Here is a 72,089-nt window from a genome sequence, read left to right as displayed (position 1 = left end):
AGGCACCATCACATCAATTCTTGTGTCCATACGTTGTTGACCTTGAGCTGTATGCGCCCTTCCACGAAGGCACATCACAGATGAGTTCAAACCCAACAACTCTTATACAAGAAGTCCTCAATTCACACACAGCACTAGCTAGCACAGAACCGGGTTATTTGGAGAAATATGGAAAAGGCCTTCGCCTTGCAGTGGGTATAGTCAGGCTGGTGATGATGATGATGATCATGATTGTGGTGGTGGTGGCTTAGCTTGGTTCAGCCTGGATATCAGAAGCGAAAAGGTTCAGCGATGCTATGGTTAGCTTGTGGTTCCTTGGCGTAGTTGGCCCACTACACACACTTTCAAATGGATTGTCTGGGAAGCGAGGCTGAAACTCACGAGTAGCATAGCCAAGCTCACTCACCCGAATGTGAAGGTTCACTTTTCGTAAACAGTTAACCTCATCGTCACATCCAGTGTTCTTCTCAGCAGTAAAGTGCGCCCGTCTTGCTGCGTCACTCATACGACTATTTTCTGGCCGCTCGGCACGCTGTCCTTCACTTTCCTCGGCCCGCCGCCTCCTCTTGTTTTCATTCCGCCGTGCAGCAGTGGCTTTAGCCAAAGCAGCAGCACCCGACGCTTCGTCTCCTGTCATTCGTTTTCTTTTCTTTCCCGGTATACGAGGTCACGTTGCCAAGCCGACGGCTTGAAAACCTAGCGCAGTACTACATTCTTGTTCTTCTTCTTCCTCTTCAAGTTCTTCTTCATCTTGTTCTGTGACTTCACGTGGGTTGCGCATGTGATCTGTGCCTTTCTCTAATGACGGAGCACACGCGAGACTCGGAGTTGACTAGCCTAGAGAAGCTTTTCGCTTCAAAAACGGCGTCTCATTAGTATCCTCGTGAACGCCGGTGCTGTATGCGAAAATTACATACGGGATCCACAAATCCCAGTCTCTCTGGTCGCGTGCCACGACATGGGACAGCACCTGCTTAAAAGTCTGGTTCAGCCGCTCTATTGCCCCATTACATTCTGGGAGAAGCTCACACACTTCTGTCATATCCTTGGAATTGACATTGCTTCCTTGGTCAGTAAGCAGCTGTTTGGGCACACCTTGGCGCAAAACGACTCTTTCAACAAATCTCCTCGCCACTTTTGGCGCCTTCTTGTCAGTCATTGGAATGGCTCCTGCAAATGTGGACCGATGATCGGAGAACACTAGCACGTACTTGTTCCCATTACTGGTTGTCGGTAAGGGTCCGATATCATCTTTAGCCGTTCTCTCAAAAGGTGCGCTCAACTCTCCAAACTCCTGAAGCGGAGCGAGTTTCCTGTTTTTCGGTGTTTTTCGTAACTTACAGGATTCGCACTGAGCGCAGTACTCGGTGATCGACTTTCTCATTTCTGGCTAGAAATATTTCAATTCAATTTTTGTCTCATTTTCTTGGCCCCGAAATGAACGGAGTATGGTGCGTCATGGTACGCACGTAACACATCCCTAACCAGGCTGCGCGGTACGATGTATCTTTCTCTGGTAGCCGCGCCTAGCCTTTGCGTCGGGTACGGGCACACCTTTAAGAGCAAGCCAGACGTGCTCAATTCGTATCCCTTGAATACTCCGGGCCTTCAGCTAGTTTATCCCTCAATTTTTGAAGTTTCGCGTCCTTCTGCTGCTCTTGTTGCAGCTTTTCTTCGGCAATAACTGGAATAAAAGCTGTGGTCCTAACTTCACAGACGGGTTCTGAGCGCACCCGACTCAGGGCATCCGCGTTTGCGTGCACTGTTCCCGCTCTATTTCAAAGTCATAGCCTTGAAGCTGAACGTGTCAGTCGCGAGCTAGGATTCCTGATGTACGCCACTTAAGCGGTCGGCTGGCTGTCACTATTTTAAACTTGCTACCATAAAACTAATAGCTAAATCGGCGGACCGCCCATACAACAGCCAAGCATTCTTTTTCTGTCGCGCTATAATTTTGTTCCGCCTTATTTAGCTAATGACTTGCGAAAGCCACTGGATGCTCATTTTGTTCTAACCTTTGCGACATGACTGCTCCAACCATGGTCTGTGACGCATCGGTTTGAAGGATAAACTCCCTCGTAAAGTGAGGGTAATTCAGTATTAGCGCTTCAAAGAGCTTTCTTTTCAGATTCTTGAAAACAGGTTGTGCCTCGGCCGTCAATTCAATATGTGTGTGCTTTGCTGTTAGCAATGCCAATGGCTTAGCCATCTGGGCAAAGTTTGCGATGTGACGCCGATAATACCCTACTAAACCCAGAAACTCTCGCAACTGTCTGACACCGCTTGAGTTGGGAAACCGAAGAACCGCCTCAACTTTCTCCCCATCTGGTTGTACGTCGTTGGCAAACGCCAAACGCACGAGGTATTTTATTTTCGCCTTAAAAATTGGCACTTTCTCGGCTTCAACTTCCGTCCGGCGCCTTTCAGTCTCCTCAGCACTGCCTCAATATCTATCATGCGCTGCTCATTTGTAGAGCTATAGATGGTTATGCCATCCATGTACACGTGGCATGTGTGGCCAGTCAACAAATTCGGTGGTTCGCTGCCATACAGCAGAACTGTTCACTAATCACATGGGCATTCTCGTTCACTGATAATGATCACTGGTCGTGTTAAACACATTTTTTTCCTTAGAAAGATCCATCTCGATTTGCCAGAAACCAAGTCCACCACCGAGAAGGTTTTGGCCGATCCCAACTGTGCTAAGGTCTCTTGGATATCTGCCTGCTAATATGGCTTACTAAGATGCTTTTTTGGGCGAGTTGGTGCTCATTCATTATTAATTTAAACAGCGCGAACACGAAGACAAAGGACAAGATAAAAGAAAGCCACAGTACAAGCGCTGACTCACAACTATGCCTAAGCCCTTTTCTCCAAGGCCCAGAAAAACATGAAGAAAACGAAACAATCACGTGAAACAACCCCTGGGTTCACCTGCTGCACAAAAAAACACTAAATAAAACCCCTTTGCTTGAAACAGCAAGAGAACTCTTGCTGACACACTTATTGTCAGTTGAAATAAAATATGATTCCACTATCTCTCTCGTCATCTTCTCTTTGTGGCGATACAAAATCCTAACCTTGTAGAACTTAGGAGTGCACTTCTTCTTCTCCATTTTTGCACATGAATGGCAATGTGATACCAGAAACGTTTTGTCATTTCCACTTTCCAAGTTGTTGCAGTGTTCTTGTATTCTTTTATTAATAAATCGTCGTGTTTGTCCTATATATTGCAAATAGAGTTCAAGATTCTGATAGGTCGCGGTGAATCCATGAGTGCTTGGAAGTGTTAGAGCACACAAAAGAAGGATTAAAGGGGAAACAGTGCCCTATTAAGTATATTGCAAAATGAATGGCCTCGGGAGACCTCAGAGTTATACTATCAAATAAAGAAGGGTATTTTACTATTTTTTCTGAGAATCAGTTTCAAGAAAAAGCAGAGGCTGCTGTTGAGAAGAATTTCAAAAAGGTTTCCTATGAAAGCGACCATGATAAAAGAGAGGGCTATGGCTATACTAAGTGATCTTGGGCTTGAACGGATACGTGAACAGGTGAAGCAATGCAAGCAATTACATTTGGAAGTATTCGTTTCGGCAAAAACTCATAAACGAGATGTTCCGTTCAGAGCCATCGTATCTGAGAAGAGCACGTGGCAGCACCTGGTTTCCAAATATTTGCAGAAACACCTTTCCTCGTTGACTTTATCAGACCCCCTAAGGCTCCCTAACTCTGAAGCCCTTGTTGAATTCCTCAAAGAACACAACCCAAGAAAATGTGTTGGCTTCAGCATGGATGTCAAGGATTTGTATTATAGCTTCCCTGATGACTTCCTGCTTAAGCGTGTTCAAATGTGCATTACTGAAGACTATAATGAATGTGACTTCATTGACGCCTCAGGTGTAAGTGTTGGAAGTTTCCTTGAACTTATGAGGTTCTACCTGGAGTCCACGTCCATAGGCTGAAAGAACAAGCTGTATACGCAGAAGGCTGGAGTGTGCATTGGGTAGAGTGTTGCACCGGTCTTGAGTGACATCTTCTTAATGTACGTAGACAGACACCTGAAGGATAACTTGGAGGGCCTGCATCATTCCACCTTCAGGTATGTCGACGACGTTTTAGTATTCACAGATCGGGAAGGATTCAATCAACGAATGAGGGACATTATGGATGTTTTTAATGAGTGTGGATCCGGGCTGGAATTTACTGTTGAAGAACCAGTGGACGATCGGTTACAGTATTTAGATTTATTGATTCAATTCGGTGATGATCATGTTTGTTGGGAATACAACCCGAGATCGATAAAACCCTTGCTAAGCTACAATTCAGGGCATTCCAAATTTGTGATGAATGGGATGATCAACAAATGCTTATTAAATGCGTTGAAGAAATCATGTTACCACGGCATGGGCAAGAGTTTTGAAAGACAAGTGACAAGAATTGCAAAGGCCGGTTATCAGGAGTCGGTTATTAATGGAGGCCAGTTTCCGGGTACTGAAGAGCCTTAAAAGAACGCACAGGCTGAAATCCCTGCCCAGCATGGGTGAGAGGAAGAGGAAGGTCGCGGTGGTACCGTATGTACACAGAATTTCACATGGCCTCAAAAATGTAGGCAAGAGGTATCGTGTCGACGTCGCATTGACCGCCCCGCTTAAGATGAAGAGGATTTGTCTGGCTATTCAAAGGAAAAGAAAAGCGAAGAAGCAAGAATGTGGGGTGAAACATAGAAACACATTTGTTGGATGCCAGACAGGTGTTGTGTACAGGCTTCCAGGCTCTTTTGTGGAGCCTGTTATACAGGACAAACAGGACGATGTATTAATAAGAGACTACAGGAACACCGGAACAACTTGGAAAGTGGAAAGGACAAAACGTTTCTGGTGCCATTCATGTGAAATTCGAATTGCCATTCATGTGAAATAATGAAGAAGGAGAAGAAGAAGTGCACTCCTAAGTTTGACAAGGTTAGGATTTTGTATCGCCACAAAGAGAAGATGACGAGAGAGATAGTGGAACCATATTTTATTTCAATGGACAATAAGTGTGTCAGCAAGACGTCTCTTGCTCTTTCAAGCAAAGAGGCGTCTTTTGTAAGTGATTTTTTGTGCAGCAGGTGAACCCAGGGGTTGTTTCACATGATTGTTTCGTTTTCTTCATGTTTGTTTTTTTCTGGGCGTTGGAGTAAATGGCTTAGGCATAGTTGTGAGTCAGCGCTTGTACTGTGGCTTTCCTTTTATCTTGTCCTTTGTCTTCGTGTTCACGCTGTTTAAATTAATAATGAACTGCGGATACGGGTCCACTCTAGTGACATTGTTTAGCTTCCTGTAAACAACTACAAAACGGAATGACCCATCCGACTTTTCAACCAATAGTGCAGGCGAACCCCACTGGGACTTGGAATGTTCTATGATTCCGGCTTTCAGCATATCCTGCACTTGCTTGGCCACCTCCTCGCGCTGCGCATACCAAATGCGGTAGGCCCTCTGATACACAGGAGACTCGCCCCGTGTGCCTGTGTGGTTTTTGTTGCCCCACATTGCCCGAGGTCAAAGTTGCCTTGAAAAAAAAACTTCCGCGTATGCCTTGATTACCTTCCTCAGTTGGGCCACGTCCTCCTCAGGTATGTGAGACACATCAAAGAGAGACGTGATCTCATCATCTGTCAATGCCTGGTAATTATCTGTGACCGCAAGCACTTTTCCGTCCTTTGATTCTTCCACAGCGCATAGGTATGTAGCAATATTCTTATTTCGGGGCAAAATCATTTCCCCTTTAGTGAAGTTTGTAAGGCGGACGGGAACGCAGCATCTTTCGTCTCGCTTCACTAGAATCGCGGACCCTACCAATCCATGTGCAAAAACTGCTTCAACCTCGAGGACGCCAACCTGGCCTACGCGCACGGGGTTCGCCAGCTTTGCCCAGCAAACAAGGCCGGTACAGTGCAAGGGCACGCCATCCACACGGCTACGCGTTCTGGCGCATCATCTAGGAAAGCTAGCGCTGGAGGGACCTCTCTCATGGGTTCAGCTGACAAGTTTTTAATAGGAATTTGGCACTCTTGTAGATCTAAGACCCCATTCAGTTAAAATAATAATTTTCTGGGCCGATATGATGTCCTGTCCGAATATTCCGCTAGGATTGCAGGCCCATCCGCAATCACAACACAGTCATAAAAAAGTTCTGTTTCTTATCCCGGAACGTTTGTTGTGTTGCAATGACCTGAATTACGTCATAGCACGCATAACGGCGAATGGTCGATGGTCACGGCAGTCGCAGGTGGTGCATGTAGCCCGCCTCAAGCGATTTCATTCCAGAGGATCTCTGTAACTCGCCCGACGGGCTTCGTCTGCGAGGAGGGAAATGTCACGCGCCTTCGTAGAACGTCGACGGAAGATGAGGAAGAGCGGTCGGATAGATCGGTGAAGAAGAAAAAAGAGCAAGGGCAGAAGAACGTTTGTACGCTTCGCCGCAGTCCTCTTTGTACCGATCCCTGTAAATAAACCCCCCGTGCGTACAAAGCACGTAACAATATATATATATATATATATATATATATATATATATATATATATATATATATATATATATATATATATATATATATATATATATAATAGAGCGAAGGGTACGCTTCATTTAAAGAAACATTTTATTAGACTCGACGTTTCGATCGGAGACCGATCTTTCTCAAGAGTGAATCTTCTTGGATAGTGTTGCGGCTTTTTAAGCATTTTGACATAGACCACACCTGGGTAGGAAAACAAAACGTGGGAGACAGAGGAAAGAGACAGATACAGTAGGGAAGGATGATGTCCAGGTGTGCCATCGCAGGTGCATCGCAGGTGCTGGACAGGCCTGTCGAACTGCGCTGACACAGGTGCCTGGATGCATAGTCTCTGCTGCGAAAGAATGCGGGCTATTTTCACTCTTCCTAGCCACGACGGCCGAAGAGTGGGAGTAGGGAAAAAAAAGTATATAAATGAATAAATAAATAAAAAAAAGAAAAAAAGAAAAAAAAAAGGGGGGGGGGGATGGAGGTGGATAAGGAAAGGTGTTAGCATAAAAAAAAAAGTGTCGGAAGCAAGCGAAAGAAAACAGAAAGGGGGGAGGGCGGTAGGAGGTAAGTGGCTCTGACAAGACCAGAACACACCAACACTTTGGTATTCAAAAAAGGTGATGACCTCAGACGACTTGGCCAGGTGTGCACATTTCCTGTGTTCGTGACATCGGAAGAGAGGACAGGACCCCGTGGTTTTCGTTTAAGCCCTGTTGTAGAGTATTAAATTTAAAAATGAAATATGATTCTCCTTGTTCGCGCTCACGAGTGTTTTTGAAGCCACTCTGTAATATTGTGACTTTAAGATTATCCAACTCATGTCCCTCCTTGCGAAGGTGCTTCGAAAGGGGGAGGTTGGGAAGGGTTTGAGCGTGCGAGCGGTGGTTATTAAATCTCAATCGGAAGGAATTATCTGTTTGGCCAATGTACTGCATACCACAGTCACCACACTCGAGCATGTAAACAACATTGCTAAAATCGCAATTTAAATCTTCTCGTATAAAATGTTTGAAATTTGAGTGGGTGCTTTTAGCTAGTGCTGTGGATTGCATGTGTTTACAGATTTGACATCGGCTTTTTCCGCATGACATGCAACCCAAAGGTCTCGGTTTATTGACAGTTGAGTGGACAACATGGTTTTGTAAATTCTTTGGTCTTCTGTATGTTACCTGAGGAGCAGTCGAGAATATTTTGGAAAGTCGTTGACTTTGTTCTATGATATTGAAATGTTTTTTAAGGATTTTGTTAATATTTGGGATATTGTCTGCGAAGGTTAGAATGAGATTACAGTGTTGTGGTGTTGGCTGTGATTCCGCAAGGGTGTGATGACGATTACTTATTTCAGCCTTTTTTATGGCATCTTCGATGATAGAGGGCGGGTAGTGTTGTTTCTCTTGTGTTACTCGCATGCGATTAGCATTTTCTTGAAAATCTATGGATTTTGAGCAAATACGTTTGAATCTGATAGCTTGCGAGTATGGGATTGAAGTCTTGCAGTGGCGTGGATGGCAGCTTTTGAAGTGAAGGTATTGTTGTCTGTCTGTGGGTTTTTTGTAAACGCTAGTGATTAATGCGCCCCCTTCAAGTCGAACCAGAACATCTAAGAAGTTGATTTTACTAGTTGAGTAGGTGTGTGTGAAAGAGATGCTAGGGTGTATGTTGTTGAATGAGGCGATAAACTTTACGAGTTCGTCCTCTGTTTCGGTCCAAATCATGAATATGTCATCCAGAAAGCGTTTGTAAAAAATTGGTTTGATTGCACATGAGGACAGAAAGTCGGACTCAATTTTGCTCATAAATATGTTTGCGTAATTTGGAGCCATTTTGGTGTCCATAGCTGTACCACTAGTTTGAAGATAGTATGAGTTGTTGAATTCAAAAGTGTTAAGTTTAAGGACCAGATTGGCTAGTGTCTCGATGGTACTTGGACTAGAAGAGTCTAAAATTTTATATTTCTCGTATGCTCCGATCATGGCCTGGATTCCGTCGTCATGTGGGATGTTAGTGTAAAGTGACACCACGTCAAGGGTGACTAGAAAAGCGCCATGAGGGAAGGTAATATTGGATAATTCTCTCAGGAAATGATTGGTGTCGCATATGTAAGATGGATGTTTCGGAGGTATGTGTTCGATTAGGGAATCGATATAATCTGAAATTGGCTCTGTGAGTGTGCCGATACCGGAAACAATAGGTCGCCCTGGATAATTCTCTTTGTGTATTTTCGGGAGCATATAGAAGCGCCCCGCTGAGGCATTTTTTGGCGTCAGTGCCTTACTTACACGTAGGGGTAATTCACCTTAATCGGTTAGTTTAGTCAGAGTTTTTCCTATGATGCTCCGGTGTTCAGCGGTGGGGTTCGATGAGAGTTTCTTATAGAAATTTGGGTTATTGAGTTGACGGTTGCCCTCCTGAATGTAATCGTCTTTGTCTAAAATGACTATACCTCCACCTTTGTCGGCGGGTTTAATAACAATGTCAGTTCGTTTGCCGAGTGAGCCTAATGCATTACGTTCTTTCCTTGTGAGGTTAAATGGGCCAGATCTGCGTGTCCCAAAGGCCTGAAGAATATCCCCTTGTACTGCTTTTATATACATGTCAAGATATTTTTCCCTACCAGGTTTGGGCGTCCACGGTTCCTGAGGTCGGGGGAAGTGCGGATTACTCGAGTTTGGTTTATCGAAAAAGTATTCACGTAGTCTAAGATTTCGAGAAAAGTTATCCAGATCTTTGAATAATTGAAATTCATTATACTTTCTATTACTTGGACAGAATTTTAGGCCGCGTGACAAAAGGGACTTTTCATCGGAGGTGAGTTGAGAGTTTGAGAGGTTAATCATAATTTCTGGAAGGTGTGGTTCCTCGGGTGTTTGGTCTAATGTGGTTAGGTGTTCGGTTACGGTTTTGAGGTTCTCGTCGGATGGGTGTATGTGGCTCCCTGGTTGTATTTCTTTTGTAGGGTCTATGTTTGCATCAACAATTATGTTATCCCGGGAGAACTTTTTAAGTTTCTTTGTCCAAATTTGCTCAATTTTGCAAGACTGGAAGACCTCAAGCTCGGTTGCCTGTGATGTTGAAAGCAACATGTTGTGACGCGCCCGCCTCTCCCCGAAGTTTAATGATGCGAACGTTTGTTCGAAGTGCTCAATTGTTATTTTCAAAAGTTTAAAAGATGCCCGGAGTAGTTCTTTGGTCCATGCTAGTCGATGGGATTCCGAAAGGTTATTCATCGATGGGGTTAGAGATAGAGTAAGTCCTCTCGGTACAATTTCCGATTTCAGATATATTCGAAGGGATTTTACGTGGAGCTCGTGCCTGATTCTTTTGTCTATTATTTTTCTTAACTTTAAAAAATTTCGAGAGTGTATGTCATCGCCAGAAGGAGAATTGGTGGGCGCGTGAGCCTGGTCGGCCTGTCAGTATTGCTTCAGCCGTTGGGCTGAGCCACAGCGTCGTCTGAGGTCATACCTTTGTTTTGGCGTGGTGGCTTCATCCCCGAAGCACTGCATGGTGACTGATGCTTGCTGGGATCCAAGTGCCGGCTCCATTGGTGCCGACATTGGAGCCATCCGTGGTCCCGGGGTTTTCGGCGTGGCAGCCGGCGACGTGTCTCCCTTCCCCATGGGCGTCGGCAGTAGGGACGAGCAGTTCGATGTAGAGCTTGGGTGCCGGAGTGTGGTGTCTCGTGCTGCAACACTTTGTTTTGGTGTAGCGGCGCTCTCTGGACGGTCGTTTTCATTGGAAGGAGGCTGTTGGTGTCCCGTTGGGTCTCTTGGAGTGGGCGTGTTGACGTCATTTCCGATGTCCTGCATGGTGGATGAAGCTTGCTGGGATCCAAGTGTTGCAGCTGAGAGTGGATCCATCCGGGATCGGGGCCTCGTCGAAGTGGAGACCGGGGATGTACCGCCTTGCACAGCAGGCGTCGGTAGTAGGGACGGGCGGTTTGATGATGGGCAGGTGGGGTTATTTGGTGTGGGATTTCCTGTTGTTCTGGATGGTTCGGAGGTGGCTGGAGGCGCAGTGAAATGTGGTGATCTTGGAGTTGGCAGCAGAGCTTGGCGAAGGGGCGTTTTCGTGAGTGTAGTGTAGCCTGAACCACTTGGTGGTAGGTTATGCGTGGCACGGCGGCATTTCAACCCAGATGTCCGTCCTTGGTTGATCAGATGCTCTGCTTCCTCAATGGTTGGGAAATCCGGTGTTGCGGGTGGACCAGCATCTTCACTGTTTTGGGATGGGACCTCAAAACAGCTGGCAGCTATTCGGGTGCTGTGCTCCATGGTGGGTTGGTGGGTCTTATCTGAGGTTGGCAGGTGGTCTTTCCATGGGGCCATGCAGTGCCGTTGAGCACTGAGGAGGAGGTTGAATATATTCCAGGCGAGCACCGAAACACCTCCAAAACTTGGGTGCACTCCATCAGCAGCCAGAACTTTGGTAGCGGGAAACTCCAAGATCTGCCAACTCCAAGATCACCACATTTCACTGTGCCTCCAGCCACCGCCAAACCATCCAGAACAACAGGAAATCCCACACCGAATAACCCCACCTGCCCATCATCAAACCGCCCGTCCCTACTACCGACACCTGCTGTGCAAGGCGGTACATCCCCGGTCTCCACTTCGACGAGGCCCCGATCCCGGATAGATCCACTCTCAGCTGCAACACTTGGATCCCAGCAAGCTTCATCCACCATGCAGGACATCGGAAATGACGTCAACACGCCCACTCCAAGAGACCCAACGGGACACCAACAGCCTCCTTCCAATAAAAACGACCGTCCAGAGAGCGCCGCTACACCGAAACAAAGTGTTGCAGCACGAGACACCACACTCCGGCACCCAAGCTCTACATCGAACTGCCCGTCCCTACTGCCGACGCCCATGGGGAAGGGAGACACGTCGCCGGCTGCCACGCCGAAAACCCCGGGACCACGGATGGCTCCAATGTCGGCACCAATGGAGCCGGCACTTGGATCCCAGCAAGCATCAGTCACCATGCAGTGCTTCGGGGATGAAGCCACCACGCCAAAACAAAGGTATGACCTCAGACGACGCTGTGGCTCAGCCCAACGGCTGAAGCAATACTTACAGGCCGACCAGGCTCACGCGCCCACCAATTCTCCTTCTGGCTATGACATACACTCTCGAAATTTCTTAAAGTTAAGAAAAGTAATAGACAAAAGAATCAGGCACGAGCTCCACGTAAAATCCCTTCGAATATATCTGAAATCGGAAATTGTACCTAGAGGACTTACTCTATCTCTAACCCCATCGATGAATAACCTTTCGGAATCCCATCGACTAGCATGGACCAAAGAACTACTCGGGGCATCTTTTAAACTTTTGCAAATAACAATTGAGCACTTCGAACAAACGTTGGCATCATTAAACTTCGAGGAGAGGCGGGCGCGTCACAACATGCTGCTTTCAACATCACAGGCAACCGAGCTTGAGGTCTTCCAGTCTTGCAAAATTGAGCAAATTTGGACAAAGAAACTTAAAAAGTTCTCCCGGGATAACTTAATTGTTGATGCAAACATAGACCCTACAAAAGAAATACAACCAGGGAGCCACATACACCCATCCAACGAGAACCTCAAAACCGTAACCGAACACCTAACCACATTAGACCAAACACCCGAGGAACCACACCTTCCAGAAATTATGATTAACCTCTCAAACTCTCAACTCACCTCCGATGAAAAGTCCCTTTTGTCACGCGGCCTAAAATTCTGTCCAAGTAATAGAAAGTATAATGAATTTCAATTATTCAAAGATCTGGATAACTTTTCTCGAAATCTTAGACCACGTGAATACTTTTTCGATAAACCAAACTCGAGTAATCCGCACTTCCCCCGACCTCAGGAACCGTGGACGCCCAAACCTGGTAGGGAAAAATATCTTGACATGTATATAAAAGCAGTACAAGGGGATATTCTTCAGGCCTTTGGGACACGCAGATCTGGCCCATCTAACCTCACAAGGAAAGAACGTAATGCATTAGGCTCACTCGGCAAACGAACTGACATTGTTATTAAACCTGCCGACAAAGGTGGAGGTATAGTCATTTTAGACAAAGACGATTACATTCAGGAGGGCAACCGTCAACTCAATAACCCAAAATTCTATAAGAAACTCTCATCGAACCCCACCGCTGAACACCGGAGCATCATAGGAAAAACTCTGACTAAACTAACCGATGAAGGTGAATTACCCCTACGTGTAAGTAAGGCACTGACGCCAAAAAATGCCTCAGCGGGGCGCTTCTATATGCTCCCGAAAATACACAAAGAGAATTATCCAGGGCGACCTATTGTTTCCGGTATCGGCACACTCACAGAGCCAATTTCAGATTATATCGATTTCCTAATCAAACACATACCTCCGAAACATCCATCTTACATACGCGACACCAATCATTTCCTGAGAGAATTATCCAATATTACCTTCCCTCATGGCGCTTTTCTAGTCACCCTTGACGTGGTGTTACTTTACACTAACATCCCACATGACGACGGAATCCAGGCCATGATCGGAGCATACGAGAAATATAAAATTTTAGACTCTCCTAGTCCAAGTACCATCGAGACACTAGCCAATCTGGTCCTTAAACTTAATCCTTTTGAATTCAACAACTGATACTATCTTCAAACTAGTGGTACAGCTATGGGCACCAAAATGGCTCCAAATTACGCAAACATATTTATGAGCAAAATTGAGTCCGACTTTCTGTCCTCATGTGCAATCAAACCAATTTTTTACAAACGCTTTCTGGACGACATATTCATGATTTGGACCGAAACAGAGGACGAACTCGTAAAGTTTATCGCCTCATTCAACAACATACACCCTAGCATCTCTTTCACACACACCTACTCAACTAGTAAAATCAACTTCTTAGATGTTCTGGTTCGAGTTGAAGGGGGCGCATTAATCACTAGCGTTTACAAAAAACCCACAGACAGACAACAATACCTTCACTTCAAAAGCTGCCATCCACGCCACTGCAAGACTTCAATCCCATACTCGCAAGCTGTCAGATTCAAACGTATTTGCTCAAAATCCATAGATTTTCAAGAAAATGCTAATCGCATGCGAGTAACACTAGAGAAACAACACTACCCGCCCTCTATCATCGAAGATGCCATAAAAAAGGCTGAAATAAGTAATCGTCATCACACCCTTGCGGAATCACAGCCAACACCACAACACTGTAATCTCATTCTAACCTTCGCAGACAATATCCAAAATATTAACAAAATCCTTAAAAAACATTTCAATATCATAGAACAAAGTCAACGACTTTCCAAAATATTCTCGACTGCTCCTCAGGTAACAGGACTGCTCCTCAGGTAAAGAATTTACAAAACCACGTTGTCCACTCAACTGTCAATAAACCGAGACCTTTGGGTTGCACGTCATGCGGAAAAAGCCGATGTCAAATCTGTAAACACATGCAATCCACAGCACTAGCTAAAAGCACCCACTCAAATTTCAAACATTTTATACGAGAAGATTTAAATTGCGATTCTAGCAATGTTGTTTACATGCTCGAGTGTGGTGACTGTGGTATGCAGTACATTGGCCAAACAGATAATTCCTTCCGATTGAGATTTAATAACCACCGCTCGCGCGCTCAAACCCTTCCCAACCTCCCCCTTTCGAAGCACCTTCGCAAGGAGGGACATGAGTTCGATAATCTTAAAGTCACAATATTACAGAGTGGCTTCAAAAACACTCGTGAGCGCGAACAATGAGAATCATATTTCATTTTTAAATTTAATACTCTACAACAGGGCTTAAACGAAAACCACGGGGTCCTGTCCTCTCTTCCGATGTCACGAACACAGGAAATGTGCACACCTGGCCAAGTCGTCTGAGGTCATCACCTTTTTTGAATACCAAAGTGTTGGTGTGTTCTGGTCTTGTCAGAGCCACTTACCTCCTACCACCCTCCCCCTTTCTGTTTTCTTTCGCTTGCTTCCGACACTTTTTTTTTTAAGCTAACACCTTTCCTTATCCACCTCCATCCCCCCCCCTTTTTTCTTTTTTTATTTTTTATTTATTTATTCATTTATATACTTTTTTTCCCTACTCCCACTCTTTGGCCCTCGTGGCCAGGAAGAGTGAAAATAGCCCGCATTCTTTCGCAGCAGAGACTATGCATCCAGGCACCTGTGTCAGCGCAGTTCGACAGGCCTGTCCAGCACCTGCGATGCACCTGCGATGGCACACCTGGACATCATCCTTCCCTACTGTATCTGTCTCTTTCCTCTGTCTCCCACGTTTTGTTTTCCTACCTAGGTGTGGTCTATGTCCGAATGCTTAAAAAGCCGCAACACTATCCAAGAAGATTCACTCTTGAGAAAGATCGGTCTCCGTTTGAAACGTCGAGTCTAATAAAATGTTTCTTTAAATGAAGCGTACCCTTCGCTCTATTATTTTTTAAGCGGCCAAGTACGTTAAATATATATATATATATATATATATATATATATATATATATATATATATATATATATATATATATATATATATCATCATCATCATCATCAGCCTGATTATACCCACTGCAGGGCGAAGGCCTCTCCCATATTTCTCCACTTAACCCGGTTCTGTGCTAGCTGCATCCACTTGACCCCTGCGAACTTCTTAATCTCATCCGCCCACCTAACTTTCTGTCTCCCCCTGCTACGCTTTCCTTCCCTTGGAATCCAGTTTGTTACCCTCAGCGACCATCGGTTATCCTCTCTTCGCACTACATGTCCTGCCCATGTCCATTTCTTCTTTTTAATTTCCACTAGAATGTCATTAACTTGAGTTATTTCTCTGACCCACTCTGCACGCTTTCTATCTCTTAATGTTACCCCTACCATTTTTCGTTCCATAGCCCTCTATATATATATATATATATATATATATTCGCAATTAACAAATTAGTAATATTAATTACACCTCCCATTATTTACCTGATATAATACTTTATGTAAGTTTTCCGACCATGTATATTGCTTACAATTAAAAAGAGGGCGATAATTATTTGAAATGTACTATTAGCTAGTCCAGCGCAATTACTATCCAACAATTTAAGACTTGAAGGTGTAGCAAAATATTTATTCGCAATTTACAAATTAGTGACAACTCATTAGTACTAACAGTTAGTACAGTGTAATCGTACTTGACGTAAGCTATCTAGTGATATGTCATTAAATGTACCATAATGTTCAAATCTATTCACACTGAGATAATTCACAGTAGATGTTTAAGATCTCCGATTTATCCAGTGCAAGTATACTAATGGTAGAACAATTGTTTCCATTAAACTTGGTATTTCTTTTTTCGAAGAGTTTGCATTGAGGAGAGCAATCCTTTCTAGAAAAGTCATACTCAGTTTCGCCACAACTGCACAAGAGAAGCGGACTGAGAAGCAAGATGTCGCCACTGCAGAGAGCGGAATCTCAACGCTTCGTGGACATAGGTCCCCATAACGGCGCGGCCAGAGAGCCACCGAACTCGTTTTTTGCGTCTCGATGCGCGCCCGCCTATGAACGTATGTTGGAGCAAGGTAGCAGGGCGCCAGTATTTGCAAACGCGCGCAAATCGCCCACGTGGTGAGCGCCGAGACCGGCGATGCGAACATCCTCAGTGAGTGAGTGAGTGAGTGAGGGAGTGAGTGAGTGAAAAATTTATTAAGTAGAGATAAGGGAGGGGGATGTGTAGGTGGGGGTCCCTAGTCCAAGACTCCAGCGGCGGCCGCTGCTATCCGCGCCCGTATCACGAGGGCTGGTTGGGCCTCTAGTCCAGAGCTGGATAGGGCTGCCTCCCACCCCTCAATTGTTAGCACTTTCTGGAGGCCCCTAATGCAAATACTGCGGGGAGAAGGCAGCCTGCACCACATCCTGCCCACACAATCCTTCAGATGACCCGAACATCCTATGAACATCCAGTGACGTAGCGAGCGGCAGCGGCGAAACAAACGCCGCACATGGTGTTCGCGTGTTCCTTGACAGCGTGAGAGGGATAGCTATCGTCACATATGGCACCCTCGCGCCGAGCAAAGATAGCAGCGCCGCTCTGCATACCGTTGGGTTGGGTTGGGTTTTATGGCGCATAAGCAACTAAGGCTATCATGCGCCAAGAGCAAGGTTAATGTATGTTTTGGTTGCAAAAGAGGAAATGCATATGTTAAATCTATAGTTTATTTAAAAAGTTTCCTTCTTCTAGGAAGCTGAGAACAGATGCTAGGTTTACAAGTGCTCTTTCTCCTAAAAGCAAGGTGGGATGGAATGGGATGGTATGATTGTAAAATATAGTAAAATGTTTTTTCCGTTGTGCTTCAAGTTTTGAGCATGTAATTAGAATGTGGTTTACAGTGAGTATCTCGTCGCATTCTTCACAGGTCGGTTTGTTATGTTTCATTAGCAGAAAGTTATGTGTAAGATGTGTGTGTCCAATACGAAGACGGCATACTATCACTTCCATAAAACGTTGTTGATGTGTGCTCGATTTCGGGCAAGGTGTCCAGAATTTCTAGCTCACTGCAAATGTCTTCGAAACGCATTATCAGTGGCCTCGTTGCTTGTGGTTTATTTGTGAAAATTACTCGTGAGCGGCATGTTGAGACTATTGGATAGCAGAGGTGTTTTTTCTGTGACCTCATTCTAAGGACATAAGCACATGTGAGCGAAGCCCTTCTATCCTTCAGCGGAGGCTCATTCGTCTCTGCATACAGACTATCAACAGGGGATGTTCTGTAAGCGCCCCAAGAAAGGCGTAAACCTAGGTTATGTACCGGGTCCAATTTCCTTAGATATGATGGTCTAGCTGACCCGTAGACTATGGACCCGTAGTCCAAGCTAGACCGCACAACAGATCGATATATATGTAGAAGACACGCCCTATCAGACCCCCAGTGTTTCCGAGGGAGAACCTTCAGTATGTTTAAAGATTTTATGGCTTTCCTCTTTAAGATGTTTATCTGAGGCAGGAATGTTAGTTTTCTGTCGAATGTTACACCCAAAAATTTATGTTCGCTCTTTACTGGCAACTCAATCCCATTTAGGTGTAGCTTGGGATTGATCTGTATACCTCGTTTCAGCGAAAACATTACTGCCACTGTTTTCTGTGGGGAAAATTTGAAACCATTTTTAAAAGCCCATGAGTCTAGTTTATTTAGTGTTAATTGTACTTGTCTTTCACAAATTGATATGTTTGACGATGTGCAGGCTATTTGAAGGTCGTCGACATATAGCGAGAACATAATGGATTTTGGGATTACCTTGCTAATAGAATTCATTTTTACAATAAACAAAGTTGTACTTAAAATGCACCCCTGAGGTACCCCATTCTCTTGAATAAAGTTCCTCGAGAAGGTGGTACGGAGACGTTCTTGAAATGAACGACCTGATAGAAGGTCCTTCAGAACATTTAGCATCCGGCCTCGGATGCCCAAATCTGCTATATCGCGTAGGATCCCGAACCTCCAAGTCGTGTCGTATGCCTTTTCCATATCAAAGAAAACGGCCAGGCAATTTTGTTTATGTATGAACACTTCTCTGACAGTATTTTCAAGACGCACTAAGTGGTCGGTCGTTGCGCACCCTTTTTTAAAACCACACTGATGAACATTAAGAAGTTTATGAGATTCTAAGATGAAAGTTAGTCGGATGTTTAAGACACTTTCAAAACATTTTGCTAAACAGCTGGTCAGAGCTATGGGTCTGTAACTGCCCGCTGAGGTCGGCGGCTTTCCTGGTTTCAGAAACGGAACAATAACGGCTTGTTTCCAAGCCTCTGGGAGTTTACCCAGAGTCCAAATTTTTTTAAAGAATTTCACAAGTGCCTCTACAGAGGATTCGGATAAATGAGCCAGCATTTCGTAATGAATTTCGTCAGGGCCAGGCGCAGTCTGTTTTCCAGCAGCAAGGACGTTCTTTACTTCTTGGAGTGTAATACAACTATTATATGATTCATTTCTGCCACCACTTGTTGGGAGTTTTTGTTTCTCAGCTATGTTTTTGTATTTTAATAATGTTTCTGTGTAGTGTGACGAACTTGAAACGTGTGTGAAATGTTCGCCTAGTATATTGGCCTGTTCTTCTATGCTAGTCTGAACACCAGGGGCTGTGAGGATGGGAATTGTAAACGGGGAAAAGTTTCCACTGAGTTTACGAACTTGTTCCCACATTTTCTTAGACGTCATTGAGCTATTTATTGATGTGACATACTTCTGCCAGGATTCTTTTTCAGAGTTGCGACGGATGTATCGAGCTTTAGCTTTGGCCTTTTTAAAAGCTGTAAGATTTTCGTGTGTAGGGTACCTTCGTAAAACACCCCATGCTTTATTTTGTCGCTTTTTGGCCTCCTTACATTCCCGAGACCACCACGTCTTGTGTTTTTGTCGCACCACACCTAAGGACTGTGGAATGGCGAGGTGAGAGGCAGTGATAATGCAAGTCGTGAACAACTCATTTAGTCTGTCGACACTAAGGGCATCTGAGAAAACTGCTCCTAGATTCGCCTCTACTTTAAAAACTCCCAATCTGCTAAGTGAAGTTTCCACCGTTTCGGTCTGGTCGGCAAGACTGATGGTGAGGATGATAAGCTGATTATTGCTGGCAAGTGGTCGCTACTATACGGGTTGTTCAGAACATCCCATTTAAAATCATTAAAAAGGGAAGGTGAACTAAAAGCCAGATCTAAAAAACTCATTTTTCCTGACCTTGGGGAACAGTACGTGGGCTTACAGGAGTTCAATAAGCAGATGTCTGAACTAAGAATAAAATCCTCGATAAGCTGTCCACGTGTATCCCTTTTTTCACTTCCCCACAAAGGAGAGTGTGCATTAAAATCTCCTACTACTAGGTAGGGCTCTGGTAGTTGGCAAAAAAGGTTTTCTAGATCACGGAGTGTCATTTTAAGATTTGGTTCAAGATAGACAGAACACACAGTAAGAGTTTTAAAGGCAATTATTGTGGCTGCTACAGCTTCTAAGGGAGTGTTTAATTTCAGTTCTTGAGCGGGAACTCCACTTTGCAATATGATGGCCGCACCACCCGAAAGCCTGCTTGCTTGCTCTCGATCTCGGCGGAAGACTTGATATTTTTTCAGTATATTCGAGTGCATGCAACCTAAATTTGTTTCCTGTACACACAGTGCAACTGGCGAGACTGTATCTAGAATGTCTTTTATGTCATTAATATTCTTTAGAAGTCCTCTACAGTTCCACTATACCAGGAATGCCATCTTATTTTGTTGAAAGCTTGGAAATTAAGTTAGGTTTTTTCCAGGGCCCGTGATTCGGGCCTTGTCTGTTTTTGTTCGTTCCAAGGAGCTCCGCCGTCTCTGTGACGAAGACGGCAAAGAGCTGTCCTGGCCTATGTCCATTACCTCGTCTGAGGTGCTGGACGAACGTGCCAGAGGCACGTGTTCCTTATTTTTAGACCTTGCCTTGTGGGCAGAGGTCTTGTGGCCCGCCGACCCTGAGGGACGCGTGGCCTGTTTTGGGGGTGGTGGAGGAGCGGGAGCTGCTCCCACCGAGGCAGGGGATGGCACTACCTCAGCCTCGTTTGAGGTCTGGGTAGGTGCCGAAGGCCGTTGTGGTGCCCCGCCCTGTCGCACCCCATCGGCGAGATTTGGTTTCGCTGTGAAATGAAATGTGTTCTTGGTTTTGTTGTACTGGGTACGTGCCTCTTTGTATGTGATGTTCTTTGTTGTTTTTAGTGTTATGATCTCCTTTTCTTCTTTCCATTTTTGGCAGGATCGAGAGTATGCGGGGTGATCCCCCTCACAGTTTGCACAGCGTGGGTCTGCGGTGCAGTTATCAGAGTTGTGGTCGTTCGCAGCACATTTCGCACAAGTTCTGCGGCCACGGCAACTTTGCGAACCATGGCCGTATTTCTGGCAGTTTAAGCATCTCCTCGGATTTGGGATGTACGGTCGGACGTTTATTTTGATGTATCCAACTTCAATTGACTCTGGGAGGGTGCAGCTATTGAAAGTCAGAACCAGATGTTTTGTAGGGATCTCCTTGTTATCCTTTCGGATTTTTATTCTGTGAACCGCTATGACGTTTGAGTCTGCTAGTCCTTCTGACATTTCATCTTCAGTGTGAGCAATGAAGTCTATCTCAGATATTACTCCTTTTACAATGTTCAAGGATCGGTGGGGAGTGATGACGATGGGGATGTCCCCAAGCGACACAATGTTTTTCAGGTTGGAGGACTGGCACTTTGTTTGTACTTCTAGCAAGAGGTCACCATTTGCAAGTTTTGATACTTTGTATCCAGGGCCCAGGTCTTTAGTGAGACACTTTGACACTAAGAAAGGGGAGATTTTTCGAGCGGGTTTTTCTAGCTCCTCGCTATGTATGACATGGAACTTTGGGAAAGTCTCTTTTGTTTTCACAAAGAAATGGCTTGTAGCATCGGTCCGCCCTCGTTTGTTTGGAGGGCGATCATTTTTTTGGGAGAAAGAATCCACGAAAGGGTTTGTGTTTTCGGTAGTTGTGCCTGCCACCCACCATGGAGCCCAACGAGGGGACGGGACAGGAACTTGCAAGAAGTCCTGCCCATGCCAGCAGTACACCGCTACTATAACCAAATATGGGCAACTCAGGGTAGCTACTCCACACAAGGTTAACCCGCGCCGCCAAGAAAAAAGGAAAAACAAGAAATGAGGAGGAGACAGGACAGTGCTGAGAAAAGAGATAGGAAAGTGAAAGATGAAGTGGAGGACAGGAAAAGGCGACTGCCGATTTCCCCGGGTGGGTCAGCCCGGAGGTGCCGTCTATGGGAAGCGTGGGCCAAAGTGATGTGTTGCCTCCGCCGAGGGGCCATAAAGGTCCAAACACTCGGCATCGGCTCAACCACCAGGATCCCCTTTTCCCCAGACACGGCGATGCCACGCACGGCTAAGTGTGGGTGCTGGGGTCCGTGGTGTCGCACAGTACACGCAAACACCTGCTTTAACAGGTGCCCCCTGCGGGAATGCCGAAGCCGTGGGCCCTGTATTTTTGAAAACCACTGTACATCTTGCCACAGGATAATGGCACGTGATAAATAACTTCTCTGGCACATTCAGTGTACTCAAGGCTGTGGTTTGAGGTGCATCTTTACTGCCTGTCATCTCGATTCAAGATTGCACACAGTTTAGCGAGCTTACACGGCGCCGCAAACACGAGTTGGACGCCGTATCTTCCTGCAACTTGCTTTAAATTGTGAGAAACTCGGGGCAGGTAAGGCATAACACACAATGGTTTTCGGTCTTCGTTCGTTTGGCGGTTCGTATTCTGCATCCTCTGTAGCAGACTTTCACAAACACAAGCTATCAGTTGCGGCGGATACCCGGCAGCATACATCTTCTCTATTTGACGGTTAAGACTTGAACCCATTCTGTGCTCACATGAATTTTCTAGGGCCGAATGGCAGGCAAGGTGAACAATTGCTCTTTTAACCAACTTTGAATGTGCACTGTGAAAGGGTAGTAACTGTTTGTTCATTCTGGGGTTGTACGACCAACAGATATGTGAGGGCGTAAATTCTAGATTAATATCCAGAAGCTGAATTTGGTTGCCTTCGGGCAATTCATGTGTAAACTTAAGCCCTTTTCCTTCACACTTGAAAATATCAAGGATAATACTAACTAAACTAGGCAGACTAGAGTTAGAAGAGAGGTTTAATATCACGAGATAATTATCAACGTACCGAAATATCCGCACAACGCGTTGGTCGGAGAGACAACTTTTCATGCGCTGGTCCAAAGAAGTGAGAAAAATATTACATAAAACTGGTATCACAGATGACCCTATGCATATTCTACTTTTCTTAATGTAAAACTGTAAAACTGTTTGCGGCGCCGTGTAAGCTCGCTAAAGTGTGTGCAATCATGAACCGAGATGATAGGCAGCAAATATGCACCTCAAATCACAACAATTGGTACACTGAATGTGCCAGAGCGGTTATTTACCAGGTACCATTATCCTGTGGCCAGATGTACATCAGCCAAACCGGGCGATGTTTCAATGAGAGGGCGGCTGAACATGTTCGCGACCTTTCTACCACCTCAGGAGGAAATTTAGCTTTACATTGTAAGAAGCGCGAAAAAACTTATTGTCACCTGTTTCTTGAAAGCACAGAGTTCTAAGCGACATAGAACAAAAAAAGGGAGATAATTGAGGCGTTACTAATTGCAAAAAAATTTAAGAATTGTATGAGCACACCGTCCATTATGCTTTCTGATAAAGAAATCTCGTATTTAGAGAGGAACACTTTAAACCGTCCTTTTTAAACCCGCACCGGTACTCTTGTTAATTGTTTTTTTTTTTCACCCTTCTTAGATTTTAGCCAGGTTTTTTGCCTTTTCAATGCTTTGTTTACCTTTGTTTTTTGTTGTCTGCCATCTTTCACTCTGTTTCACAGTTTTAGCCTCGGCTGGTTTGCTTAGTTCTTAGTTGTTTTCAGCTTACGTCTTTTAGTGGCTTTGTACCTTCATTGTTTTCTGCTATTACGGTCGGTTCCGCGTCTCATTCCATTTGGCCGAGTAAGTTTCGCTAGTAATACAGGGTCTTGAATATTTTGTAGCAGGGATTTAAAAAGTTCCTATGCAAAATCTACTACCCCATTCAAGCTGAAATAACGTTCACAAAGTAGCAAAATATAGTCTACGTTATCTGATAAGTGATTCAACATCGGCACTTGCCTAGATTTCCCGAAATCGAGAAAAACCGGCTCTCGGAGGCGTGCACAATTTTCGCAGAAGACAGTCGAAAAGCTATTTTGACATGGTGCATCATCTGTCGGGCAGCGAGGCAAGCGCGCCAATGGCCAGGATGGACCTTGTCTCACTGCTCGACAGACAACGTATCATGTCAAAATAGCTTTTCGACTCTCTTTTTTTTCAGTTTAATCATGAACGACAAGCTCCAACTAGCCCGCCAGAACACCCTGCCAAAAATGAATCGAACATTTTACATCTGTACAGGCTAGAGCTGTATGATTCGTTTTTCTGCCGTGATACACGCATATGCGCACCCACAGCGGGTCATCATAGTCGGCGACAATCACAGGAAAAAGACCACTGTGGGCAGTGCGTGCGCTTTCTAGCAGTAACAATGAGTAAAGTTCACCCAGTAATCGTTTTGAGCGTCCCCACAGTGCAACAGAATAGAATCACATTTCCCTGTGCCCTCTACTCCATGCCCGTCTTGGCAATGGCCGCCAACAGGGGAGAGTCATTCTCTTGTCCGGGCGGGCTGCAATCGGCTTTGAAATCGTCCAACAGCAGGTCATATACTGCCACGTCAGCGCCTCCTATCTTCAAGTTGTACGAGTTGCGCATGCGCGCTGCCAACTCCTCGGGTCCAGCAAACAACGCCACCTAGAGGATGACATAAAAGTTGAAATCGTTAAAAGTTCATGTCATATCGTTGGCTTAATTTTAGAGTGCTTCTGCTGTGAGAACTTTGCTTTGGTTATGGGCTTTTAACGTCCCAAAGCGACTCAGACTATTAGAAACACCTAGCGGAGGGCTGCATAAATTCGGCCATCTGGGGTTTTTAAAGTGCACAGGCATCGCACGGAATACGAGCTCCTTTTCGCCTCCACCGAAAAGCGGCCGCCAAGCCCAAGATTTGATCCCGCATCCTTAGGCTCAGTAATCTAGCACCGTTCCACTCCACGATTGTGAGAGGTTTGTGGACACTCTTTGTCAAAAGTGTAGCGCCCAGGGGGTCTGCTTTTGAGCCATTTCATGCGGATTGTAATGTATCTACAATGTTCCAAATCTCTTGAGAGTAAGAATATTTTGTGCCCTACAATCTCTTATGGGAAGGCCCTCCACTAATGCTAAATCAGCTCCACTACACAGATCAGAAGTAGACCCCCGGGGCTCTACACGTTTGAAAAAAGCTGGACCTAACCAATAGTGAAGGGACGGTTCGGCACAGTTTGCCAACGATAGGCTAGGCCATTTATTGTGATTTGGTGCTCTAGGATATGGACTCTGCTTTTAAATTGTAAAAATCAGTAAAGCATTATGGTGTCGCAGCGCTGGCAGACAAGGACAAAAGGAGGAAGGACACACACAACTGCGCTGTTCAGCGCAGCCTTCATCCTTTCGTCCTTGTCTGCCAGTGCTGCGCCACCATAATGCTTTACAACCACCACCAACTAGCCCAGCAGCATACCCTGCATAAGTTAAAATCAGGCCTCTGAGTCCGCAAGTATTCTGTGGTACGGTGAGCTGCAATGCATCTTCGCCTATGTCGAGAAGGGTTGTCAGCTGTATGTTTTGTAGTTGTATTTTTTTTTTGCTTTGATAACGTCTTGAACTGCGTAAAATGATAGCTATGTATACTTCCGCATATAAAATTCCAAAATAAAATCTTTTTTCTCTTGGCATCCTTTCACAGACTGCCTTTGAGGTGCCACTCCTATAGGACAAAAAAAAAGGTTTCCAGTCAAAAGTTCCCAATGCGTGACGGACGCTGCCAACTCTGGGCATATAATTAATATAACAAATGTATACGACACAGGGGCAAGAAAATTTGCATGGCCTCTATAAGTTGCAGATCTAGTCCCGGTCACTGCATCTCTGCTTCAGAAGCGCTAGAACTCAATCTCTTCGCACTACATTCCTGCATAGAACTAGCACATGTGCTTAAAGTAAATTTGCGTAAATGTACTGCACATCTAAAAGCCGTAGTTTTGTTTTAAGCTGATGAATCCCGATGTCGCGATCGTGATCACCATTGTTTACGGCAACAAACTACGTAGCATCACGTATGCATTCCTGCAGCAGAATTATCTAGGCGTAGCACGGATTAGACAACTATTTGCTAGCCTGATAAATCCATATAAAATATGGCAAGTGGCTGTTGTTGAGCAGGGGTTACAAGCTTTAGCCATCAGAACGATAATAGCGACGGGGCCGCGATAGTTCGTACCCGAAAATGCGATGATAAAATTATAATGTCTTGGCACATTATGTACATTATGTAAGATGCCCAAGTTTGCTTTCTCATCAGGGATTTCAATCACCTGAAAAGTGCAGCTGAAGAGAATTTACAACAGACTGAATAATCGACTTAAGCATTCTTTATAAACATAAGTTCAAGTGTTCCATGATATATGCAGAATAATAACTGTTGCACAAAAGAATGAAGTCGTCCGAGGCCATCTATCTCATTGGCATAAGAATTTTGATTCGGTGGCATAGGCATTAAATACAGCTGCAGGGAAATGTAGAAAAGAAAGGAGAAAGGGGACCAGCATGACCGTTGTAGGAGGCGCATATTTCGTTCTGTTCTTTGCTATTGTTGTTTATTTATTTACTTATTTATTTATTTACATGTACTATTGGTCCAACCTAGACCAGAGAGGCGTGTACGCAACATCAAACTTGAGGCAAACGCAGACCAGCCGCAAAAAGATGCAGCCAGTAAAGTAAATCAGTAAAACAGTGTCAACAAAATACAGTCATAAATACAGCTAAAATTACAAGTAATAAAATATCCCAATTGTATTGTTACGGCGAATATTAACAGTCCGACAGCTGTCCGCACCACTGAGGATGACCACAGCACAGATCCCAGCATTCGTCTGCGTCTTCTCCTGGAAGTCTGTCGCCCTTCTTTACCCTCAGCATGACCAGCGAATACCGCGCACTAATACTACCCCCCTCGGGAAAAGCACAGTCCCGGTGCCTTCTACGTTAAAGAAACAGAACGTGCATAATAGGTTGGTTTGTGAGGTTTAACGTCCCAAAGCGGCTCAGGCTATGAGAGACGCCGTAGTGGAGAACTCCGGAAATTTCGACCATCTAGGTTTCTTTAACGTGCACGGACATCGCACAGCACACGGACGCCTTGCTTTTCGTCTCCACCGAAAAGCGGCCGCCGAGACCGGGATTCGATCGCGCATCCTTAGGAGCAGTAGTCGAGCGCCGTAACCACTGCGCCACCCCGGCGGGAAACGTGCATAATAGGGCTTCAGGCGGGACACATGGGCTATTTCAGAGCGTGGCGCTCTGGACGAGAATTTCGGAGGCACAGATTCAACTTCGTATGTGACGTTGGTCACGGGGCGCAAAACTCGGTAAGGGCCTGTGTAACGGGGCAAACGTTTTTCGCACAAGCCCATGCAATGGCACGGGAGCCACAGCAAGACGAATGACCCAGTAGTGTAGTGGACCTCACGGTGTCGACTGTCGTACCGGAACTTTTGGGAGTCTTGGGATGCAGAGAACCTGGTATGCGCGCTACCCGGCAGACATCATGAGCGCAGGCTACGGCATCACTGGCGTAAGTATACTGGTGGCGTCTGCCATGGGTAGTGAGGTGTCGAAGGGCAGTAACGGGTGCCGGCCAAATAGCAGATAAAATGGAGAGTATCGAGCGGTAGAATGGACAGATGAATTGTAGGCGAATCTCACAAAGGGTAGATGAACGTCCCAATCCCGGTGGTCATCAGACACATACGGTTTAGACGTTCCGTGAGGCCGTTGGTCTGGGTGTGATAGGCTGTGGTGAATTTGTGGCGGACGGAGCACGAACATAGAATTTCAACCACTCGCGACAGGAAGCAGCGGCCACAGTCAGTTAGTATTCACGAGGGGCACCATGATGTAGAATCACGTTTTCTAGGAGGAAGTCAGCGACGTCTGTGGCGAAGCTGGTCGGGATGGCTCGTGTAATATCGTACCGCGTAGCATAATCGGTGGCGACAGCGATCTATTTGTTCCCTGAGGCGGAAACTGGGCAGGGCCCAAGAAGGTCAACACAGCTAAACGGGAAAACGGGTCAGTGGGTGAGGATCGACTGCAAATGGCCTGAAGGCAAAATTGTGGGCTTCTTGTGATGACACAATTCATATGCGGCAATGTATTGCTGGAATGAGCGGTAGAGCCCCGACCAGTAGAACCATTGGCGCGGGCTGTCGTATATGTGAGGAGAAACCCAAGTGGCCAGCCGTAGGAGCATCACGGAACTGGTCAAAGATGGTGGAGCGCAGACGTTGAGGAACGACGAGCAAAAGGTCTGCGCCGTCTGGGCGCATATTGCGTCGGTATAGAGTGTTCTTGTGGAGTATAAGACGAGAGATGGATCAGAGCGGTCGGAGGTCAGAAGGATGATAAGGGAATGGAGTGAAGGATCTAAGTGTTATTCGTCGGCGATGTTGAAAAGGCCGAGACAGACAAAAATCATGCGTCATCGTCAGAGTCGGTAGGACTTGGGGAGTCGACGGGATAACGGGACAAGCAGTGTGCATCTTGGTGAAGGCGGCCGGACTTATGCACGACGGAAAATGTATATCACTGTAATCGAAGAGCCCAGCGCCTCAAACGGCCTGTAGGAACCTTTGAGGGAGGAAAACCGACCCAAGGCATGATGGTCTGTTATAAAAGTAAAAGGGCGGCCAAACAAATAAGGGCGCAATTTGTAATATCCCAAACAAGTGCCTGGCACCGCTCTGTGATAGAGTACTTTTGTTCGGACGTAGATAAGAGGTGACTGGAATATGCAATCAAACTTGTGCGGCCGTGTTGTCGCTGGGCAGGTATACCTCCAATGCCATGGCCACTTGCGTCGGTGCGGAGTTCAGTACTGGCGAATGGGTTGAAATGGGCCAAGACGGGTGGAGTAGTGAGAGCAGTAATATAATTGATTGCTTTAAATATTTAGCAAGACGGATGGGAAATTGTTCTCGAGGTGAGATTGTTCATTCACAACATGATTGGGTAGCCTATACAATTCGGACACTGTTACGGAAAAAAGAAATATTTTAAACAATCCTTGTAAACTCTCTATTTGGACATGTCCAGTATGTTTATTATGGCATATGCGTGTTCTTGTTTTGTTTATGTAGCGTTCTTCCTCGAATGGACTAAACTATAATTAACACAATAAAAAGTGTCTTTTTTCTTTTTTTCGCTGAGAAATAAACAGCAAATCAGCTTTCGTATAAAGGGGGGCAACGGAATTCAAGCCTTCGGTATTGCTGGAAGAAGAAGCGTAAGCCCTGTACGTGCTCTAGTTTAAATATTGGCAATGTTCAAGTAAGCGTAGTACAAGCATCTTGTACGCTGTCAGTTTTGTGCCTGTGGAAGACCATTCCAGGACGCGTCTGAGGTAGACTAGTCGTTTGTTCCCCTTTCCGACAACGCCCAGCTCCGGTTTGAAGTTATGGTCACACCAAATTATTCGTATTCATTTACACGCAAAAGGTGATTACCTTGCAAAGTATATACATTGTGAAGCGGCTCAGAATTCCAATTGTCAAGCATACTGTCTTTTGCGAGTTTAGGGTCATCTATCCACTCTGCACACCGCTTAGGTGGCAGTCATGTTGAATACTTAAAAAATCTATAACCTTTTCTGAGTCATCGATCACAAACGGGTCATTAACGGCTAGCATTTTTAACTTTTCTCTAAGAAAAGTCGCAAGCAATTTCTGCCGTGACTCCTTTTCGGATACGATTACACGGAAAGGTATTCCAGGTTTGTGCGTTTTAGCAGAAAAAAAAACCCATTTCCACTGAGACGGCTCGCAGCTTTAAGTTTACAAGCCAAATTGTCCAGTTTGAGGGACTTCATAAAGCCACGGCTTGCTTTTTCACCTTGGAGAGGTTGGCGTGATTCCTATTGAATGCAGTCTTGAGGGCGCTGGTGGGTCTTGAGCTAAATTCACCGGCCAATAGTACAGTGAAGCCGCTTTCTTTGTCAGAAGGAACCAGAAGTAGTCTTGTTTCGAAGATAGTTGATGGTCTGATGCAATGGAAACGTTTTGGAGGATGACTGGTACTTGCAGAGTACATCGACGCCTTCCGAGATGCATCTGGTCTTGTCGCTGTCTCTGCTGTCGTCGTGTCTCTGTGTGTCTGGACGCGACAATATCAAGCAATGTTTTGAAAACTCTATGGACTCTTCCTCAGCCGCAGCACAGTTGTGCCATAATTCTTGTTTATTTGTGCTCAAAACTAACTGTACAAATATTTCACTTGAAATTTGGCTGGTAGAGGCTGCCTCAGGTGGTAACGATTCTTTTCAGTACATGCCGCAACTGAGTCTTGCATCTACATCTGGTCTAGTCACTGCAGGGAGCATCTCGGAAGGCGTTACCGTTATGTTTTAACGCTTTTACTTGCCTTTTTGGCTATGTATATATCTGTTTTTACCGGTTTTACTTTCCGTCCCGGCCTCTTACACCGTGGTTTGTATCGCTTTTAGTCTTCTCGGCCTTTCACCTTTTCATCGTTTTTACGCTTGGACGTGACTACACTGTTTCGGTGATTGTGCAGGATCGCCTTTGGCCACACCCCCTCTTTGTACCTTATATATGTGTCCTGCATCGGAATGAAATTTCACTTTTTAGTCAACGCCTGTGTGTTTGTTTCCTTTCCTTCGTGTTTCGTCCCATTCCTTGCGCTGTTTTATTTCATTATGCAGTACCAACTAGCCCCGCATCTTGCTCTTCTGAGCTCGCAGAAGGTTTTCTCGAAGTGCTGGAAAGTTAAAGTAGAGTTCGTGAAGAAGACAAAGAATAGAAATTCTCCTGCGGAAAGCTAATGATTTGAGACCGAGAGATGATTTCAAGACTGTGTTGTGTCTATGTTAGTATTAGGAGAAAATGGCACGAATTTTTTCAAGTACTCCCGGATGTATACATTATGTTAGTATTAGGAGAAAATGGCACGAATTTTTTCAAGTAATCCCAGACTTATACATTGAAAGGTAAAGTGTATATATTCATATCTCCCCTGCCTGTCTTCGCGCGTTCACTTCGGTATAGCACTCGCGGCAAAGATGGAGGAGCTGGTCATTTAATGTTTTCATCCGAAATTACAGCCTAAACGCATTTTGCAACAAGCCTGCTTTACTGTGAGAAAATAGACTGCAAAGCATGAACAAACATGCACACCGTTTGTAACATGTACAGAAGTACTATGTGCCGTGCGGTTCTCCCCGGCGGTAGCAATCTCCTAGTAGCGCATATTTCGGCACGAAATCCTCATTTTTGGCTGCAACGTACAGCTGTGGTGTTGCATATGGGGTGCATTTGCATGCAGAAAATGAGTTGAGGTTCATGCCAGTAACAAATCTTCAAAAGTACATGGAATTATTTGCTACGGTATCGATGGCATAGCAAATGATTCAAACAGTGCATATTCAAATTATCTCTAAAATTCAATATGTTTACTTCTTCAAAGACATTTAAAGTAGCTGCTCAACTAGTTTATGTTTATTCAGTTTGGTTTACAGCACAATCCATATTTGATTCAGCAGCAAGACTATGCTATTCATAACCAGCTCGGTTGACAAAACTACAGTTTGCATGTCCCCCAGTGCGTAATACCAATTTCTCCATCTCTGTGCTCAGTGCTGCCTATATTAATGAGTGCCTTCATGTCAAGTGCAGCATAAACGAAGGGAACAAAATGTAGCGCACCAAGTCAAGAACAGAGAAAGAAGACACACACAGCGCTAGCGCTGTGTGTGTCTTTTGTCTTGGTGCGCTACATTTTGTTCCCTTCGATCATGTACCAACAAGCCCAAGTATCTACCCTTCTGCAGCATAAACTTCCTTTTCTTGACCTATGCTATTTAGCCTTCCTAGGTTTCATGCTTGTGCACTGCTTTTGTCATTTCAGACAATAAAAGTAGCAAATGAAATCTGGTGATTGAGTATTAGCGTGCAACACAGCTCAAGCTACTCATTTGCGGCATGTACTGAAAAGAATCGTTACCACCTGAGGCAGCCTCTACCAGCCAAATTTCAAGTGAAATATTTGTACACTTAGTGTTGAGCACAAATAAACAAGAATTATGGCACAACTGTGCTGCGGCTGAGGAACAGTCCATAGAGTTTTCAAAACATTGCTTGATATTGTCGCGTCCAGACACACAGAGACACGACGACAGCAGAGACCTCGGGTCAACAGGGCAACGGCACAGTGCAGAACAACATCAGCGGAACCAGCACGCGTGTGAGTCACGGCAGCAGCGTCGTCTTTTCCCAAGCGATCGCGCTTGTTCTTCTTCGGGGGCTACACTGCATCCCTTCCGAAAGAAGCATCGGCTCGATGCTAAATGGAAAAAAAAAAGAAAGCACCAGCAAAAACACGGTTACTGTCTGCACGTGTTGTTTCGCGATAAAAGTGCAGCGGAGAAAACATTGAAAGGTTCCTCCAGGGTCACAAGTAATACGGCTTAGGCCGGACAACATGAACAACTTAAGGACGTGAGGAAAGGCGTGACGATGGCTGGCTTCCGCTGGGAAGCACCTCGTAGCTGTGGTCAGCGATGCGACCAATAACCATTTAGGGTTCAAAGTAGCGCTTCATAGGTTTTTCGAAAGGCTGGTGTCCAAACCCAGACCTATCACCAGGTCTAAAATCAAGTTGACGTCTCCGGAGGTTGTAGCGATAAGCATCGATACGTTGCTGGGGCTCTGTGTTGAGTCGTGCCAGTTGTCGAGCCTCCTCCGCGCGCTCGCATACAAGTCGAGCATCATCGGCGACGCCGTCAGGCGGTTCGTGAGGCAGCATAGCATTGAGAATTGTAGCGACCTTTTCTGCCATGCACCAGTTGGAAAGCTGGCCTACGTGCTCTCTCCTAAACTGCAGTATTGTAAGCAAACGAAACATAGGATAGCACCTCATCCCAATTTCAATGGTCGGAGCCCATGTACATGGCGATGATATCAGCCATCGTCTTGTTCAACCTCTCCGTTAGCCCATTGATTTGAGGATGATACGCAGTATTTCGACGGTGACTGGTACAGCTTAGACGCAGCATCTTTTGCAGAAGTTGCGCAAGAAATGCGGTACCCTGGTCAGTGATCAAAGCTGCCGGTGCGCCATGCCGGAAGACAATACAAAAAATTTGGCTGCCTCCACATCCGTCGCAGACGGAACTGCGCGGGACTCCGCATAGCGCGTCAGGTAGTCTGTCGCTATTATGGTGTATTTGTTACCGGACTGGGACGTGGAAAATGGGCCAAGAAAGTCCATTCCGATTGTGTGACAGGGGGCACTCGGCGGTTCGATTGGCTGAAGAAGGCCAGCCGGACGTGTGGGTAGCGTCTTCCGCCGTTGACACTCGCGACAAGTTCTTGTGTACTGACGCGCATACTTAGCGAGTTTGGGCCAGTAATACTTTTCCCGAATCCGGGAAAGTGTTCGGCTGAAACCAAGATGACCAGCTGTAGGATCATCATGGCAAGCTACCCTGATCTCGCTACGCAGATCTTCCGGCACAACAAGAAGCCCCGATGTCTGGCTGTTGTCAAAGTTCTTTTTGTATAGGACGCCGTTCGTACTCTAAATGTGGGCAGGACACGCAGGAATGAATGAATGAATGAATGAACACTTTTTTTCCACCGAAAAGGAGCCCTTCATCTCCCGCCCCCGGCACGCAGGCCGGGGAGCGGGTCAGGAGGGCTCCGCCGGCTGAGGTCAGGTGAGGTTACAAGCACTCTTCACGGCCTAAGCCGCCAGGCGGATCGCGTGCCGCTGAACGGTGGGATCTCCGCTCCGCAGCCAAACCTCCCAGGCTTCTCTACTATCAATGTTAATGCCGGCGCCTGGGGAATCGGCGCATTACCATATTATATGATCTAGCGTGCCTTTTTGGCCGCAATTTTTACATTTACAATATTCTTCCTCCCCGGTCTGTGTTAAGAAAACCCCGACAGGGCAGATGTAGTTATCGGCTTGCAATCGCCTCCAGATGCGTGCTTCATTGTTAGTGAGAGACCGAGACCGATCTGGGGGAGGGTATACTTTTCGATCTAGTTTGTAAGATTCTGTGATCTCATTAATTCCCTTGCATTCGGGCTGTTCTACCGCCGCCCAGTGGTAGAGATCTCGGGCCAGCAGGTACGCAGCTTCGTTGCCAGGGACAGACTCGTGTGCTGGTATCCATATGATGGATATGGTTCTAGTAATGGGATTTGTGAGAATAATCTTTTTGGCCTCCTTTGAGATCCGTCCTTTTGCAAAATTCCGGACAGCCGTTTTGCTGTCGCTGATTATAGTTTTGGCCTATGTACCAGGGCATGCGAGTGCTATTGCGACCTCTTCAGCTGTACTAACACGAGGTACCACATCGTCATCTCCTTCAAGGTGCGCCATTAGCTGACCAAGCTAATGGCGCAGGTGTTGTCTTCTTCCTTGTCCTTCGTCTCCGCACTGTTAGTCCTTAACCAAGCTGTCCATCATGTCTTTGTCGAACCGCCATATCTGTCGTGTTTAGGACCGCAATAAAGCCTGTCAGCGTCATTATTGTTCCCTGGCGCCGGCTCCAGGGGGACTCGAGACAAGCAGTCAGCGTCATGAAGCTTTCGGCAGGATTTTGTATACAGGCTCCATCGAGCAAGCCGCCCCGCAAGATTCTTCAGGTTGGCCAACCAACATAATGAGTGGTGGTCGGTGACCACACGAAAATGGCGGCCGTACAGATACGGTCGGAACTTTGTTATTGCCCAGATGAGAGCGAGGCACTCCTTTTCCGCTGTGGAGTAATTACATTCTGCCTTGGAAAGGGCTCGGCTAGAATACGCAATAACTCGCTCAGCGCCGTCCTGCAATTGCACAAGTACTGCCCCCAGTCCTTTGTTGTTGGCGTCGGTGTGGAGCTCAGTGTCGGCAGCTTGATCGAAGTGGCCTAGTACAGGTGGTATTTGAAAGGTTTGTTTTAGCTACCTGAATGCTGACTCTTGCTCCTCATTACATTGAAAGGCAATACTATATTTTGTAAGGTGGATCAGGGGTGCGCGGCAATCTTGGCGAAATTGTGGACAAAACGTCTGAAGTAGGCGCACAAACCAAGAAACCGTCTCAGACTCTTTTTGCCCGACGACCGTGGAAACGACGCTACGGCTGCTGTTTTTTCAGGATCTGGTTTCACGCCCGCGTGGCTGACAATATGCCCAAGAAACTAACTCGCTGTACGCGAACCGCCATTTTGAAGGCTTGAGTGTGAGGCCTGCCTCCGTATAGCCTGGAGAACCCGTTCGAGGCGCACAAGATGGCCGGCAAAGGTGCTAAAAAAATAACATCTAAATACACAAGACAGGTCTGCCACTTCAGACCGGCGAGAACAGTGTCCATGACTCGTTGGATGTTGCAGGGGCAGTACATAAACCAAACGGCATCACCTTAAACTCATAGAGGCCATCTGATGTTATAAATGCCGTTTTCTCCAGATCGCTTAAGTAAAAAATTTAGCGCAAAAAAAAGGACACAAAGGACGAAGAAGAACACATAAGACGTTTGACGAGCGCTAAATTTTTTACTTAATGGATCACCAACTAGCCCGGCAACATGCTCTCCTCATCTCCAGATCGCGCTCATCTACATCAATCTGCCAGTATGCGCTCTTCAAATCGATCGACGAAAAATAGCGGGCGTGACGAAGCCGATCGAGGGTGTCGTCTATTCGTGGCAGTGAATATACACCCTTCTTTGTCACTTTAATGAGTCGTCGGTAATCAACGCAGAATCACAGCGACCCGTCTTCTTTTTTAATCAGTACCACAGGTGCAGCCCACAGACTGTTGGAAGGCTGGATGACGTCATCGTTTAGTATTTCACGCACGCACTTGCTCCTGTATCGTCTCCCGTTCTTTCAAGGAAACTCGGTATGGCAGTTGGCGAATTGGATGTGTCACGCCATCAACAATTTTGCAGGTGTTTTGCGGCAGGCGTCTCGTGAACCCAGGGTGTCGTGGCAAAACAATCTTTGTATCGATGTAAAACTTAAAGATCGCGCTTCTGGGACAAATCTAGTCTTTTGTCTAGGTTTAGTTGCAATTCCCGTTTTTCTTGTGTTCCAAATGACAAGTCTTGCACATAAAACGCCACAGCCTCGTGAACGTCACTAATTTCTTTCATGTAGGCTATAACTGCCCCTTTCGTCAGGTGTTGCGGCTCATTCCTAAAGTTGCTCACGATGACGTTGGCCCGCCCTTCGTTAACGTTTCCTGTCCCTCTCGCAACGCCGATTCCCCTCGTCGTAAGCAGCATTTCTACATTTCCTTCCATGACACCTCCGCCCCAAACAGATGTCTTGACACTAACAGGCAGAAAAATTGTCGACAGTGGCGGCAAGTTTACGTGTTCGGAGTCTACTCGAAGCACGGTCCAGATCGGTAGTCAGGCTCTGGTTGAGTGCGCATTCTGCGGCCCTGTATGAGTTTTGCTGGCGTTCGTTCGTACTCCGATGGAGAGATCCTGTAAGTCAGCCAGAAATCCTGCTTCGCTTCGATTGTTGTTTTTTTAGCAGTTTCTTTACCACCTGCATCCCGTTTCGGCTGGAGCGTACAACGTGGAATTGAATATTGTGGGCTACCATGAACAACAAACTCCACAGCTGATCTTAAGGGAACTCTAACACAATGATTACTGCGAAATTGTTCAATGCCAGCGACTGACCCGCCAAATGCGGGTCAATCGCTGGCGAGCGTAGCCTCCACCATGGCCCACTATAAACAGCAGAAAGATAAAAAAGAAAACAAGGGAGAGAACAATGTACCAAGCGATAGGGCCATGAGAAAAAAAACAATAACATACAGCGCTTGTAATGCATAATATTGTTACCGGGAAACGCGGGACCAAAGTAATGTGCTCACTGACAAAGACGACGACCGAGGAACACGGGCACGACAAAGCGTTGAGAAAGAGAACGACGCTGACAGAGTGGACACTGCACGGCTACTGAAGTCTTAGCATCGAGTTCAGCCCATCGCTGTGCTGTTACATTAAGTACATCCCCGTAATATCTTGGTGGAGGTCGCGGGTTCGACACAATCTGACGCTGGATCTCCGCAGTGGCCATCACCTCGGAACCGTCACGATGACAATCTACGCGGCTCCATCTACCTCCGCAACTCCAACTGTCGTCATAGCCCACCCCCGGGACCCTAGCCCATTCAGCGGTACAGATGAGGTCGATGTCGAGGACTGGCTTTCGCTTTATGAGCGTGTTAGCCAGCACAACAGGTGGGACGCCACGCTGATGCTGGCCAATGTCATCTTCTACCTTACTGGCACGGCACACGTGTGGTTCGAAATGCATGAAGCAGAAATACCCTCCTGGGATATTTGCAAACAAAAACTCTGTGACCTGTTCGGAAAACCGGTTGGCCGTCAACTCGCCGCCAAGAGGGACCTCGCCAAACGTGCCCAGACATCTACGTATATACAAGACGTTCTGGCCCTCTGCCGAAAAGTTGATAAAGACATGCCATAACCTGATAAGGTGGGGCACATCCTCAAAGGCATAGCCGACGATGCCTTCAATCTTCTACTCTGTCGGGACTGTGCTACGGTTGACTCCGTTCTGCAGGTTTGTCGACATTTCGAGCAGGCCAAACACAGACGCATTGCACATCGCTTCGATCGGCTCCCCAACACTGCCCCTACCTCCACGTGCGAGAATCTGCCGACCCTAAGGCAACCTTCCAACACTGAAAATGTGACCCGCATCGTGCGTCGTGAACTGGAAGAGCTCGCTCCTGCTGCATCCAACCCGCCCTCCTCGGACAGCAACCTAGCGACGATATCCCTCATTCAAGCCGTCTTTCGTCAAGAGGTTGCCAACTTGGCCGTCCCCTATAGCCACACCGTGGAACACCACAGTTCGAGCCCCGTCCCTCCCATGGTTACCACCGCTACACCCCGCAACACCTATACACCACGCTACCGATACCGCAATCCTGATGAGTGGCGCACCCCTGACGACAGGCCGATCTGTTTCGCGTGCTCGCGTATGGCCACATCGCTCGCCACTGCCGCAGCCGCTGGACAACACCACCTCGACGTTTTCCTTACGTTGACCGCTACTCTGATTACGGTCACCCCCGTTTCACGCCTCGTTATGAGCCGCCCCGAACCGATACTACTCCGCCTCCTTCTGTGTCCAGTCGCTCTCCTTCCCCGCCAGCCCGCCGTTCCCGTTCACCTCTTCCTAGCCGCAGTTCCTCGCCGACCTCTGCCTGCCGCTTCACGGGAAACTAGCCAATGCAGCTCCCGGAGGTGACGCTGCAGTGGTACCCCGACCTAGAAATCCTCTACTGCCCATTTCTTCGCCATGTAACCCCCTCTCCCTGTTCGTGGATGGTGTTCCCGTCTCTGCCCTCATTGACACTGGTGCCCAAGTCTCGATCATGAGCTCATCATTTTGCCGCCGCCTCAAGAAAGTACAGACCCCCGCCGCTTCGCCCACCGTTCGTGTTGCTGATGGCAGTACTGCTGCCGTCACTGGGCTGTGCAGTGCCCGAGTCACCCTTGCCGGTCATCACATCCCTGTTTTGTTCACCGTCCTCAACCAGTGCCCTCACAATGTGATCCTCGGCCTTGACTTTTGAACGGCCCACTCTGCCCTTATCGACTGCTCCAGCGGCCTTCTTCGTTTGGGCCTACCTGTCTGCTGAGAACATCCTCCATCTGCACCCCGCCTTCGATCCACTGAGTTCGCTCGCCTGCCCCCTGACTCTGCTGTTTACCTACCTCTGTCACCTTTCCCGTCTGTGCCTGACAGTGACTATCTTGCTTGCCCTATCACCGAGGTCTTTCTTGACCGCAACGTCGTTCTTCCTCATCTCATCGTACGCGTTACACAGAACAGCACCTACCTTTCTATCCTGAACTTCAGTCTGTCACCCCAAGTTCTCCCCGAAGGAATATCCCTTGCTACCTTGTCCCCTCTCACAGACTGCACCATTTGTGCATTCACTCCTGGCCCACATTCAAGCGTCCTTCCAACACCCGTACTCTCCACCACAATTACCGACCCTATTTCCCCAATGATTGCCTCTGACTTCAGCCCCGAACACGCTCAGAACCTGCACAGCCTTTTGTTATCCTTCCCCAACATTTTTGACTTTGCTGCCGGTTCTCTGGGCCAAACATCAGTTGTGACTCACCGCATTGACACCGGCGATGCAAAGCCTGTACATCGGAGGCCTTATCTTGTGTCCCTTTCTGAGCGCCAAGTCATCCAGCAGGAGGTCGACAAGATGTTGGACAACGATATCATCGAATCTTCGAACAGCCCCTGGGCATCTCTGTCGTGCTCGTTAGAAAGAAAGACAACAGTTGGCGCTTTTGTGTCGACTATCGACATCTGAACAAGATTACAAGGAAAGATGTTTACCCGCTGCCGCGAATAGACGATGCCTTGGACTGTTTACATGGAGCCTGCTACTTTTCCTCCATCGACCTTCGTAGCGGCTACTGGCAGATCTCTGTTGACGAACAAGACCACGAGAAAACAGCTTTTGTCACACCCGATGAACTTCGCCAATTTAAGGTTATGCCTTTTGGACTTTGCAACGCCCCTGCTACGTTTGAACGAATGATGGACTCCTTACTCCGTGGCTTCAAATGGACGACTTGTCTATGTTACTTGGATGACGTGATTGTCTTCTCGCTCTCGTTCGAAAGCCATCTTCGTCGCCTTTCTTCCATCTTGGCACTTTTCCGCCGTGCCGGACTTCAACTGAACTCAAAGAAGTGCAGGTTTGGTCGCCGCGAACTTAAAGTGCTTGGCCATTTGGTGAATGCCACCGGCGTGCAACCCGATCCCGACAAAGTTCGCGCTATCAGTGCTTTTCCATGTCCCCGTTCACCCCGTGATGTCAGCAGCTTTATAGGACTGTGTTCTTATTTTTGCCGGTTTGTCCCAAACTTTGCCGCTGTTGCTCGTCCTCTCACCAATCTGCTGAAGAAAGGCGTTCCTTTCTCATGGGGACCAGAGCAGGCTAACGCATTCTCCACCCTCATCGCTATTCTCACCGATCCTCCTGTGTTGGCCCATTTCAACCCGTCTGCCCCGACGGAACTTCGCACCGACGCCAGTGACCACGGGATTGGTGCCATTCTTCCACAGCGACAACGCGGCCAACATTGCGTTATTGCCTACGCCAGTCGTCTCCTGTCATCAGCGGAACAGAACTATTCTATTACGGAACGGGAGTGTCTGGCTCTCGTTTGGGCCGTTGGAAAATTCAGAAGCTACTTGTTTGGCCGACCCTTCACTGTAATTACCGATCACCACTCCTTATGTTGGCTCTCTTCCCTCAAGGATCCTGCTGGTCGCCTCGGCCGCAGGGCACTGCGCTTGCAGGAGTATACCTTTTGCGTTGTATACAAATCCGGTCGGCTTCACCAGGATGCAGACTGTCTGTCCCGTTATCCCGTCGATCCCCCTTCCTCTACTGACCATGAGTCGGACCTCTGTGTCTTCTCTATATCTGACTTTTCCCACATAGCCGACGAACAGCGGTTGGACCCAACCCTCAGTTCTCTTATCGACCGCCTCCGTGAATCTTCCCTCGCCCTGTTCTTCCTTCATGGGAATACGCTATACCGCCGCAACATGCGACCTGATGGCGCTGAGCACTTGCTGGTCGTTGCCCAACACCTACGCTCTGGCGTTCTCGATGCACGACGCCCCTACAGCTGGTCATCTTGGCCTCTCACGCACATACAACCACGTGCGCCGCCGTTTCTTCTGGCCTGGACTCGACCGCTCTGTCTAACGTTATGTAGCCGCTTGTGACCTCTGTCAACGCCGGAAGCAACCCCCTGTGCTACCACCTGGACACCTGCCGCCGATTGCTATCCCGACTGAGCCATTTTCTCGTGTTAGCCTTGACCTCCTAGGGCCCTTCCCTGAGTCCTTGTCAGGAAACAAATGGATCGCTGTGGCCACCGATTATGCCACGCGGTACGTGATCACTCGCGCCATTCCAACCAGCTGCGCCACAGACGTTGCTGACTTCCTTTTGTACGACGTCATACTTCACCATGGTGCTCCCCGTCAACTACTTACCGACCGTCACCACTGTTTCCTTTCCCGAGTTGTTGAGGAAATACTTCGTTCTTGCTCAGTCCGGCACAAGTTCACCACTGCGTATCACCCTCAGACGAACGGCCTTACGGAGCGTCTTATCCGCGCACTCACCGACATGCTTGCAATGTACGTATCCGACAGTCATCCCGACTGGGATATTAGCCTGCCATTTGTTACCTTTGCATATAACTCTTCGCGTCATGACACTGCTAGGTACTCTCCATTCTATCTTCTCTGTGGAAGAGACCCCTTACTGCCCTTCGACACTTTGCATCCCGCCGCTGGCCCCGTCACAACCTATGCCCGCGATACCGTCGCCCGAGCCGACGCTGCTCGCCAGATTGCTCGTCACAATCTCACCATCTCTCAAGAAACTCAAAAACGCCGCTACGACGCTCACCACCGCGATTTGCACTATCCTCCCGGATCTCTGGTGTTGCTCTGGCTTCCGTGCCGTCGTGTGGGGCTGTGTCAAAAACTTCTGCCCCACTACACAGCTCCTTACCGTGTACTACGCCCAGTGACCGAAGTGACCTATGAGATTGCACCGCTCCACCCAAAGTCACCGACTGCTACACCCACTTCCGAAATCGTACATGTCGCCCGCCTAAAGCCATGAAGTAGAACTTTTTGCTGGGCTAGCTGGTTCATGATCATACGGGGAAAGTAAGCGCTAACAAAGAGACAAACACAAGAGAGGAGACAAGACAACGCGCTACTGGCAACTGATTCTTTTATTGAAATCGACACACAATATATAGGGACAACGTCACACCACCTATCGGCTCCCTACGCGTCAGAAGGCAATATTATCTAACATAAAATTCCATGTTCAACCTAGGTTGATCTAAACCCGATAAAAACACCTTACTCTTTAAAAACAACAAATCGACGCGTGGTACGTAAAAGGACAAAAAAAAACAATAAATTTCATGTTTACCATGGGGTGGACTAAAACCGATAAAAACAGATAACTTTAAAAACAAAATGACACGTGGTGTAAAGGGCCAAAGTAACATGATGGAATGAATAAGAAGTGAGCAGAACTTAAAAAACCCAACCCCAAGAAATCATGTAACATCGTAAACCTTCTTCAATGTTTTAAGCACTATAAGCACCTTGTGCCACCACAAACAGGCAAACAAAACTTCTATGATGATGAGACCCATTGAAATGCTGATAAGTGAAGACGACATAAAAAGCACGCGAAAACATACAAATCAGAACGGACACATGTACCAGCGTAAGCATTCACCAAAGGTTTCGTCTTCTGGATACACACAGTATATAGTAGCACACTTCGTATTCTTGTTCTGTTCAGCCAAATTTTTCCAAAAAACACTCTTCACTCTTACACAGGGAAACCGAGGCATCGCTAACATAATTTTGGCCTTTCTTTCTAATCCAAAAAGCTTCCTTTAGTTCGCGGGTAACACGTTCGCGGCTTTGGTCCAAAACCACCGTTCTTTCTAAAATGGGTTTGCACTGGCGATCACAGTCCTTACAATGCAGCGGCAGATTGGACCCCGTTCCAATGTTCCGTTCATGCTCCCTTAACCTTTCATTCAAACAGCGCCCCGCTTGCCCAACGTACGTCTTACCAATAGTGAGAGGAATCTGATATATAACTCCTTCATTGCACTCTACGTACCTATGCCCATGCTTTGTTCCACATGTTCTGTCTTTCTGTTTCTCTCAGTTTATACGAGGACACAACGCGGCCAGCTTACAGGGGGCAGAGAAAACTACTGGTACCTTAAATTTGGAGGCTACTTTTTTCAAGTTATGGGCTACCCGATGGCTATAGGGAATAACCACTGGCCTATTTATTTCGGTTTCAGGATTCGACTGTTTGTTTTTCTTTCCTTTTACTTTTTGAAGAAGCGACTCCACTACCCCCGTCATGACTGACTGGGGGAAGCCTGCATTCTCAAGCCTGGCTACCTGTTGCTGGAAACTTGCTTGCATAGTATGGGGACATGACTGTACAATGGCTGCCTCTAGGGCTGATGTTGCAATGGCTCGCTTCACTGTCTTTGAGTACGCTGATTCATAGGATAAAAATCCTTTCGGCGCACGTGGGTGGTACATCCAGCATAACATATCACGTGCTATAGATAGCTGCAGGTCTAAAAACTGTAACTTATTGCCTTCAGGCTGCTCTTGCGTAAATTCTAATCCTTCTCCAAGCTTGCAAAATATTTCAGCATTTTCATTAACTGTGCTTAGGTAGGAGCGCTTATCCTGTTTACTTAAAATAATCAAACAATCGTCTACAAATCTGAAAACCTTCAAGACTTTTTCTTTATCTAAATGTTCTTCCACCCTGCGATCAATCATTGAAAGAAAAATGTTACTCAGAACAGGCGCAAAGCAGGAGCCAATACATATATCTTTTCTCTGAATGAAAAACCCGCCTTGGAACTATACAACTGTAGCGTTTAGGTAAAATTCTAGCAAAGACATAAAACTTTGAAGCGAAACACCGGCTGCATTCTGAAAGGGCACGATCCCGTTGTCTTCTATGCATTCGCGAACGGCTAAGAACAGTTCTTTATAGGGAATGGAAATAAAAAGGTCCTTGGCATCAAGAGAAAAAAAATGACCAGCTTGCTGATTGTTTTGAAGAAACGTAATTATTTCCAATGAGTTTCTTGTGGCGAAAGGATCCCTAACCACAAGCTTGTTAAGACTCTTCAAAAGGTACTGACTTACAAGGCGCTGCCCTCGCTCGCTTACGATACAACGAAAAGGCACACCTTCTTTATGAGTCTTCGCCGTAAAAAATATGCCAAGCAGTCACTTATCGACTTTGCTAACCTTGATAGATCCAGCTCGTTGCAGAGGGCGATGGCCCTTGACTTCGCCCTGGCAGGCTTGAGTTTCGAAGGCTCGAAGTTCCTCTCTACTACACAACGGGCATTTGCATTATAAATTCCCGTTGGCACCACGACGAAGCCTCCTTCCTTGTCTGCTTGCACCAACCGCAGACTGTTGCCGTTGAAGTACTTGACCACGGTGTTGACTGTTGATCCAAAGACAGACCTTCGCTTGGACACTGTTCTCAAGAGCACATCCACTCCTTCCAACAGGCAACGCTCCTGATTTTCCTTTGGTGCCTTTCCCGCCACTCTTCTGTTGAGAGACAAGAGCTCATGGGCGACTGTTGACGGCTCGAAACAGAACTGTGGACCCTTAGTCAAGACCATGTTCACTTCTTCCGGCAGATGAGCCTCGCCGAGTACCTTCACAGCTGCACTCCTTGCCTTTTGCCTTTCCGGTGCCCTTGGTAGTTTGCCGAGAACGTGATGCCACCAAAATTCTGTGGTCTGTGCCTCCAGCTTCCTGCGCTCGCGAAATTTTCTTTCAGCTATCCATTCAGTTCATTTTGAAGGTAGCGCGAAAAACGAGGACCAAGAGTAGAAGGACACAACACGAGCGCTTTTTCACAACTAAACTTTTTATTGAAAAACACGGAATAAATACCCATCTCGCGAAACTAAAACACAAGAAACAAAAGGGATAGCATCAAGTACAGGAAAAGTGTAGGGCATGATACAGCTGGTGGGGGTGCTTACTGACTAAGATAAGATGTAAAAACGAAAGCACAAAAGCGTCATAGTCACAAAAGCAAACAAGACTTACCAAAAAAGATGAAGGAAGCGACGGGAGATATTAGTTCCATGTGTGGTTTAGATATGAGAGTTCTTTTTGTGTTAGAGCAATCGACGGTGCGCTTATGCATGTACTCCCGTATCCTCGTTTTTCGCGCTACCTTCAAAATGAACCAGATTCAACTCGCCCAACTTTCAACCTTACTACCCATTCAGGGTACCGGCAAAAGCAGAATACACGCAGCAAGTCATAAAGAAGGCGCACTCTTCTATACAGCTCAGACCGCAAAATTCTGCACAGACGCTTAACGTGCCCATAGGTAGGATGGACTGCGCCGAACAGAGCGTTGACCTCTTCCGGTATCAGTCCCTTCTTGATACAAAACGTGATGCGCCTGGCGCTGCAGGAAGCCCATGAAATGTGGCTGACGATGACCGACGCTTGTGACGAATGCGAAGACACACAAAGAAAAGGGCCCACAGCATGGGAAAGATACTGAAGTAGAACTTGTTGCTGGGCTAGTTGGTTCATGATCATACGGGGAAAGTAAGCGCAAACAAAGAGACAAACACAAGAGAGGAGACAAGACAACGCGCTACTGGCAACTGATTCTTTTATTTCATTTCATTTATTTTCCTTAAAGGCCCTGTGAGGGGCATTACATAAGGGGTGGGTACATCATTGTAGGCGGCAAGTGTTAACACGATGAAAAATGAGTATGAAGATTGTCAGCGAAGGTCGCGGAGCACATGATGGCTGCAATGTCTCTGGGAAGGTCGTTCCAGTCAACAATGGTACGGGGAAAAAATGAGGCTGCAAAAGTAACCGTGCGGACACGTGGACGAGAAACCTGGGAAGGATGACAAGTGCGATGAGATATGCGGGTTGGTGGGACGATGTAGGGCGCGCAGGAAAGTGAACTGTGATAAAATTTGTAGAATAAGCAAAGGCTGGCGATACGACGACGAACTGAGAGGAGTGATAACCCTGATTTATCTTTCAACCCTGACACACTGATGTCGTAGGAATATGAAGAATGAATGAACCTGGCTGCTCTGTTTTGTACTGCTTCAAGTGCGTTGATAAGGTAAGCATGATGAGGGCTCCAAATAGGTGAGGCATATTCTAATTTTGATCTGACAAGTGTTTTGTATGCTAGCAGTTTTACGTGATCGGGGGCATGGCGGAGATGACGTCGTAAGAAACCTAGTGTTCTATTAGCAGTTGAGATAATATTTGTGATGTGTGCACTCCAGGATAAGTCGTTACACAAGGTGACACCTAAATACTTATATGATAGACAAGACTGGACAGGGATGTTACTAATTACGTATGGGAAATGAAGTGGATTATCGCGGCGGTGAAAAGACATGCGTTTACTTTTATGTGGGTTAAGTTCCATTAACCAAACGTCGCACCATTCCTGAATGCGGTTAAGGTCGTCCTGGAGAGAAGTTTGGTCAATAATAGTAGTAACAGAGCGGTAAATGACGCAGTCATCTGCAAACATGCGAATTTTAGAATTGATGTTGTCTGGTAAGTCATTAATATAAATTAAAAAGAGAAGGGGGCCGAGTACAGAGCCTTGAGGGACACCAGATGTTACAGGAATGGGGTTAGAATTGTGATCGTTAATAGTGACAAACTGCGTGCGATTAGTGAGGAATTCTTCTATCCATTTTAAAATATCGGTAGGCAAGTTCAAGTATGACAGTTTTAGTAGTAATCGTTTGTGTGGTACCTTGTCAAACGCTTTTGCATAATCTAGGAAGATAGCATCGGTCTGCAGGTTAGTGTCAAGATTACCATGCAAATCATGAAGAAAAATGGCAAGCTGTGTTTCACATGAGTGGCCTTTTCTAAAACCGTGTTGTGACGGGTGAAAAAAGTTGTTAGAGTCGAGGAAGCTCATGATGTTTGTGTAAATGACGTGTTCTATGAGTTTGCAGGGTACGCTTGTAAGAGAAATGGGTCGGTAATTTAGCGGTGAATTTTTTTTGCCTGATTTGAAGACTGGAACGACCTTACCACTTTTCCAGTCGTCTGGTATTCGTCCCGATGAGAGTGACTGTGAGAAAAGTAAGCATACAAATTCGGCAGAAATATCCCTGGTATTCTTCAGGAGCTTCGAGTTAATATTGTCAATACCGGATGAAGATGAAAGTTCCATAGTTTCTATTAAGGACGAAATACCTGATGACAAGAAAATGACTGGTGGCATGGCACAACCTGTTTGTGAATGTAACATCGGAAAAGGCATTTCAGTCTCTTTAGTAAATACAGATGCGAAGGCAGCATTGAAGATGGTGGCACATTCGGCTTCAGTGAAGACTGCACCTGACTCATCTGAGAGCGTTATCTCAGTAGCATGACGTGGGTTTATGACTTGCCAAAATTTTCTCGGGTTACTTTTTAACAGATTGGGTAAGTCTGAGTAGAAAAACGTGTGTTTAGCGTAACGAATAGCGGAGAGATATGATTTTTCGGCTTCGCGATATTTTGCCCATGCGCAATTCGTATCATGAAACCTGGCTGAACGGTAAAGACGCTTCTTCTTATTTTCTAAACGCTTAAGTGATTTATTAAACCACGGCTTATGGGAATTCTCCTGAAAACTGAAGAGGGGAATGAACTGATTGGTTAGAATTTCTAGTTTATTTTTGAACAACGACCAATTTTCTTGAATCGACTGAGAATGAAAACGTGACGCAAAAACTGGAAAAAACGCATTGAGTTCATTATTGATCATGTCATAATTTCCTTTGTCATAAAGGCGAATAGTTTTATTGAGTTTCCGTCGGCGCGTTGGTTTGAGGACGATGTTAGCATGAATAACTTTATGATCGCTGATTTCAGGCAGATAAGTAATCGGCTGAACACTGTCTGGGTGATTTGTTAATAAGAGATCTAGGATATTCGCGCAATTATCAGTTACGCGGGTAGGTTCTAGTATAACTTGAGTGAGGTTCATGTTATTGCAAAAATCTAAGAATTCCCTTGCTGCGCTATTATTAGCTATGGGTGTGGTATGGTTTTGCCAATCAATATTCGGGAAATTAAAATCGCCAAAGAGGAAGACGTGCGAATTAGGGTGCTTTGTGATCAGTCGACTAAGTGTGTTATTAATTTGGAGGGAAAAATCAGGAATGCTGTGGGGTGGCCTGTAACAAACACCGAGTAAGACTGTGTTAGGTGCAGCGTGACAGTGTAGCCATAACATTTCTAAATCAGAAGAATCATCTATTAGTGAACATGTGAGGTCCTGGCTGACAGCTATAAGCACGCCCCCTCCGCGTCCTTCGCTGCGGTCTTTTCGAAAAAGTTGAAAATTCGGCAAGTCAGCAAGTATTTCATTATCTGAGATGTCACCGTTCAGCCAGGTTTCAGTTAGTATCAGTAGATTACTACTTGATGATGAAACGAGACTAGAAACAAGCTCCCGCTTGGAAAGAAAACTGCGAATGTTAGTGTATATAACGGAAAACGAGATGCTAGATACGGGACGATTATTGAAACGGGTGTTCGGCGGGTGTTCGGCAGAAACGGGTGTATGGCGGGATGATTGCTAATCTGACTGAGACTGGGTGGCTGCTGCTGACTGAGAATGGGCGGCAGCTATTTCTTGTACTGTTTCCGAGCTTTCGTCAAATATGTAGCGCCTAGAACCGATGTGCAAAGTCTTGAAGTTTAAAGCGAATTTCGCGGAGTTTGCATTAGCAAACGCAATTAGCTGCTTTCTAGCGTGTCGGACTTTGAGAAATCTTCAACGACGCTAAAGTCGGTGTCTTTAAATTTACGGCCATTCGAGAGTATTGTGCTTTTAATTTTGTGTGAATTAAACTTAACAATGATTGGACGAGTGTGTTTAGGTGTGTAACGCCCAAGGCGATGAGCGCGTTCAATGCTCTCTGGACTGATTTCCAAGCTCATGTTCGCGAGGCAATGTTGCATAACTATTTCTTCGGAGTCTGCGTAATTTTCGAACGGGTTAGTATCGGGAATACCATAAAATATGAGGTTATTACGACGTGAGCGATTTTCTGCGTCATCGATCCGTGCCTCCAAGAGGTCAATCTTGGAGGCCATTGCAGCATTTTCAGCTTTAATTGTGCTCAATTCACTCTGCAATGTCGAAAAGGCTAGTATATGGCCCTCCAGATCGGCTATGCGCTTAGACAGACTAGCTATAGAATTGTCAGTTGAGATGATGTAGTTCTTAACGTCCAGTACTTCGGAAATTAGCTTAGTCTGACCGGCTGATAGATTTGTTAATTCGGCAAGCACCGCTGCGGTAGTGTTAGGACCTGGATTGGGTTCAATGTCGCCTGCTAAAAGTAGTAAGGTGCGCACAACATTACTACACTCAACAACAATGGAAACGCAACACTGTGGGCTCGGCAGCTGAATAAGGAAGTAGTTACTAGATCTTTTTGTAAGCAAAGAATACTGGGCACCAACCTGCATGATGAATGCGAATGGGTTAGTGAACTGCGCGGGAGCGTAGCCACCGAGCCCACAGAGAAGCACAGAAGGTTGATCATCTTTTATATCGGCTGCTGATGTCTGTGGTGATGAGGCTTTCCAGTTGTCTTCCGGGGAACGGTATTCTGGCACGGGCTCCGTCGGACATGACGTAGCTTCGGTTCCGGGTGGATAAGAGGACAGGGCGGCGTAATCGCTGTAGCACGAGGCCACAGGCTGAGCAGTAGCTGGAGAGAGGGCTAGCAGTGCGGCGAACAGCGCGTTGGCAGTGAACGTGAACACCTGCATGATGAATGCGAATGGGCTAGTGAACTGCGCGGGAGCGTAGCCACCGAGCCCACAGAGAAGCACAGAAGGTTGATCATCTTTTATATCGGCTGCTGATGTCTGTGGTGACGAGGCTTTCCAGTTGTCTTCCGGGGAACGGTATTCTGGCACGGGCTCCGTCGGACATGACGTAGCTTCGGTTCCGGGTGGATAAGAGGACAGGGCGGCGTAATCGCTGTAGCACGAGGCCACAGGCTGAGCAGTAGCTGGAGAGAGGGCTAGCAGTGCGGCGAACAGCGCGTTGGCAGTGAACGTGAACACCTGCATGATGAATGCGAATGGGTTAGTGAACTGCGCGGGAGCGTAGCCACCGAGCCCACAGAGAAGCACAGAAGGTTGATCATCTTTTATATCGGCTGCTGATGTCTGTGGTGATGAGGCTTTCCAGTTGTCTTCCGGGGAACGGTATTCTGGCACGGGCTCCGTCGGACATGACGTAGCTTCGGTTCCGGGTGGATAAGAGGACAGGGCGGCGTAATCGCTGTAGCACGAGGCCACAGGCTGAGCAGTAGCTGGAGAGAGGGCTAGCAGTGCGGCGAACAGCGCGTTGGCAGTGAACGTGAACACCTGCATGATGAATGCGAATGGGTTAGTGAACTGCGCGGGAGCGTAGCCACCGAGCCCACAGAGAAGCACAGAAGGTTGATCATCTTTTATATCGGCTGCTGATGTCTGTTGTGATGAGGCTTTCCAGTTGTCTTCCGGGGAACGGTATTCTGGCACGGGCTCCGTCGGACATGACGTAGCTTCGGTTTATTATTTATTTATTTATTTATTTATTTACTAAATACTGCAGGCCCTAACTGGGCCCTAGCAGGAGGGGCGAAAAGAATACAATGCAATAAAATATGAATTCATCAAAACTAACATACTAAACACAAGTGACAAGCAAATTACGATAAGACATGTTGAATACTAACAAGAAAATATACACCAATATGAAACACGACTATGGTTAGTACGCCAGCAATTTATCAATAGATTCAATGGACATTGTTACATCAGAAGGCAGCTTGTTCCATTCTTCAACAGTACGAGGGAAAAAAGAATACTTAAATGCATTGATTTTGGCTTGATACGGAGTTACACATTGTGCATGATGATGTCTTGTTGGACGTGTTGTAAGGGGCGTAAGGTAAGGTTCAGGGCTCATAGCAAGTTTGTTGTTTTTTAGCAAAAATAGATACTTCAGTCTCTGAATTTTTCTTCGTATTTGCAATTGTGGGATGGAGTTCTCATTCATTAAAATGGAGGGAGAGTCAGATGTGCGGTACTTTGAAAACATGAAGCGTACGGCTTTCCGCTGGATAGCCTCCAATGCCACAATATTCTTCTTGGTGTAAGGATCCCAGACTGTACAAGCATACTCTAGTTTGGGTCTGATGAGGCTGTAGTATGCTAACTGCTTTACTTTGGCAGGGACATTTTTAAGTTTGTGGCGAAGAAGGCCAAGTTTTCTGTAGGAGGATGAGCATGTATTGGCAATATGACTGTTCCAACTTAGATTGTTAGTTATGGTAACACCAAGGTATTTATATTCTGTAACTTCTACAAGAGGATGCGATGGGAGGGTGTATGGAAATGAATGTACTAGTTTTTTGTTGGTTATTTTCATAAAAACAGATTTTGCGGCATTAAGCTGCATATCCCAACTACTGCACCCACCGCCGGACACCCACCGGTAAAAATGGGTACAAGCGTCCCCCGGCCTGGTGCTCGGCTTTTACAGGGGTGTGCGTTTGGGAGAAGCTCCGTAAACCCCGCTGCGCGCCCCTCCTCCGCAGTGGGCCCAAACCCAGTTTCGAACCTCGCAGCCTGCAAAGGTGGTTCTGTTTGTCTTGCAAAGGTACTTCCTTTGACCCTCACCTGAAGTGCTCCCTTAGAGCCCCAGCTGCAGAAGTCCTAAAAAAGGGCCACCTAATGGGCTGTTGCCGCGCAAGGCGGACTTATTGTTGTCCGATGGCGGAACGAATCCCTGCCACATCGGCGCAACTATTTGGGCCGTGACCCCTTTTCCCAAGCATTTCACCCCAGAAGAGCCGAGCACCAGGCCGGGGGATAGCTTGTACCCATTTTATAACCGGTGGGTACCCGGCGGCACCAGGGATCGAACCCGGTACCTCCCGAATGCGAGGCGGATGCTCTACCACAAGGCCACCGCATAAGAGGTGGATAAGAAGACAGGGCGGCGTAATCGCTGTAGCACGAGGCCACAGGCTGAGAAGTAGCTGGAGAGAGGGCTAGCAGTGCGGCGAACAGCGCGTTGGCAGTAAACGTGAACACCTGCATGATGAATGCGAATGGGTTAGTGAACTGCGCGGGAGCGTAGCCACCGAGCCCAATTGAAATCGACACACAATATATGGGGACATGTGTCCGTTCTGGTTTGTATGTTTTCGCATGCTTTTTGTGTCGTCCTCACTTATCAGCATTTCACTGGGTCCCATCATCATAGAAGTTTTGTTTGCCTGTTTGTGGTGGCACAAGGTGCTTATAGTGCTTAAAACATTGAAGAAGGTTTAGGATGTTACATGATTTCTCGGGGTTGGGTTTTTTAAGTTCTGCTCACTTATTCATTCCATCATGTTACTTTGGCCCTTTACACCACGTGTCATTTTGTTTTTAAAGTTATCTGTTTTTATCGGTTTTAGTCCACCTTATGGTAAACATGAAATTTATTGTTTATTGTTTTTTTTGTCCTTTTACGTACCACGTGTCGATTTGTTGTTTTTAAAGAGTAAGGTGTTTTTATCGGGTTTAGATCAACCTAGGTTGAACATGGAATTTTATGTTAGATAATATTGACACATGCCATTCATAGACGACGAAGATCTGAACCGGCGATTCGGAGAAGACGATGCGAAACGGTGCTCCGCTTTTGTGCTGCACTGACTGGCTGTTGGTGTTCTTCGGTGTCAGAGTGCCCGAGCGCCTTCTGTGTAACGGTACGTTACACATCTGGTGGAGGTGCTATGTATCGATCCAGTCCTGCATAACCAACCTGTCAATACGGAGCTTACCCCCGTACATCAACGCCTCGGCCGCCGCCTACGTGTAGAGCCCCCTGAATTCGGTCCCCTTCCGGACGCTACCAGGACGACGCATCCTCAGACGGCCGTAGAACCTGCTGCAATGACATCTGAGAGCAGGCTTCCCACCCACATCCTGTGTCATCAGCCGCGAACACCCCCCTCCTTTCTTGGCGACGTGTTCGGGGACGCCGAAGACTGGCTTGAGAACTACGAGCGCGTTGCTCGTTACAACGGGTGGACTGATGAGCGCAAGCTCCACAACGTGTACTTCGCTCTTGAAGAGTCTGCACGGACATGGTTTGAAAACCATGAGGCTGCCTTCCCATCCTGGGCAGCCTTCTGTCGTGATTTCAAAGCCACCTTTCCTAGCGCCGAACGCCGGGAGCGAGCAGAAGCTGCGCTACACTCGCGCAATCAGCGCCAGAACGAGAGCGTGCATATGTTCTTTGAGGACATGACACGCCTTTTCAAGCGTGCAGACCCACAAATGCCTGAAGATAAGAAACTGCGTCACCTTATGCGGGGCGTTAAACAAGAACTTTTCGCGGGACTGGTGCGCAGTCCACCGCGCACTGTGGCGGAGTTTCTCAGCGAGGCAGCGACCATGGAGACAACGCTGCAACACCGAGCCCGTCAGTACAACCGTGACGTGAACATCATTGGGTCCGACGCACCTCCTGTGCATATCGGCGGTGACATGGACGCACTACGATATCTCATCCGTTCTGTCGTGCGGGAGGAACTGCAAGCGCTCCGGATGCCTTGTAACACAACAGCTTTTCCTTCACTGGCTGAAGTCGTCCGGGACGAGGTGCGTATGGCACCTCAGCAAGTTGCTGACGTTCCCCAGCAGCGCGTTCCCCACCAGACGATCGACGCGAGGCCCACCTACGCGTCCGTCTTACGTAGGGCTCCCCCGCCGGACCATAGTATCAACGCCGCAGCTCCAGCAATGGAGCCGCAGGGTCCTCGCATGGAGCCGCATGGGGCCTCACTACTCCCCTCCGCCAATCTACCAGCGACCACGTCAAGTACGGCGGCCCCGGGACTGTGGCCCCCTGTGCTATCATTGCGGGGAAGCCAGTCACCTTTACCGGGCGTGCCCGTACCGCCGCGTCAACATGCGGGGTTTCGCCTCGGAGCAACTCCACCCTCGGAATGACGAACGGCCTACTGAGATTGCAAGCGACCTTGCAGCGCGACAGTATCCCGTCACGTCCGGTTACCAAGAGCGTCTGTCTACGTCCCCGACGAGCTACCATTCGACAAGTCCCCACTCTTCCCGACGTCGCTCCTCTCCCAGCCCTAGCCGGGAAAACTAATACCAGCGGCCTTCGGAGGCAGGTTCGCTGATGTCGGGAAATGTGAAGATCCTCCGTCATCGTCAGGCCGACCCGACGAGATTTCGCTTGTGTCAGGTAGCGGCAGCATCCGACATACTACCTCCGATTTATGTGTAACGATTGATGGAGTGGATGTCACCGCGTTACTCTACACTGGTGCCGATTATTCAGTAATGAGCCTTGGTCTCGCACGAGAATTGAAGAAAGTTTTGACACATTGGTCCGGCCCGAAAATTCGCACGGCGGGAAGCCACTTGATCGAACCTGCAGGCAAGTGCACAGCTCGGGTCGGCATCCGTGGTTTTGTGTATGTCGGAGAATTTATCGTGCTTCCTGAGTGTTCGAAAGACTTGATCCTTGGTCTAGACTTCCTGCTTACCAACGGCGCTCTCATTGACATGAAAGAAGCGCGTGTTTCCTTTTCGACGAAACGAGCCGTGGCGCGCATTGAAAACGAAGATCCGGGTCTGAACGTTTTGCGTATAGTCGACGATGACGTGAGGGTTCCGGCACGTTCTAGTGTGTTGGTTCTTGTAAAGCATGACTTATTCCACGATTACGAGGGCATCGCGGATGGGGACCTTCCGCTACTACTCGAGAAGGAATTAGCCGTTGCTCGATGACTCGTACAACTCCAGAACAGTTGTGCTACTGTCCTCCTGACAAATTTTGCTAAGGAGATGCGGCATCTCGCCAAGGACACGGCTGTTGCTGTCCTTCACGATGTTACTGCCTTGCCTCATTTATGCACCACCGGAGCGAACCCTAAAGAAGAGGCCGCACCTTGTCATGCTCTGCAGACCGTTAAAATTAACCCCGACTTGAGGCCCGATCAGAGGAATCTTCTCTCGGCTCTTCTGAGCGATTTCGCAGACTGCTTCGCCACAGGCTCTAAGGTCGGTCGTACTCCTGTCGCCAAGCACCGCATCATCACCGATGAGACCACGTTACCGGTATGCCAGCGCCCGTACCGGGTTTCTCCTAAGGAACGTGACGCCATTAAAATGCAAGTGGATGAAATGCTTGCGGACGACGTGATCCAGCCTTCGACGAGCCCATGGGCATCGCCAGTGGTCCTTGTCAAAAAGAAAGATGGCACCTTGAGATTCTGTGTCGATTACCGAAAGTTAAATACCGTGACTAAAAAGGACGTCTATCCGCTGCCCAGGATTGATGATGCCCTCGACCGACTACGCGACGCCAGGTACTTCTCCTCATTAGACCTCAAAAGCGGATACTGGCAAATCGATGTGGATCAAAGAGACCGAGAGAAGGCTGCATTTGTGACGCCCGACGGTCTATACGAGTTTAAGGTGCTTCCGTTTGGTCTTTGCTCTACACCGGCCACGTTCCAACGTATGATGGACACGGTTTTATCAGGTCTGAAGTGGCAGTCGTGCTTGGTGTACTTAGATGACGTCGTTATTTTCTCGCCTACTTTCGAGCAACACTTGGACCGGTTGCGCATCATGCTTCAAGCACTCAAAGGCGCGCAACTAACGATCAAGCCTGAGAAATGCCACTTTGCTTTCAAGGAACTACGCTTTCTCGGCCATGTTGTCAGTGCACAGGGCGTTCTCCCTGAACCCGAGAAGACTACCGCAGTGTCAAATTTTCCACGCCCCACCGACAAAAAGGCACTTCGACGACTTCTAGGTCTTTGTTCATACTACCGACGCTTCGTCCAAGGTTTTTCTAAGATAACTGAACCACTGACAGCACTAACCAGAGAAGGCATACCCTTCCTGTGGGGAGACGATCAAGAACAAGCCTTCCAGGAGCTTAGAAGCCGCCTACACAGACCCCCAATACTCGCCCATTTCGATGAAGACGCCGCAACCGACGTACATACTGATGCCAGCAACGTTGGCCTCGTCGCGATACTCATTCAGTGGCAAGGCGGAACAGAACGGGTTATCGCCTACGCGAGCCGAACATTCTCACGATCAGAGGCGAACTATTCGACAACGGAGAAGGAGTGCCTTGCGGTAATCTGGGCCATCAGCAAGTTTCGACCATATTTGTATGGACGACCCTTCCGTATTGTCAGCGACCATCATTCCTTGTGCTGGCTGGCAAGCCTTAAAGACCCGTCTGGACGCTTAGCTCGTTGGAGCCTCCGTCTTCAAGAGTATGACGTCACTGTTGTGTATAAGTCGGGACATAAACACAAAGATGCGGATTGCTTGTCACGCGCGCCATTGGACTCGACTGCAGCGGAAAACGCCGACGATTTTCCCTTTATTGGGGCCATTACCCAATCCCATATGGCTGACCTTCAACGCAAGGACCCCGAGCTGGCGCCGCTCATCGATTATCTGGAAGGACACGGTGGTAGAGTACCGCTTGTTTTTCGTCGTGGCTTGCAGTCATACGCTTTACGAAGTGGAGTTCTCTACAAGCGCAATTTTGAAAGATCCACTCGTAGTGCCTACGCACCTACGGCCTGACATCTTAAGCGCTTGTCACGACGAACCGTCCTCCGGCCACTTGGGAGTTAGTCGTACGCTTGCAAGAATTCGGGAGAAATACTATTGGCCGAAATTATTACCTTCAGTGCGATCTTACGTAAAAACCTGCCGTGATTGTCAACGCCGAAAGACTCCACCCGTGAAACCAGCTGGATTTCTTCAGCCGATCGCTCCACCGAAAACTCCTTTCCAACAAGTGGGGATGGATCTTCTTGGTCCTTTCCCGAAGTCAAGTAATGGAAAGCGTTGGATTGTTGTCGCGACAGACTACTTGACCCGATATGCTGAGACCGCGTCGCTCACAAATGGAACTGCCACCGAAGTCGCAGAGTTTTTTGTCCACGACATCGTGTTGCGTCATGGCGCTCCGGCTGTTGCCTTCTGACGCGTAGGGAGCCGATAGGTTGTGTGACGTTGTCCCTATATATTGTGTGTCGATTTCAATAAAAGAATCAGTTGCCAGTAACGCGTTGTCTTGTCTCCTCTCTTGTGTTTGTCTCTTTGTTTGAGCTTACTTTCCCCGTATGGCCTAAAGCCATATTACTCCCCCTCCACATCGCACGCCTAATACGCACCGGGACGTTGCCTTTTGCCGAGGGGGGCAGTGTTACCGGGAAACGCGGGACCAAAGTGATGTGCTCACTGATAAAGACGACGACCGAGGAACACGGGCACGAGAAAGCGTTGAGAAAGAGAACGACACTGACAGAGTGGACACTGCACGGCTACTGAAGTCTTAGCATCGAGTTCAGCCCATCACAGTGCTGTTACATTAAGTGCATCCCCGTAACAATATTTTGCGTGTTTCTCAATCTTTTGCGCTCCTTCGTACACTGCGTATAAAGCAGCCGAGGCCTCGGTCATCGCAACGCTTCCCGAAATGTTTACATACAAATAAGGTTTAGCAGAGGGCAGCAGAAAGTTAGGTGGGCGGATGAGGTTAAGAAGTTCGCAGGGGTCAAGTGGATGCAGCTAGCACAGAACCGGGTTAAGTGGAGAAATATGGGAGAGGCCTTCGCCCTGCAGTGGGTATAATCAGGTTGATGATGATGATGATGATGATGAAGAAGGTGTAGTTAAACGCAAAATAATGTCGTCGCTGCTGCGCTTGCCGGTATTGAAGCTTGGTCGCACTTTTTTTCTTTGAAGGCTTGTACTAAAGCTCTGTGTTCAGCGAAAATTGCGCCCACGCTAGCAGAGCACCACCGAAGAGCCGGCGTTGGTAAATATACCAGCGATGTTAAACTCCACGTGTTAAAATGATACCAGTGCACAAAATAGCACGCATAGGCATCCAGAACATTAGTTGAAAGCCGTGAGAGCAGGCAGCAAGCTCCAATGATCAAGAAGTTGTAATTGTTAGAGCGGCAGCAATGGACTGAAGAATGCGAAACAAAGATCAAAATCTTATAAATGCGTTCATGACACAAAATGCAGAAATCTTTAGAAACTTCTCAGTTCTCGGCGTAGCTGGGTGGTTTGCGTGGAAAGCTAGTGATTGAATAGGTGCGTAGGCACCGAGTTCGAAGCGCGCTAGGCGCCACAATTTTTTTTAGGGTTTTTTAATGTACCTAACTTGCTTCGTTACTTAATTTTTATCCCAGGCATTTTTTTTTTCGTGCGAACAGTGCCGTCACTGGGGATCGTGCCAGTAGCCGCGTCCTAGTGCGCCCAGTTTTTAGCGTCATACTGGGACCATAATCAGGTATGGCGCTGGGACCCAGTGACACTGGTTTTGGCAATAGGGCCTGGACTTAAGGTTATGTGCTTGAAATTAAAGGCGCGTGAAAACGCGTCGAATTCAATGCTTTAAAACTGGGGACCGTTGTCGGAAAGAACTTCCGTGGGTATGCAATAACGGGCGAAAATGGCACGAGTTGCATCAACGACGGCCCTGGCTGAAGTATCGTGGAGACTTTCACCTCCGGGAAGTTTGATAAGACGTCATAGACGCACAGGCACGATTTCTCGCTGCAGTAAAGATGTCGATTCCAACACTGTACCAAGGCTGGTTAAGGACAGGCAGCATAAGAGGTTCCTTCGGCTGACTGTAGGCATACTTTCTGCGAGTAGCAGAGCTCCGAGCAAGTACCTCATTTTCAGAGCCCGCCCAGAAGACAAGATGACGTGCCAAAGATTTACACTTGTTTTATTTTATTTATTCGATAGCGGCAGCCTTTGTAAAGCCCAGGTAGGAGGGCCAATACAATGGGATACAAAAGAAGGTAACATTCAGCACAAAACTTAAAAAATAAACCAACCGAAGACAAAGCGTGCATCTGAACACACACACAAAAGGAACAAGCAAATTGAACACAGTTTGTTGCCGGAACTGAACATACAAAATTGAAAGGTATTTATAGATAACTGGAAATGCTTTCAGTGGTTAACAGTGCACTCAAAGGAACCTGGTTCCACACCGTTGCTGCACGTGGAAAATAAGAATATTGAAACAAGTTGGTTTCGGCACGATAGGCGTTTAGGACTGGGCATGACAATGTCTCGTTGATGAATGTCCCTAGTGGTTTTATATAAGGGTCCGCGGTCATTGATAACTTAAATTTCAACAAAAATCGCAATTTTAATTGCAACAGTTTTCTTCGAGTTTCTAGTATTTGTATGCCAATAACATTCAATGAAGTTATAGGGGAATCGACAGTGCGGAAATTAGAAAACTTAAAACGAACTGCTTTCCGCTAAGATCATTTCTAAAGCATGGATTATTCCTGAGTGATTGATGAATCCTTTGCAATGTCTCTTGCCTCATACCGACTGGAATGATTAGTTTACAACCCTAGAGCAGGACACGTCTAACATGAGAGAGCTCGGTATAGAAAGGCATTAATCGACCTTCTATGGGTTCACCCATTATCAGGTTCTATAGCAGAGCGCTCAGGTAGTAATTTTTACTAGCTTTTGCAGCGAGCCATTTCCATGTTGCTTCGCTGATAAGGGATACTGTACTCGTGCACTTCTACGACATCGATGCTAACGAAATCGCCTTCGAAGGGAGCCCGTGATAGCATGTATCGAGCCGGAGCGGCTTTCCTGGAACAAAGCACCCATGTCCTGGGACGTAGACTGGATTCGCGGCCATGCTCACCATCCACATAATATTCAAGCGGATGCTATGATCCACCACTCTTCCCCGTTTCCGATTCTCAAGTTCTGCGCCAGCGAACACGCGCTCTCGTTACTCCGTGTTCGCACCCTCTTCCCCGCAATCTTGCTCGGCAGGAGGAGGTGTCAGGGCGCCGGATTCGGGCAGGGGCGGCTCCGACCCCATCTGTATGGCATCGTTGGCGTGATAAAGATCTACCAGTGACTGACAGGTGCCCTCACTGTGACACTCCACCTGATTGTTTGGTTGTACTTTTAATTCCATCGGAAACGGGGAGCCGTGCGCCCGCGGATTAGAGGCTGGCAGGTAGCCCTTGGCTTGTTGCGGCCTCTTGCTGGATCGCACGGTCCGCGCTTCGCAGCAGGGTATCCCAGGCTTCTCTACTTGTAATAATTTGTCCTATCCCTGAAGATTGTGGGCACTCCCAAATTATGTGGTCGAGGGTCCCTCTCGCCCCAGAGTGTTTGCAGAGATCATTGTCCCTAAGCTCTGGTAGCGCGTGAAACGCCCAGACCGGGTTCATGAACATATTAGTTTGTAGCCGCCTCCACGCGACAGCTTCTCTATTATTTAGTCTAACATCTGGCGGGGCTACCAGTCTCCGTCCCAATTTATAATGGTCGATAATTTCCCCGCAATTTTGCAGACGCTCGTCATATGCCCAGTGTTCGGTGGGCTCGACGGCTACCCGAAAGTAGAGAGCTCGGGCTAGCTCGTGAGCCGCCTCGTTACCAAGGACGGCACCTTGAGCGGGTTTCCAAATTAACTGAATTTTCCTATTCATCGCTCTCCCCTTCCCAAAATTTTGAATGGCAGTTTTGCTGTCGCTAATTATGAACGTGGCTTCTGTTCCTACGTAAGCTAGCGCCATCGCAACTTCCTCCGCAGTCTCTGTGTTGTGGCCTCTGGTGGCTACCACGGATTCTGGTGCTCCTCGGTTATCGAGTACGGAAGCTACCGCCGCACCTGTTCTGCCACTTGCCGCATCAACATGACTACTTCCTTTGCTCCCATGTTCTTGAACCGTCGCTCTAGAGCTTCGGCTCGTTTGGCCCTTCTTTCGACATTAAATTCTGGATGCATAATTCTGGGGAAGGGCATATTCCTGATTTCACTATTAATTGTGGTTTTTGTTTTTGAACTCCTCTGTCTGGGTTGAGGCCTACTTTTGCAAGGATTATCCTGCCCGTCTCGGTCGTGCCTAGTCTCTCTATATGGGAGACTCGTGTTATGCACCCGCGTGTTATGCACCCCGAGTTACACCGCAGGCCCACCTTCCTGAGTAGCCGTTGTCTAACTGGAGCCGTTGCTGGACACGTCCACAACAAGTGACGCACATCGCAGATCTCAGGTGCAGTGGTTCGCGCTAGGACTGCCCATGGGTACCTCGAGCAAACCACTGCACCTGAGATCTGTGATGTGCGTCGCTTGTGGACGTGTCCAGCAACGACTCCAGTTAGACAACGGCTACTCATGAAGGTGGGCCTGCGGTGGAACCGCGATTGTGATTACGAGAAGTGGACAATGGACAATCACTACACCGCCAACCTCTGTGAATACCCAAGCGCAACTCACTCCTTCTTTTAACTTTTTATCTCCTGCATCCCATTCCCCCTTTCTCAACTTATGCCTTGTGGCAAACCTTTCGAAAAAAAAAGTGCAGGTGAAACTCATATCTGAGCCATCCAAAAAAAATCTTTGCAGCCTGGGCGGCATGTGGCCGATGGCTTTCTTATAGATGACACTCATTGGGCTATGGTCGGTTTCAATCAAAATTATTCCGTCGTGCACACAGTGGTCGAGTTGTACACAGCCATGCGTAATAGTGAGTCTCGTTTTCTATTTGAGAGTAGTGAGTTTCCGACTCCGTTAGAGTTATCGATCCGTATGCTATAGGTTTCCATGTGCCGTTATGGTTTCGTAATAGTGCAGCGCCAATTCCACTGCGTGACGCGTCTCATGAGACCTATGTTTCTTTTCTCGGGGCGAATATTGACAACAGCGGTTGTTCTCCTCAAGCTATGACAGAGTTTACGCCACTCTTTAGCGTGATTTGGTGTCCAGTCAAGCACAGCTTCTTTCGTGATAATGCTTCTCAAAGGCTTCGTCCAACTGCCAGTGTTGGAATGAGCTTCCCAACATATTTTGCAATACCAAGCATTCTTTGCGCGGCAAGTTTGTCGCTTGGCCCTGGAACTTGCAACATGCACTAAACTGGAGAAGGGCTCGGTCAGATACCCTCCGCTGTGATTACCTTGCTCAAAAGTCTATGTGGGCGACATCGATCACACATTTGGCCGGATTAAACGTTAGCCCCACTTGTTCTGCAGCCTTTAGACCAGACATCAGTCGTTCCTCGTCTTCTTGTCTTGAGGTGCCCCAAACCAGTATATCAACGACATAGACTATTGTTCCTAACAGTGTCTCTAAGATATCGTTTAGGGTCTTTTGAAATACGTCCGAAACAGACGAGATCCCGTAAGGCAATAGCAGAAAACGGCAGCGGCCAAATGATGTCGCCAATGTGCAAATTATAGGCGCTTCCTCATGAAGCGGGATCTGGTAGAATCCAGAATTTGCGCTAAGCGTGAGAATCCTTTAGCTACAGTGAGCTAAGCTTCAATATCGTTGAGCCTAGGTATCTCATGCGCTCCTTTTTAATGGAGTCGTTTAGTCTTCGCGGATCCATGCTTACTCGAAGTTTTCCGTCCTTGCATACACTGATGAGGGGGCTTACCCACTCTGTGTGCTCGGTCACTCTGGTGATCATGCCTCCCCGCCCCATGCGCTCCAACTCCTCTCAACGCTGTTCCTTCAAGGCTGTGGCGACACGCCCTGCGCGTATTGACGCGCAGCCTCCGCTTTTTTATCATCCGTCCCAGCGTAACACGGCCACATGCTGTACTGCCTTATCGATAAAACACAGCACCACCGCTGCGTCACCGGAGGCATGCGTCACCGACGGCGGCTACAAAAACAGGCTTCCCGGCTGGAAAGCACGGTTTTTTCATTCCGCTTCGGAGACGAGTGTGGCGTTAGTATGCTCGTCCGCTACCACTGTTCATCGAATAAACAGTCGTTACGTTTTTATGTTAGGATTCGTCCTTCGGCAGAAACGACATCTCACATCTAGTGACCCGGAAAACGAACAACACGTATCGCCATGGACGAGCTAGAGCAACAGCTTCACGAACGGCACGGCCAACTCAACGCTTCCGTGCAGCAGAATCCTGCTGGCTCCGTCGAGGACGTCAGAACCTCTCCAGATCGCTTTTGGCACCCTCCCCCACACAACGTCTGCCGTGTCGCTGTCAAGCTTCCGCTTCCGCAGTTTTGGCCCGACTCACGCGAGATGTGGTTTTCCCACGTCGAAGCTCAGTTCTCTTTTGCACACATCACGCAAGACCGGACCCACTACGATTATGTCGTCTCCCACCCCTATTCCCGCTGCGCCAACGAGGTCCGGCATATCCTTGTCAATCCACCAACGGCGAACTTTTATGAACACCTCTAGACAGAACTCACCTGCCGCCTGTCACTCTACGAAGACCAGAAGGTGCGACAACTACAGTCCATAGAACTTATCGAGCGCCAGCCTTCACAGCTCCTCCGCCACATGCGTGCCCTCGCGGCCAACATGGAAGTGCAGGATTCCTTACTGCGAGCACTTTGGCTTCAGCGACTTCCAGCACATGTCCAGGCATATCTGTAGGCTCAGCTTACGCTACCTCTGGGCCAACTTGCCGGGATCGCTGATCGCGTCATTGAGGTCTCTTTGCCGCAGTTGTCGCTCACCGTCCAGGCTCTTGCCGCACCGCTGAAAACCACAGAGCTTGCGCTCTATCGACGATATCACTCGACAGCTTAGTAGCTCCCCTCAACGCCGCCTGGATCTGCACTTGCCGACAAGTCACCCGCAAAGCCGTTACCGTAACACCACGCTGTTGCAGCAGCCTGGTAACGACGACCGGTGCTACTACCATCGATGCTTAGGGGACAGAGCACGACAATGTCGACCACCGTGCTTCGCTAGACATAAGGGAAATGCGAACGGCAGCTCGTAGTGATTACAAAGCACAGGTTCCTTGTCGACCGCGGTTCCGACTTCTGCTGCTACCTGCGAGCCCGCCTTCAAGGTACCCGTCCTCCTACGTCGTTCGAGCTGAGCGCGGCAGATTGGTCCACAATCAAGACATGGCTCTCCGCCTGCGAGTCCAGTTGGAAAAACTACTCCTTGGCCTTCATTAGAATTTTGTCATCGCTGACGTCATCGAGCCAATCATCGGTTCAGACTTTTTTGGTACACAACCTCCTTCCGGACTGCCGCCACTACCGCCTCATCGACGCGACAACGGGACATTCTTCGCCACGACAGCGAACGGCTACCCACCAGTCTAGAATCAAAGTACTCGGGGTTGAAAATCATTCACCGTACCACGCCATCCTAGCCGAATTTCCCGGTTTGACGCACCCTAGCGGGTTGTCACGTAATGTGCAGCCTACCACTGTGCACTACATCCGGATCACTCCAGGCCTCCCCGGGTTTCTGCCGCGCACGTCGCCTTGCCCTAGACGACATGCGCATAGCCAAAACAGAGTTCGAAGCCATGCTCCGTGAGAGAATCGCCCGCCGCTTTGACGGTCTATGGGCCTCGCTACTTCACCTCGTACCGAAGAAGGCCAAAGGCTGGCGGCCCTACGGGGACTACCGTACCCTCAACGCCAGCATGATTCCGGACAGGTATCCCATTCACCACATACAGAACTTCGCCCATCGCATTCATGACTGCCACGTTTTCTCCTTGCTAGACTTGGTGAAGGCCTACACGCCGATACCTGTCAACCCGGACGGCCTCCCGGCAACTGCAATCATTTTCTTCGAGTTTGCCTTTATGAGCTTTTATGGCCTTTATGCCTTTATGAACAAACCTTTAAACGCTTCATCGACGAAGAAGTCTGCGGCCTCGACTTCTGCTTCGTCTACCTTGACGACATATTGGTCTTTTCCCGCCATGCTGACTAACACCACACGCACCTTCGTCTGCTTTTCCAACGCCTCGAGGACCATGGCCTACTCCTCATTGTTCCAGAGCCCGCTTGGCGCTTCAGTCGTCAAATTCCTCGGTGACGAAGTTTCATCTCAGGGAACGCGATCTTTGCCTCAAGGCATCTCGGACCAACAAAATTACCCCCCACCCTCCACCACTAAAGACCTCCGCCGTTTCCTGGGCATGCTGAACATTTACATGCGCTTGCCACGCGCAGCCGACTACCAGGCTCTTCTCCATGATGCCTTGTTTGGTCTGTGAGGAAACCAAACCATCACGTGGACACCAGTTTGAACGCAATTTTTTGAATAATACAAAGCTGCTCCCTGCACCGCCACACTTCTCTCCCATTCTATGCCAGATGCTCCCTTGGGCCTCTTCATGGACGGTTCTAACTTAGCCTCGGGGGCCGCCCTTATACATCGCGTAGAAAACACGTGCCTTCCCTTGGCGTTCTTCTCGAAGAAATTCCAAGCTCGGAAAACGACCCCTTCTGCGGCCAGTTCCAGGAATGAAACCACGGCCCCGCCCCGTCGAGTTCGCCAGCTTACTACAGAGAACTTACAGAGAAACCTTCACCTCGCGCGTCAACGGTAACGGCGTCCGCGTCTCTGTCGACAGGCTTAAGCCCGCCTACATCGATTACGACGAACCAGGAAATATCAGTGACTCACAGGCGTCCATCCACGACCCCCGACATCGTAGCCTCCTTATGTCACTACACGCTATGGATGTCGGGTACGGCGCAATAATTTTTACAAGCCCTGAGGTCTACTCTCCTCGGGGGGAGGGGGAATGTGGCGACTAACACTGAGCATATTTCCGCGCAGCCTCTGCTTTGTTATCATCCATCCCAGCGTGACAGGTCACACGCTGGACTTCCTCATCAAGTTATCCATAAGACCCAGCGCCACTGCTGCGCCACTCGAGGCATGCGTTATCGAGGGCGGCTAAAAAAATAGGCTGCCCGGCTGGAAAGCACGGCTTTTTCATTCCGCTTCGGTGACGAGTGTGGCGTTAGTATGCTCGTCCGCTACCACTGTTAATCGAATAAACAGTCGTTATGTTTTTATGTTGGGGCATCCCACATCCCACAAGGCCACGTCGTGGCATCCCACGTCGTGCTGGCCAGACGACTGGTGGAGCTCCGTCGCGAAGAGCCATGCGGTACTGGCGCTGGCACAGCCTATACCAGAAAAAAGGTGTCAAAATTCGTGCACAGCCTTTTCTGAGCTGCTCTGCAATACGGTGTGTACTTGTCGAGATGGCAGATCAAGGGCCTCACATGTCTACAAAACGAACATTGCTTGCCCTCCCTTGCGTCCAAAGAAGAAGTCCTGTGTAGAACTATAATCCCTCAGAATCCCTTCCCACCTCATGGTTCCATGATGCTTGATTTGGTTTCCACCGTACGATCTCGAAACCGCACTGCTTGGCTTTAGCGGTGGCTTCAGGACGTATTTTTTCATAAAGCGGCAGCAGATTAGCCTGAGATCCGGTGTTATTTTGTAACGCAAAAAGCTTTCCTCCCACCTCCACAAGCCTGTCAAGCTGGTTTGTCACTTTGTTGACTGAGATTATTTCAAAGTCGTCTTCACTACATTGCAGCTCACCAATTTGAATTTTCTTTCTGCAGTATGGGGCAAAGTGGTTTTTTTCCTTGACATGCTCGACAAACTATTCTGAACGTTGGAAACTTTCGTGGGGGATGCGTCCTTCTGCACTTTCGACATTTATGGCGCACTTGCTGCCTTCTAATCTTCAATCTCTCTTGCCTTGCGTACCGGATCAACCTAGTTTTGCTCTCGCATCTAAACTTCCTGGCGCGCTGCTGCCGCTTCGGCAGCTTTGCATAGTTCTGCCTTCTGAACCGTTAACTGGCTGTTGGCCGTTAATTGGCTTTTTACTAGAAGCTTCTCACGAGTCTTTGCGTCATGCCTTTCAAAACAATCTAGTCCCTGATCATCGACTCAGCTAGTACACCAAATTATAAGATCGTGCTTTTATCTTCAGATCTCCTAAGGAATGTTGAAAAAACTCACCGGGCTCTTGCATTCGGATCCGGAACAGGTAGCGTTGATGCACTTCATTGACTTGCGAAGCAAAGTACTTGTCGAATTTCTTTATCGTCGTAATGAAGTCCTTATTTGACTCGTCTTTATTGACGGTGAATGTGTTGTACACCTCGATGGCACCTTCTTAAGCGATGCTCAGCTGCAAAGCTGTCTTCGTGAAAAAGCTGCAGATGTATGTCGACTAGGTAACGGGAATATTCAGGCAAATCTCTCTCAGGAACAAAGGCCTCAGAGAAAGCTGTCTAATAAAACTGCTTCGTGCTTTTGTAATTAGCAGGATAGGTTATGCCACCCCCTTTCTCAATCTCACTCCTGGTGAAGTAGAGAAGCAGAGGGAATCTTCGTCAATTCAGGTCGCTGCTTACCAGTAGCTTCTCTTCCGGTCAGGAATAGATCAAGCCTTTAGTTACCAATGCTTGCTGATGTCGCCCTCGAATCGCAGCGGGTCCGCTGGTTTGACGAAATCTATCCTGCTGGTCTTCGTTTTGCGTCGAGTTCGTTTCAGACGTGCCGGAGGCGACCTAGGTTAGAGGCTTCTGACACCATGTATCGGCTGCGTCGGCCTGCGAGACTAGCATGAGCCGAATGCTACGGCACGAATCCTCTATGGTTTATTAAGCGGCCGTATTTTATACACCGAGTTGAGACAACGCCCCCAGAGCTTATCGGTCTGGACACACTTGGCTAGACGCGATATGATACATCTCCAAAACTTGTGGGGAGGGCACAAGGGCTTACCATCGAGATAGCGGTTTTGTGCTTAAGGGCAGAAGCACAGTCGGGGTTAGAAATATATCAGAGATCTGTGGCAAGGTTAGCACTGGGATCCCGCGACAACGCTACAAACGAATCAGTGCAGGCAGACACGGGATGGACGCCTTTTGAGGCACGAGAGGCTCAGAGAAAAATATTGTACGATAAACGTCTCAGGATCCTGGACGACAATAGTTGGGCAGCTAAAGTATTTAAGTACTTATACCGAAAGGGCATTTACTTACAGTGGCGGAAAAGGACCAGAAAACTAACTAGTAAGAATGTAGGAAGGCACGACGGAGAAATAAAGAACTTTAAACGACAGGTAAAAAACCAACAGGCCGAAAACTGGAATAGTTCAATGGAAAAGATCCTGACCCTAGATGTATACAGAAAATGGAAAACTGGGACAAGAAGAAAACCTTATATGACACCTCAAGAGGCAGCGGCCCTTTTTTGAAGCTAGATCAGGGTGACTTGGAACCAGAAGCTAGAGAAGGAATTTTAGTCACGAAGATGAAACTTTTGCGCTCTGCTCTAGATCATTTCATTAGTCATTATTTTATCATCAGCCTGACTATACCCATTGCAAGGTGAAGGCCTCTCCCATATTTCTCCAATTAATCCGGTTCTGTCCTGGCTGCGTCCACTTGATCCCAGCGAGCTTCTTAACCTCATCCGCTCACCTAACTTTCTGCCGCCCCCTGCTACACTTTCCTTCCCTTGGAATTCAGTCTGTTACCCTAAGCCCTTTGCGACACACATTAGGAAATACCCATCAAAAAAATTTCAAACTCCCTGTGCGTGCTCTTGAGAACCAATAATTCACTAAAAAAGCTTAAACAGCCCGATACCTTACGCGCTTTACAAATTAGGTCGCAGTCCTCATATGTACACAGTGTGACTCAATAGAACTAAATCAGCCAAAAAGAACCAAAAGCTTTATTGCATGGAACTAATGGGATTTGCGCAATACACAATAGCTTCTGTGGTCGTTAGTGGTATGGAAGACATTTTTGATCGGCCTACTTCCTTACTTGGTGTGGAATTGATAAAAACAATCATTAGTGGCGGACAGGCACAAGAAAACTCTGCCCTTACTGCATCGCACTCGTGATTTCGAATGGCATCCAGCATTCCTGCAACGCAGTGGGAATCTTGCTTCCACGTGTTGTAGCCAGTGCGCTTTAGCATCTAAACGAACAGAGTTTGTAGGAAGGGGCCCACTATTGTGAGGTGCTTTCGGTGCCTTCTCCAGACTTTCCGCACTTGGTCGCCCTCGCTTCTTTCCCAAAGGTTTATTGAAAATGAGCAGGCTCAAGGCAGTGTCAGTTTGAAACTGCAGCATGTCCATCGTGTTCTGTCGGACAAGACCTTCTGCAGAAGCATCTCGTAAATACTGCAACCATGAGTTTGCAAGTGCGAACGAGGTGAGGTGTGAAATGACCCTTACAGGACATTATTTTGTTTTTGCTCTAATTTGATAGAGAGACATTAGGAAATCCAACTTATCAACCCCACCCATGTGACGATTGTACTCCAGTATAGCCTGTGGACATTCCACCTCAATGCGCTCCTTTTTGGAAGAGCTCCATCTGCTCACAACCCCTGCCTCACCAGTGGAGACGTGTGTTGAGGCCACTGTCACCAGACTGCTGTCCTTCCATCGCACAAGGGCCACGTCTCCCTTTTCAGTCACCTTGATATCGGAGCTCCCAGGCTCCTCCTTTCGCATTTGTTTTTCGCCCTTCAGCTTGCAACCGAGCAGCCTGTTGCACCTGATTGTACCAGTGGCAAGGATACCAATACTTTTCAGCTCCCTCAGAAGCAACACAGATGTGAAGTAATTGTCAAAAAATAACTTGAGGTTGCGGTGCTTTGGGAACGACTCTACAAGCCTCATTACTACACAGCCCCCTAGCCCAAGGTACGAGAACTCTCTGTCTATACCTGTGCCTTTGCCTTGATACAATTCAAAATCATGCGCCAGGCCATCGGTGCTGCACCGCACGAAGATTTTGACTCCGACAGGGTTTGGCTTGCTCTTCACCACTTGCTTCGCTGGGACCCTACCAGCGAATGCCACCATCTGCACATCAATGCAGCTGTGTTCAAGCTCTTCAAGTTGAAGGCATCGGAAACGAATCCCATCAAGAAGTGGCCTCACATTCCAGAACTTGTCCAGGCTAGATATATTCCTTGCTTCATTCTGGTCGGTTATGTGCAGTGCGCTTCGCAGCCTAAAATATCTATTTACTGGCATTGCATGTGCGATTGCAGGCATTCGGGTACCTTTTTGCCAATACATGCGGGCACGTGGGAATTTCAAGACTCCCATGTAAATCAAAATTCCAAAAAACACTTTCATTTCTTCAACGGAGCACGAAATTTCGGCTCCTGTGTTCTGCAAGGCATAAATGTTTGTGTACTTCATGAAGCGCTCGAACACTTCGTCTGTGAAATACTTCATAAAATACTGTAGCGGTTCCTCTGGCGTTGACCCGCCAAGCGGCTGGCATGTGCAGCGCGTGTCCACTGGATCGAAATGTTTGGCGACCCACTTGACATGTTTCACTTTTTTTGCAGACGGCTGTTCACTGTCACTTTGATCATCGTCGGCGGCTGCCAGTTGCATTGCTGGGTCATGCTCTTCATCCGATGCAGTTTCCTATAAATGTGAAGGCAAATTTATGCAGCTGCTAACACGAGCTTTATCTTGCCACTTACCGCTTGAACTGGCTGTAAATCGTCGACTTCGTCATCAGAGAGATCCGCGTCTGACACATCTCCATTCAAGACCGCATCAAAAAGCTGGTCGATGGACGAATTCGGAGCCTTACATCTCGTTCTAGCATGATTCTTGAGGCCTATAATAAAAAAAGAAGGCTCAGGAATGCCGAAACCTTTCATTCGTAGCAGTTACACAAGGTTGAAGCAGCGGCAGCCAAGGATGCATGTGACACGTTGTGTACAAATGGACACGCCATGGTAAACATGACCGGCGTTTCCTAACAAGAGGTACAATAAAACCAGAGGTACAATAAAAAATAACAAGAAGAATACGATTGGGATGGAGCGCATTTGGCAAGCACTCGCAGATTATGACTAGCAGCTTACCGGTATCGCTCAAGAGGAAAGTATACAACAGTTGCATCTTGCCTGTACTCACCTATGGGGATGAAACGTGGAGGCTAACCAAGAGAGTTCTGCTTAAGTTGAGGACAACCCAGAGGGCTATGGAACGAAACATGGTAGGGGTAAAATTAAGAGATAGAAAGCGTGCAGAGTGGGTCAGAGAAATAACTCAAGTTACCGACAGTCTAGTAGAAATTAAGAAGAAGAAATGGACATAGACAGGACATGTAGTGCTAACAGAGGATAACCGATGGTCGCTGAGGGTAACAAACTGTATTCCAAGGGAAGGAAAGCGTAGCAGGGGGCGGCAGAAAGTTAGGTGGGCGGATGAGATTAAGAAGTTCGCAGGGGTCAAGTGGATGGAGCTAGCACAGAACCAGGTTAAGTGGAGAAATATGGGAGAGGCCTTCGCCCTGCAGTGGGTATAATCAGGCTGATGATGATGATGACCACTCTATAGGCCAATTAAAGTTTTGTACCTTATTAAGCAAGCTTCGTGCATATATATTCAGGAGTTAGTTTCTGCTCATTAACGAGTCACTCTGTGTCCCTAGACACTGTAGCACGTGGAGCCTTGACGATCCTTTTGCAAGCATCATCCCAAGTGTAACGAACACTGCCGACTATCAGGGAATCGTACTGCTATCTATACTTATCTGCTTCCTTGCGGATATCAACCGAGTTGTCCCAGAGAGCCTTTCGAATTTCCCGTACACGCGCAGAAAAGTCTTCGCTAATGTACGAATCAGGTCATTTAAGGTATGCGGCGTTTTTAAAGGGAAACTGCAGTGATTTTCAAACTTGCTCACATTCCACTATACTGAAGTAAACTTATTGTTGGTCAGGTCTGTGAAGTTATTTTTACGATTAATGCGAAAACACCAGATCAATCGGCGAATGAAAGCGCATCGTTCAAAGTTCTCGTGGCCCGCGACGGTGCAAGATAGGAGGAGAGTGAAGAGAGAAACCTCACCCGCGCCGGCGTGCGTGACGTCACCGTGAGGATAACCAGGTGCTCACAACAGCCCGAGTGCGTTTTTAGCCTGCGTTGTTGCTCGTGTTTCGAGGTTGCAGAAGTTCAATGTGTCGCTTGAGTGGAACACCCGTCCCAACATGCGGTACTGCTGTGCCTTCGGGTGTACGAGCACCTTCGACCGCGACGATGTCAGTTTCCACACATTCCCGCTAGACAAAAAGCTCCGAGTGAAGATTTACGCCTTCCATATTACTGGGCAATGGCAACTGCAATAATTGCTGAATTCAGTATGTTGTATTCTGAAAACAGCTGCAATGGACCTCGCAGAGCTATTTTCTAGCATTATATAAATAACTGTTGTGAAAAAATATTAATGCCTTAAGCGAAAATACGATTATTCGGGTGAAAAAAAATTGCAGACGAGCAACGGGCATGTACCCGATTTTTTTTTTGTTGACCACGAGCGAATTTCAGTATTTCCCTACTGGAAGGAGGGTTTCGACCAGCGGCTGAAAGCCTCGACTATCTGTTGCGTCAAACTTCCCGTATTGATACCACTCGACTCGAGTATAACCACACAAAGCAATATAGCGAATATCCTGCTGTGGATCAACACACATTTGAAAGCTAAAATAGCATATTCCACTGCCGCATCACTATTGCTAAAACCAGTGCCGCTGGGTCCCAGCGCACCAGCGCCATAACTGATTATGGGCCCAGTATAACGCAGGAGACTGTGGGGTTACGCGGCGTCTGCAGGCGCAGCCTGTGCTGTCCCTGCGACACACGCGAACCCTCTTCCGTGAGGCGCGGGAGTACTTTGTCTCTACCCGGCTTCCCGGTGCGCTCTAAGGGGTGCCGCTCTGTCCCGGCCCTCTCATTCATCATCATCAGCCTGATTCTACCCACTGCAGGGCGAAGGCCTCTACCATATTTCTCCACTTAACCCGGTTCTGTGCTAGCTGTATCCACTTGACCCCTGCGAACTTCTTAATCTCATCTGCCCACTTAACTTTCTGCCGCCCCCTGCTACGCTTTCCTTCCCTTGGAATCCAGTTTGTTACCCTCAGCGACCATCGGTTATCCTCTCTTCGCAATACATGTCCTGCCCATGTCCATTTCTTCTTAATTTCCACTAGAATGTCGGTAACTTGAGTTATTTCTCTAAACCACTCTGCACGCTTTCTACCTCTTAATGTTACCCCTACCATTTTTCGTTCCATAGCCCTCTGGGTTGTCCTCCACTTAAGTAGAACTCTCTTGGTTAACCTCCACATTTCAGCCCCATAGGTGAGTACAGGCAAGATGCAAC

At 47.5% G+C, this 72,089-nt stretch overlaps 1 protein-coding gene and 1 pseudogene across 1 annotated transcript; one reads left to right on the top strand and one right to left on the bottom strand.

The window, feature by feature from the left end:
* Positions 1–23,733: 23,733 nt before the first annotated feature.
* LOC146180429 (uncharacterized) lies at positions 23,734–49,485 on the bottom strand. Its single transcript, XM_084577752.1, has 5 exons — positions 48,838–49,485; positions 48,373–48,792; positions 43,220–43,424; positions 24,958–24,976; positions 23,734–23,922 (listed from the first exon to the last, which is right to left on the bottom strand). The coding sequence occupies exons 1-5, from the start codon at positions 49,394–49,396 to the stop codon at positions 23,734–23,736; spliced, it is 1,392 nt and encodes a 463-aa protein (XP_084433878.1). The 5' UTR covers positions 49,397–49,485.
* Positions 49,486–61,818: 12,333 nt separating this feature from the next.
* Positions 61,819–63,318, top strand: LOC146180428 (uncharacterized; annotated as a pseudogene).
* Positions 63,319–72,089: the final 8,771 nt, after the last annotated feature.

This window comes from Amblyomma maculatum, chromosome 8 (assembly GCF_055883805.1).
Source record: "Amblyomma maculatum isolate TAMU_Amacu chromosome 8, ASM5588380v1, whole genome shotgun sequence".
NCBI classification, from domain to species: Eukaryota; Metazoa; Arthropoda; class Arachnida; order Ixodida; family Ixodidae; genus Amblyomma; species Amblyomma maculatum.
Note: the sequence above shows the minus strand (reverse complement) of the source record. Positions and strands in the feature narration are given on the sequence as shown.

Excerpts from the sequence above, each read along its gene's own strand:
- LOC146180429 (XM_084577752.1), bottom strand. The coding sequence starts at position 49,396 with ATGCAGGTGTTCACGTTCACTGCCAACGCGCTGTTCGCCGCACTGCTA. Across the intron at positions 48,793-48,837 it reads TCAACCTTCTGTGCTTCTCT|CATTCATCATGCAGGTGTTC; the intron begins GTGGGCTCGGTG and ends CTAGCCCATTCG. Across the intron at positions 43,425-48,372 it reads TTCCATTGTTGTTGAGTGTA|TCAACACCGTGGTCAAGTAC; the intron begins GTAATGTTGTGC and ends TTGGATCAACAG.